Source organism: Euprymna scolopes, chromosome 34, assembly GCF_053919585.1.
Source record: "Euprymna scolopes isolate OS-2025 chromosome 34, ASM5391958v1, whole genome shotgun sequence".
Classification (NCBI taxonomy): domain Eukaryota; kingdom Metazoa; phylum Mollusca; class Cephalopoda; order Sepiida; family Sepiolidae; genus Euprymna; species Euprymna scolopes.
This window is the reverse complement of record NC_136515.1, coordinates 20373871-20438559: the sequence shown is the minus strand read 5'-3', so window position 1 is coordinate 20438559 and position 64689 is coordinate 20373871. Positions and strand designations below refer to the sequence as shown.

Here is a 64689-nt window from a genome sequence, read left to right as displayed (position 1 = left end):
TCATCAGTGTACATCTTGAAAACAAAAAGGCTGGCTGTAGCCTAAAACAGCAAACGGACACTCAATGAGGACTGATGCGGGCGTCAACGAAAATAAAGGCTCTGGAACATTCAAGATCTGGACCGGCAGGTGTTCAGGGCACCACAGCCAGAACCCGGTCATCAGCCAGCAGATGTGCAGGACTGTAGAAGGTTCATGCTAGTGGCATATATATATATATATATATATATATATATATATATATATATATATGTATGTATATATATATCTTCTTCTTCTTCTTGCTCGTCCGTCGGAATCGACGATGACCAAGGTATCAATCAATTCGGCGTCAGGGGTTTGTGGGTCCTGAGATGGCTGATGAGGCCAATCCGTGCTCGGCAGACTCTTCCACACTCTGGACACATGAAGGCGGTATCGGCAGGCTGTGAACAGGCAGCTCTCTCCTTCCTCCTCTTGCGCTTCTGCTGGTCGTGTGTCATGCGTTGATTCTCTGCCCTGTCGGCTCCTAGGCTGATGACGCAACGCCAGGCCGAACGTTTAGCAGCGCGACTCTCCCAAGACTGGGGGCTGATGTCAAAGTCTTTTAGGGACGTTCTCAGACAGTCTTTATATCGTTTCTTTTGGCCCCCTGCATTCCGCTTTCCCTGGCTGAGTTCCCCATAGAAAAGTTGTTTGGGGATTCGGCTGTCGTGCATGCGATAGACATGGCCTGCCCACCGGAGCTGGGTTTTGCGGATTATGGTGGTGATGGTATGGAGCCCCGCGCGCTTCAAGACTTCTGTGTCAGGAATTCTGTCTTGCCAGCGGATGTTGAGAAGATTACGGAGGCATCTGAGGTGGAAGCCATTCAACTGTTTTTCATGTCTTTTATATGGCGTCCAAGTTTCGCAGGCGTAGAGTAGGGTTGTCAGGACGACCGCTCGGTATACTTTCAGTTTGGTTGCGAGTGTAATGCCTCTCCTCTTCCACACATTGTCTCTAAGTCTACCAAATGCACTGCTCGCTGTGGAGATCCTATGGTTAACCTCAATGTCAATGTTGGCGGTGCGGGAGAGGGTGCTGCCAAGGTAGGTGAATTGCTCCACAGCATGGATCTTCTGTCCTTTGACAGTGATGCCGGGTTCATGGTATGCATCTCCTGGGGCGGGTTGGTACATAACTTCTGTCTTCTTTGTACTGATGGTGAGACCAAAGTTGTCACAACTGGTGGAAAATCCGTCCATTTGACGTTGCATCTTTATCTCATTTGGGGCATTAAGGGCACAGTCATCGGCAAAGAGAAGGTCTCTGATGATGGTTTCCCTCACTTTCGTGACTGCCTGCATTCGCCTGATGTTAAACAATTTCCCGTCACATCTGTACTTGATGACAATGCCAGAGTGACTGTCTTTGAAAGCGTCCTGGAGCATGGCAGAGAAAACCATGCTGAAGAGCGTCGGGGCTAAGACACAGCCCTGCTTGACCCCGTTGGTCACAGGGAAGGGTTCTGAGGGGTCGCCGTCATCCAGGACACGAGCGGTCATGCCCTCATGGAACTGCCTGACAATGGCGATGAACCTGTCTGGACAACCAAATTTTTTCATGATCCGCCAGAGGCCATTTCGGCAAACAGTGTCGAAGGCCTTGGTCAGGTCGACGAACGTGGTGAAGAGGCCCCGGTGCTGCTCGACACACTTCTCCTGCAGTTGGCGTGCAGCAAAGATCATATCAGTCGTCGCGCGGCCCGCTCGAAAGCCACACTGGCTCTCGGGAAGAAGACCATCTTCAAGGTGCACCAGCAGGCGGTTGAGAAGGATGCGGGCCAGGATTTTCCCGGCGATAGAAAGAAGGGATATCCCGCGGTGGTTGTCACATGACTGACGATTTCCCTTGCGTTTGTAAATGTGAACGATAGTAGCATCACGAAAATCTTGCGGTAATTCTTCACTCTCCCACATGGATTGGAAGAGTTCTGTTAGTCTTAAAAGCAGTGTAGGTCCACCAGCTTTATATACTTCTGCTGGAATTGAGTCGGGGCTGGGGGCCTTCCCAGAGGAAAGTTGCTTGATGGCTTTGCTTACTTCCTCTGACGAGGGTGGGATGTCGAGCTCCTTGTTGATAGGCTCCTGGCGTAGTCGATCGATGGCTTCATCGTTGATGGAAGATGGTCGGTTTAGCACACTGTCAAAGTGCTCCGCCCATCTATCAAGGATTTGCTTTTTGTCATTCAAGACAGTTGTTCCATCGGAGCTAAGCAGGGGGGAGGAGCTAGAGGACTGGGGACCGTAGACAGCCCTCAGCGCATCGTAAAACTTCCTCATATCCTGCCTATTGGCATGCTCCTGGATCTCATCTGCTTTGGCGCTGAGCCAGGCATCCTGCATGGAGCAGAGTCTGGCCTGCACCTTGCTGCGGATGTTGATGAATGCAGCTTTCTTTGCAAAACACTTGGGGTCACTCTGATGTGCACGGAGAAGTTGGCGTTTCTCCTCCAGGAGGGGCTGAATCTCAGAGTCATTTTCATCAAACCAGTCCTGGTGCTTCTTTTGCTTGGGTCCAATGATTTCGAGAGCGATGGAGTAGGTGGAGTCTCTGAGGTGTGCCCACTGATCTTCGATAGTGTCCGAGATGGTGAGGGGGGACAGATAGCTTGTCTTTGATTGCTTCCTGAAGCTCATGGATGACATCTGGACTTTTAAGTTTTTCCATGTCAAGGCGCTTTGTGACTTTCTGGCCCTGAGGCCGCCTCTTGGGTTGGATGTAGAGGCACATTTTGGATATGATCAGGCGGTGGTCTGTCCAACAGTCGGCACCACACACAGCCTTGGTCAATATTACGTCTCTCCTGTCCCTTGCCCTGATGATGACGTAGTCAATCAGATGCCAGTGGTGGGAGCGTGGGTGCATCCACGACGTCTTGTTACAGGTGGGTAGGCGGAACATGGTGTTGGTGATGGAAAGGTCGTGTGCAGCGCAAAGGCTGAGCAGCCGTAGGCCGTTGCTATTGCACTTGCCCACTCCATGGTGGCCAAGGACCCGGTCCCAAGTGGAATGGTCCATGCCAACGCGGGCATTGAAGTCGCCGAGGACGATGAGCTTCTCTCTCTGCGGAGCAGCGGAGATGAGGCTTTCCAGATCTTCATAGAACTGGTCCTTGGTATCTCTGGGGTTAGTCATGGTTGGTGCGTAGGCGCTGATCAGTGTGGCGGTTCTTGCCTTGTTAAGCGGGAGTTGCATCTTCATCAGCCGGTCATTGATGCCGTCCGGGATGCTAACCAGCTTCCTCACGTGCTCAGTCTTGATGGCGAAGCCCACGCCAGCCTCTCTGCGCTCCTCGCCGCTGCGTCCACTCCAAAAAAAGGTGTAGCCGCCACCTGACTCTGTCAGTTGACCCTTGTCTGAGAGGCGAGTCTCACTGAGGGCTGCGATGTCTACCTTATAACGGGCAAGCTCCCTTGCTACGAGAGCAGTTCTTCTCTCGGGTCGGTCAGCTCTGGTGTTGTCGAGCAAAGTACGGACATTCCATGATGCTAAGGTAAGCACCAACCCTTTCTTTCTCATGTCTCGACCGCTGTGAGGGAAACCCCGCCAGCCGCGGTATGCTGGCCAGGGGTGATGGTGAAGCAGCTATGTTTAGGGCTCCTTTTATCGCCCCGTCCTCATGCCATGGAGGCGAGCAGAGTGATCCTGAAAAGGACTGCTCGGTCGGCCAGCCAGTTGCCTGCACCCCCTCGCTGCTTCGGTCGAGTGGAGTACGACCAGTTTCTGGGCCGCCTGTGTGCAGGTTTGCAGCTACAGCTCCCAGTGATTTCCACACCTGCTGCTTTGCCGCTCGCCCATCACCACAGGGCTTGGTGTTGACGCAATGTTTGACACCCTGACTTGCGCTGGATTTGGATTATAGTGAGGGGGACTTGCGCTGCATCGGCCTCACTCTCTCGTCCTGGCCCGCCCAATTCCAACGGCAAGACATAGTCGAGACGGCTGGGGACGAACAAGAGTGCAGGAGCTGCCGGAGGGAGGCAAGTATGCCATCCAACCGCCTAAGGGGCTCCACTCCATCGTTTCTGTCGGGGTTGCTCCCCTAGCCTTATCCATTTCCATGGCTCTCACAAGGTAGTGAGGCCATTTGACCCATGGCTGGGATAGGGATTGGTAATGTGTCAGGGCATGTCCACACGTCGGTGGGCCGTAGCACAGTCCCTCTGGGACTCCCTACTGTTCCGAGATCCTCTACTGATTCAGCCTGGAGTCGCATGACAACCAGTTACCGTGTGTGACCACGAGGAGGCACAGCAGAGGTCTTGATGATGGAGAGGCTGTGTACTGACAGGAGAAGACTTACGCACTCGGCTTCTCGTTTCGCGCAAGGCTAGCCAGTGGTGGTTGCTGAGAGCGAGATGGTGCGTAAGCCAAGACGCTACCTTATAGCTAACACACTTGCGCATCACATCACCCTGTGTGCATTACACACACACACACACACATACATATATATATATATATATATATATATATATATATATATATACACACACACACACACACAAGACGCCCCAAGATGGTCTCTACCTAAGCCAGGAATATTACATTTTCCAAACGCAAATAGGTCACAAATGTGAAAGTGAAACAAAATAAACTGTTTTTTGACTAATTTTCTGATTTAAAATACGGTTAGAAATAATGATTATCAAAAAATGACTCAGTCTAGAAGAATGTCATCTGAACTAATCGAAGAGAGAAAAGATTCAAGCATGAAGGCTGAATTTTGTGACCTTTCTAACATTGTAGTCATTTTCTTAAAAAAAATAAAAAGTAAAAAAATTACCTCCCTTTGCAAAACCTGACAGAGTGACTTCCCTTTCTTTTCCTCTGAAAATCCTGACTCACTAAGTTGATTGCTGCGAAGGATTGAATTATTTTAAGTAAAAATAATTTAATTTAGATAAAGATTATTTTCCAGAATGGTCTTCTTAACGTCTGTAAACGCCGTCAGGAATCGTGGCCCCGACAGATTCTGGAGAAAAGCGATGTATTTACGATTGGCATGGGTAAGTATTACTTAGTGCAAAAAATAAAAACGTGTTGTGCGTCGTGCGATGCTACTTCATTCATCATCATTATTATTATTAAAGATAAAAATATTTTTGTAGATTTTTAATTTTTAAAAAAATATTTTACTGTTGATTAAAAAACATAAAAGAATAATAAGAATGAAATGAAATAATAATATTAAAATTACTGAAAAGCTTTTTACCCCCCTGAAAACGTTTTCAGATATGTTCGAACCGGCGAATTTTCTTGCAATCTAAATTCGTTTTTAAATGAATAAAAAAAACGAAAAAACATTTTTTATTTTAATTTCCAAAAATCCGAAGCGATTGCTACCGATCAAGAACTTTATTTTCAGTTTGTTGAAACAATTATTTAAAATCTTTTACAAGAAGTGGGGTGGGGGGTATTTCGTAAGTCAACCGGTGTAAATATTCTTAAGTCCCTTCTAAAAATAATGCCCAAAGGTCATAAAGGAAACACGGGTTTGTCATTTAGGGCATTTTTTTAAAATTTTTTACTATAGACAACAAAGTAGGGTACAATTTTACATTAAGGCCCGTCTCACGTTCGTATACAACAATGTTTTTTTTTTTTGTAGATTTCGGTGTGCTAAAAATGAATCTGCAAACCGTTTCCGTCGCAAAAAAATAGTTAAAAAAAAAAATTACTTTCGAAAAGTGCGTAATCACTTTTCCATGTAAATTTAACTTAAAATGAGCACCCACTTTCTGGCCACCTGAGAGAGGGGGCATTTTTTGTGTTTATTGGCTAAAAAGTTTTTTTTCGATTTCTTTTTCTGTTTTCATCTTTCAATAAAGACACGAAGAAATTAAAAAATACAGAAAAATCGGTATTATTTTACTTTAAGGTTCGTCTCACATTCGTATAGAAAAAAAAAAGTTTTTGTTTTGTATTTTTCGGTGTGCTTTAAAAGAATATGGTAACCGTTTCCGTCGCAAATTTACCGTTTGTTTGGTATTAACCCCTGAACTCTGGGACTATTTTCCATTTCACAGCCTTCGTTTACGCTATGTGCGAGCATAAACGAAGGCTGTTAAATGTGCACTCGCGTACCAAACTGCCTTGTCACAGTGTAGTATTGGCGAAAAATTAAAATTAGATGAAAAACAAGTAGTTTTCCAAATATTAAACCATGTATTTTTCTATATGTTATCACGGGTGGCCATTTTGCACATGATCGATGCATGTGTGTTGAAAATGGCCACCTGTATAACATATAGAATTACAGAGGAAAATTAAACATTAATCAGACCCATTGTGTCGCGGCCATCTTACCTATTTCGAGGACAAGGAAGGGGACGTCAGGGGAGATAAACCCAATCACTGCTTAAAGTTTGTAAAAATTTTACGAGATTATTTTGAAACATGGGCAGAAAAAATACCTGCTTAAACATTTTAGTTTGTTGCACTGTTTAGTTTCTATGCCCCTTTTAAATCCCTTTTTCATTTTGTCGTTTGTTAATCACTTTTTCGTTTAAAGACACCTCCTTCTCGTCTACGAAAAGGCAAAATGACTGTTATCCGATCGATATCATTAAAATTTGATTTTCCTCTGTACAAAGAAAAAAAACCTATGGTACTTGTCAAATCTGTAGGGGACTAGGATATATAAATCCCAATCCTGTTACAAAAGAATAATGAAACGAATGGAATTGAAGGAAACAAAGACTCAATTGATGGATAAGATAAACGTCGTTTATTTACTGTTGAAAGAATGTTTTAGTTATAACATGTGTTCATGTCCGCGCGTGTGTAACCAATGTTCGTTGCGGTACTGGTATTGTAGAAAGAAAAGGAAATGTGTGTTCATCGCACTATTGTTTGTTCGTGCATGGGAAGAGAAGTGAGTGCAGTAGTGGAAATTGGAATGATAGTCCAGCGTGTAGACAAAGACAAAGAATGGAGAGTTGACGTCAGTTAGCAGTCAGCTATGCGAAGGTGTTCTCGGGGACCAGTAGTAGATAGAGAGATGAAGAGTGAGAATGTGTACATACGGTCTGTTAGCTTTTTGCCCCAGCTAGAGAGACGGAAAACTGATGCTAGACCCGTGCACCAAAGCAATGGGGAGAGAAGCCTCCTTTGTCCTAGTCGACAATCTTCCTAAAGCTACTGATTCAAAAAAATTATTCGGTTTGCAAACCTAAATTGCTTAAGAAGTAGATAAGTTCTGCCTATTGCCAAACTTTCAGTCTGTCTTTGTCTATTAGTCAGGTGAAGAGGTGTGGCCACAGGAACTTGACAAAGATATCCAGTGCTTGGCCTTGTTTCCTGACTAGGGCAATGAATGCTGTCGCTAGCTTCTGTCTCAATCTATTCCTCTAAAACTGGGTATCTTGGGAGTGCTTGCTTGCCACATATGTTCATGCGATTAGTTTGGGCTACTCTTGTCTGACAGGTTTGAGAGTACTGATTTGACAGTGTCTGGATGCCGTTTCCTGGCTGACATTACAGGAGTCCTAACTCTTAAGTAGCACTAAGAGTGGCCGCTCTAACATCAGTCTTATAATATCGAGATGGTTTTAGTGCCATGTCATGCATGGAAAGAGATCCTACACTCATCTCTGGTGGGCTTTCCCAAGGCCACAATCCTGTATAAACAGGTTAATCACCACCAACTGACACAAAAATTGCAACATTTTTTTTTTTTTATGGTTTTATGCCAGGTTGGAAGGATGCAATGTCCTAAGGTTTACCTGCAGAAGGCATCCAATGCACGTGGACATTGCCAAGATGGCAACTGTGTGACAATATGAAAAATTCTCATCAGTCAAAGATGATGCGGATGAGGAAGTGCGAACAACTTTGAAAACAACATCATGACTTACCTGAATCGGGGTGGATAGAGCTAATCATAGATATGGGATAAGGAGTGATTCAGCATCACTGGCGGCCATTTCATATCAGGGCTCTACATTGCGAGTGATTTTTCAAAATGGCGACTAGAAATAATGAAATGCTTATCTTTTGGCGATTGCATTTCTTTCACTAACAATCTTCCAAGGCTCACTACTGAGTGAAAAATATCTTTGTTTTATTTAAAAAAAAAAAAAAAAAAGTTGAAAAGATATTTTTCATTCAGTAGTGAGCCTTGGAAGATTGTTAGTGAAAGAAATGCAATCGCCAAAAGATAAGCATTTCATTATTTCTAGTCGCCATTTTGAAAAATCACTCGCAATGTTTGTTTTATTTTATTTAAAAAAAAAAAAAGTTGAAAAGTTAAATTATTTAAACAATAAAAGTTTAATAGAACAATATACTCTTTTTTTTTTTAACGAAGGCTGTTTAAAAAACATTTAAAGAAATTAGAATGTTTATACCTTCAAGTATCAACATAAAATTTGTTGTATATTTAGAATTACACTTATTTAAAAAACACAAAAAAAATCTTTATGATGTACATACTCGTCACAGAACAAAGATGTCATATTCTAAAAATCATGTGGGTTTGGCTAATAACTTTTCTATTTGGCTAGCAAACAAAGATATTTAGTTGTCAAAGGTCAACTAAAGATAAGTTTGTCCATAGAGCCCCGCATATGAAAGATTGACCCTGAAAACATGGGTAAAAATGCAAGGTTTATCATGAAAACTGACCAAGTTAGTATTTTAAAACATAATGGAAAATTATTATGGAAATTTTAAACTTTCTCATGCTGAAATCTTGTCCAACTTTTAATATGAAGTAGACCCAACCTAAAAGCACAAAAAACAAATGTTGCAATTTTTTGTGGTGAGATACTTTGGCGTTATATTGACTAGCATAGTAGATGAAGATTTGGCTAATGGTCTACTTGTGTGTGCATGTTTACATATTCACTTCGTCCGACTCCTCTCACCCTAAAACTGAAACTATTAAATAAAATAACGACTCGAACAATGTGGTCAAACCAGACACACACTCGAGCAAAACCAATTCACCTCCTCCCTTGAGGCTCACATTCTCAAATATTTGTAGGCTTAGAACTAACCTAGACAATGATGAATCATTTCTTCTAGCAAACTCCCCGGATATCTTAGCATAAAGTGAAATTAACCTACACTACATCAATCCCCTTTAACCACTTAAACATGACCTCCCACTTTACCGTAAGGACTCTGACATATGCATGAACATGGAGTGTGTATTTGTAACGCCCTTATAGAATAATAGACAACGAAATAGTTTCATTCTGTATTCAAAAGCGACTTTATTTGTCATCTGTATCTGCGTATACAATAGAGAAACAAGTTAGTAGGAGAGTTCAGTGTTCATGCGCACTTGTATTTATAGTAGTCATAGAGTTTCTGATGTGGGAATGTAAATTAGATATCCGACAGATATAGGTCAGGCCTATTGAAAGAGAGAAAGAAAAGTGTTTAATGTGTTTACGTTTGTAGGAGCGTGCGCCCGATAGTAGAGATGGGACAAAGGGTTAGTGTCTTGTGTTAGGAAAGAGTATGTGTGTGAAGCACACGCGGAAGCAAGTTTTGATGATAGCCATGTTGGCTTGTTGTACTCACGTTAGGCCTGGGGCCAAAGACCCAAGGGAATGTCTGCTGCCAGCGAAAGCCAGGGAGAACAAGAGTAAGAGGGAGAGCATTCTCAGTTTTACCGTTTATACACTCGGTCACGTGATTGAGAGCTGGCTTGTGATTGGACAAACTACGGAGAAAATGGATTTCAAATCTCGAACTGCGAGAATTAGCTCCTGCCTGTGATTGTAGCAAGTTTTGACTACAACACTCTCCCATTGATTAGAAAATTTAAACTTGAATCAGATAACCAGACCTTCATGTGTTTTAGACTAACTTTGCAACTTAACATTAGTTATTTTCTCTACTGTTTTCCCTTGACCCAGGACTGAACCCTAATAAACCACGCTTCTGACAGCATAGATGCAGCATTCTCTCTGGATGCTAGCATTGAAGTACATGTATTTGGTGATTTTAATACCCTCCACAGTAATTGATTTGGTTTCTCGAATAATACAGATATAGCTGGTAACAGCACACACAGTTTTTCTATATTCCATTCTCTGATACAGTGTCAGGTTACCGACTTGGCTCCCAGATTGTGAAGATCAGCAAGCCTCACTGCAAGACCTATTTCTGATCACATTTCCCGAGGATTACTTGACAAATGTTGATAGCCTTAACCTCAAGTTGAAGAGCCATTACTTAAAATGACAAAGTACTTCAGAAAAGCTGTTGGGAAGCCATCCAGGATCACATCAGAGATACCTCATGGAGTAGTATCTTTTCTTTTCCTGTTGAACAGTGTGCAAATGACGCTACTGAATGGTTCAATGCAGCAATTGAAGCACAGGAATTTTAAAGCAAGCTGTGCTGTCCCTAATTGTTCACTTCTACTTGTGCAGCTGCCGTTGCTCAAAGGCAGCATGCATTCTGCAGATTTATGTGAGATTCATCCAGTACAAATAGACAAAAGTATATAGAAGTTAGAAATAATTGTAAACGTGAAATAGCCGCAGCCAATCACCAGAAAATGCATTGAGTCGCAGACATTAGGAACTCGTGCTTTCTGGAAAATTTATAACTGGTAAATAGAGAATAATCAACAATTCACCCACTCTTCAACAACAATAAGGTCGTTTGCATCCGCATCTCAAAAGCATGGGCTGCATTGGATAAGCTGCAGTTAGTATGGACTTCAAGGCTAACTGATAAACTGAAAGGGCAATTCTTCAGGGCAGTGGTGGAGTCTATCCTTGTTTATGCTGCTATAACGTAGGCACTCACCAAAAGATTGGAAAGAAGGCTGGATGGCACATACACTTGTGTTCTATGAGCAGTGTTAAATATATCTTGGCAAGATCATCCCACGAAGCAGCAACTTTATGGCAACCTACCTGCCATATCTACTACCATCAGGGAGCGATTTGCCAGTCACTGCCATAGGAGCAAACAAGAGCTGGTGAGAAATGTATTGCTGTGAACTCCACGGCACAGGCACATGAGTATAGGACGACCTAGATCCACATACAACCAGCAAATTGCACATAATGCCAATTGTGATCCTGAAGATCTGAGGCAGCTGATGGAAGACAGAGAAATCTGGAGAGAGAGTCACATTGGTCCAGGCAAGGAGCCTGACCACATAGATAGCACGGTAACAGAGAAGGCTGACCTACTTGCCCTGCAGTTCTTTTCCAAGTCCACTTTAGACCCAACAAATCGCTCTCTCCTAAATTTCCATTTGTGGACAGAAGCCATACTTGATGATCTGAAAATCGCCCCTTCTCACGTTCATGATATTATAAAAAGTCTGCATACTTTGTAGGCATTTGAGCTTGATCTTATCTAGTGGATATCAAAGCATTGGTGGTGAAAAGATAGAAGTTTGTCTTTGGCATTTATACTTTAAAAAAATCCTGCATTGAAATAGCCTCTGTTCTCTTCAAACTCTACAACAAATACCTTACTGAATCCTTCTTCCCAAATTCCTTACCAAATCTTGCTTTTCTGACTGCTGGAAAATTGATTCTGTGATACCAGTATTCAAAAATTCTGATGAAAGAACTGACCCACTCCATTATCGCCCCATTAGCCTCCTTCTCTTTGAGTCGTTAATCAATTCAACACTAGTCCACCACTTCATAGATACTAAACTTCTTTACGACTGACAATATGGATTTAGGCAAGCTCATTCTACTGCAAATATCTTAAATGTATATACCACGCACTGGATAAGACAGGGGAGGCTAGGTCAGTAGCCTTTGACTGGGTTTGGGATGAATTTTTTTTTTTAATGAAAATTTAATCATACTGGATGAATACATAATATAATCAGATCTTTTTTAGACATGAGAAGATAGTCATATGTCAAAACAACATGATGTAAATGTGTGTGTGTTCGACATGGGTCAATCTTCGAACGTTTATTATTCGTGATCTTTATAAACAACTGCCTTCATAAAATGGTATATTTGCCAATGACACCATGCTCTATAGCAGACACAAGGAGAAAACGAATGAATACATATCTATAAGAAAATGACCAAAACCTTAGAGAATGACCTTCAGTCCGTAGTAGAATGGGGACTTAAATGGATGGTAACATTCAATGCTACTAAGACTGAGCTTCTTTCCTTTAACAATTACAAGAAACCTTTTCAACCATTGATGGTCATGGCTAATAATATGCGACCTGATACCATTCGTTCAAACTCCTTGGCTTAATATTCACAGTAAACATGAATTGGAACAAATACATTGAAGACATTGCCAAGGCTGCTGCAAAGAGGATGGGCTCTCTTTACTGTGCTAGAAAATTACTCACACCTGAGACTATCCTGTACCTCTACGAGGCCACCCATGCATGGAGTATTGTTGCCACATCTGGGCTGGTACTTCTACTGCTAGTCTCTCACAGGGTTAAAAAAGTTTACAACCTAATAGGTCCCACACTATCAACTAAACTCCAACCCCTGCTCCATCACCACAATCTTGCATCCCTGTACCTGTGCAATTTTCATTAAAATATCATATGAATTAATTTTCATAAGAATACGTTTATGACAGACTTTGTTAAATGCTTTGAATATATCAAGCAGTCGCACCCTATATTTACTATCTTTGTCCAGTATATGGTATATGCGTTCAAAGATGACCATTAGGACATTCGGAGTAGATCAGGCTTGCTTAAATCCATACTAATAGTTAGAAGTTTGGCATTTTTGGTTGCATTCATTGCATGAAACATGCAAAATCACGTATCTCTACAAAGTCAGCACTCGCCTACGCATGGAGTATTGGTGCCACATCTGGGCTGGTGCTTCTACCACTAGTCTCTCACTGGATTAAAAAAAATTTACAACCAAATAGCTGCCGCACTATCTACCAAACTCCAATCCCTGCCCCATCACTGCAATGTTACATCCCTGTACCTCTTTTACAAGTATTTTAAGGGAATGTGCTCTGACAAACTTGTAGCATTTATGTCCCCTTGATGTAAATACTCCTGACAAGTAGCAAAGTCCCACCCCTTAACTGTGAGCATCCCTAGATACCAGAAAGTCTTTTACGCTTGATAGTTTCTCCCTTTGAACTGCTAGGAATTCCCTCCCGGTTTCCTGCTTCTCTGGCTGTACTGACATTTAAAAGTTCAAGTATAATGTGAACAGATATCTTGCTGGTCAACTCCCTACATAGTGTCCCTGTAGAGATGGTTCCAAACAGTAGCCCTTATGTCCAAGTAGCACTGTGTCTCGTTTGGGATAAATAAATGAAAAAAAAAAAATATATATTAACTAAACAGAATGAAATATTTATGTTCATTGTTTGTTAAAAATGAAAATTCTTTGAGATGTTTAAAAAAAGATAAAAAAAAAACAAACTTTTTTTAGTTTATTTCTTACGATCAATAAAATCACAAAGGGATAAAAGTAACCAATTAAATCAGATCTTTTGGTTGTGGGAGGGTAATTGACCGTACGGATCCCCAAAAAGAGGAGTTTATGTCTTTTGATGCTCCTATTTATTTGCCTCCCTATGAGGGCAGAGTTAGACACGACGTTGGTTTTTAATGTGGGGAAAAATCCAGTTCTCCAAAAAGGGGCACTCTGGATAGGAACAGAAATAAAAATTGTCTTGGTCATGAAGAATTTCTCCTCCACTGAATGAGGACAGAAAAGGTGAAGATTAGCATCAGATCAGATACTACACTGTGATCCTGACTGAAGGCCAGATATTTTGTCTTTTGATGTTACACTGGTCATTTAATATTACATGACCTCAATTTTCTGAGGCCAGAAATTTGGGGCCTCTTTGATACACCAGTACCCCAGATTTGCAGCCTTTATAACCGTAAGCCATGCTATTTTTTTAAAACTGATTTTGTATATTCTAATTGTAGAATTCTAAGGTAATTTTGGACTTTGATAAAAAAAAAAATGGATTAAACCATGAGATTTTAATTTTCCTTCAACATACAACTAAAACTTTACAAATATAAAAAAAATGGTGAACATAAACTAAAGTTATAATAGAAAATAACATGTATCCAATACTTTTGCGTGTCACTGTATATTCAGTTTGTTGCTAAGGATGCTGGGAAAAATGCTCAGGTCTTTTAACCACTAGATCCAAATTTTACGAGTTTTATGCCAAATGAAATCTCCAGATCTAGCAGGAAAACCATTAAATTGTCAACACTGGATAAGCTGCTATCTTAACGTTATAATGTACCAATTCTTTGACTCTGATGTGGAGTCGAAGAATTAGTCCATCGTAACGCAAAAAAAAAACCCCCAAAAAATGAAAACAAAATCAAAATATGTTTTATTTATTTATTGGTAGACTATTATCCACACCTTCATTTGTTGTTGTTTCACAACGTTTCGGCCAACTATTCCTGTGGCCTTCGTCAGGTGGTAACCGCGACGGGATAGGAATGCTGAGTCTCTTAACTGTATCTTCAGTAATTACTGCCTTCCATAGTTGTTGTCATTTCACCAAGTTTTGGTCAGCTAATAGAAGATGAGGAAAACAGTCCGCAAATAAATAAACAAATAAATAAACAAATAAATAAACAAATAAATAAACAAATAAATAAATAAACAAATAAATAAACAAATAAATAAATAAATAAATAAACAAATAAATAAACAAATAAACAAATAAATAAACAAACAAATAAATAAATAAATAAACAAATAAACAAACAAATAAATAAACAAATAAACAAATAAATAAATAAATGAATAAACAAATAAATAAACAAATAAATAAACAAACAAATAAATAAACAAACAAATAAATAAATAAATAAACAAATAAACAAACAAATAAACAAACAAATAAACAAACAAATAAATAAACAAATAAATAAATAAATAAACAAATAAATAAACAAATAAGTAAACAAACAAATAAATTAATAAACAAATAAATAAACAAATAAACCAACAAACAAATAAATAAACAAACAAATAAATAAACAAATAAATAAATGAATAAACAAATAAATAAACAAATAAACAAACAAATAAATAAACAAATAAACAAAAAAATAAACAAATAAACAAATAAATAAACAAATAAATAAACAAATAAACAAACAAATAAATAAACAATAAATAAACAAATAAATAAACAAATAAACAAACAAATAAATAAACAAATAAACAAACAAATAAATAAACAAATAAACAAACAAATAAATAAATAAGTAAACAAACAAATAATAAAACAAATAAACAAACAAATAAATAAACAAATAAACAAACAAATAAATAAACAAATAAATAGATAAATAAATAAACAAATAAATAAACAAGTAATAAATAAACAAACAAACAAATAAATAAAAAATAAACAAATAATAAACAAACAAATAAACAAATAAATAAACAGAAAATAAACAAACAAATAAATAAAAAAAAAACAAATAAATAAACAAATTACTCATGTGGAAAGAATTCCAATAATTAAAGATAATATAAATCAAAATAATTTACTTGTTTTGTGTCTGATTTATTTTTGAATAAATGTTTTTTCTTTCTTTTTCATTCCAGCACTATTATGGCCGCAAAAGGAACTGTTTTTCAATTGCTGTACGGTATGTGCATAGAGCTCTTCGATATTCAACTTGGTCTCGGGCGCTCCGAAGACAAAATGCAAGAGAGGTAATATTGCTGTTCTTCAAAAACAAAATATAATGATTAATATTGTAAACTAGCTGAAGTACCTGCTTAAACAGGATAAAATATTATAACCAGAGTAAATATTTATTTCTCCAAAAAATAAAATTTTTAATTAAAAAAATTTGGCAAAAGGCTGAAACGAGGGGGTGGAGCATTCCTTAGGAACTAATGCTAAGTATGATAATCTAGCTCATTCCTACATTCACTCTTCTTTTACCAAAATACCACATTCATATTGTACGTCCTTCGCCATATATATCGTTCTTTAAATTACCATAAATTGTATTGTTGTTGACCTACTTAAAGCCCACATTTTTGACAATGTGCAATGGGGGGGTCAGGAAAATAAAATTTTCTTTACAAAGATAAACATGAAATATACAATGAAAAAAAAACAATAAAACAAAACGTCATTACTAAACTATGTCGGATTTACTGATTTACCAGTCGAAAAGGTGATGCAGACCAACATGCTTATTAATCTCTTATGAAAATTAAAAAAAGTGAACTACATCTCTGGCAAATCGAATGTCACCTAATTGGTAATTGGACAAGGAGTTAAAAAAAGTAAAATTTGAGGTAAAAACAACTATTTCGAGGTTGTGAATTCAGTCGAATGTTTTGAAAGGAGTCAGTCTGAGTGAATTCGTAAGAATCTTTGGCGTTTGATTTTTTTGAATATCTAACGAAAACCTAAACGTGTAGTCCATAAATGTAGATTCCATGAACAAAGTTTCTTTCTTAGAACTGCACGCCTGTGGAGCTCTCTTCCATTTGCCTGCTTTCCAGCTGACTGCAATATGGTGGTTTTCAAGTCCAATGTAAACAAGTTCTTGATGAGCCGTTCTCTTAAGTAATCCAATTTACCAAATTTCCACAGTTAATGATTACTATGATATTGCCCCCTTGACTACCATACACTCATTAACCCTCATCCTCGAGTGGCCTCCGGGTCTTGATAAGAGGTGCCTTCTTTGTAAAAAAAAAATCGATAGTCTGAATATAGGAAGACTTTAAAATAAGGATTTGAAGTGTGAAGCCATTGGCGTCCCCCTTTTGTCAACTGCTACCCCACGGCTATTCTACTCATCTCCGTTTCTTCTGGCAATGTTGTCTCTTAAATTAGTGATTGCCAAGGGTGCGGGCACTGGTTTACAGGTATAAAAATAAAATAGTACAACAGAAACTCACAAAAGAAAACAAATTCTGACACTTTGTATGTAGATCAGTTGTACTGTATGTGTGAGAGGGCTGTGATACTATCGTAGAAAACGGTCGTCCAAATGCTAACGTCCACATCTTAGTTGCCTGTTAAAGCCATCACTGTTAATCAGTTTACCAATTAATCTTCTCATCTGCTAAAACTGCCCGATCTTGTCTTCGAGGTACCTCTAAGCCATCAATCCTCATCAGCTCGTGCAAACTCAAAACTGTCCAGAAACTTACCCTGACTCCTAAATTAATTGACTCTGGATCGGAAATCCTAAAAATTTTGTCTTTGTCTCGAAGTGACTGATGACCGGAAATAACTTGTCCTCTTGGCAATTCCCCAGCTGATTAACTATCCTATTTCTGATTGCTTTTGTGCACCTTGGTGAAACACTTCCCAATATAGTTCTGGGTCATTTACTTCCAACAACTTTTTCTCTCATTTTTTTATGAATCACTTCCTAACACTCTGTGGGGCTCGCCTATAGTATTACAAGAGTCAGAATTTTTAGAATTCTCGCAGTCTGAGTTGGATATTATACCGTCCAACTTTGCAAGCTTGGTTATAACTATAAATATAAGAATAATGTCTATTAGATGTCTTTATATACTTTTGCTAAATCAAATAGGAATCTTTTTTTTTTTCTATTACGTTAAATAATGACTATTTGGCACTTGTACAGTTTAATCAAGGCATTAAAAAATGAAAATATTGAAAAAAAAAGGTTATATTGTATGTATCCATTTTGAACTGAAGATCTCTGGAAATAAAGCGCCGACACTCCCTCCCCATCTTTAATACTAGCTTTTCTTCCTAAAAATCGAACCTTTTGCTTGGTATCATAACAAATTGTTTTGTTTTTTTTGCTGTAAAAAAAAAACAAAAAAAAAAAAAACTACTTGATGAAAAGTGAAATTTTTTTCCGGAGAACTTCATTCCATAATGGATACGTACAATATAAACTTTTTTTGCTATTTTCGTTTTTAATGTCTGGATTAAACTGTACAAGTACCAACTATTTTATTAATTTAAAAAAAAAAAAAAAATTTAAAAATAAAATATCTGGAAGTAATCAATATTTGGGTACTTTTCCGCAATTATCCTTATATAAAAGAAAATCTGTGTGATATACATATCTGTGATGAAATTCCAACATATATAAATGATCATATTCCAACAATTATGTAAATGATCAAGTTGTTTTATTTTTCTAAAGAAAGTCATGTTTAAGCAATTAATGGGAACTTTTAGACAACATAAATCTTACAAGTTTAAATTATCTCCCTTTGTTTTATTTATTTATTTTTTTTTCAAGATTATTTTAAAAATTGCAAACAAGATGGCTGCTCTCCTATTACTCATAAAGTTTGACTTTCTTCTTTAAAAATAAAAATACTTGATCAATTTATGTGATTTTTGGAATATATTTTTGTTTCGTCATACAAATTTAAAAATTTTCGTTTTCTGATATAAGGGAATTCTGGACAAGGACCAATATTTGATTAGTAATTTACTAAGTTAAATTGAGTTTATGAATATGCCCAACATTATTATCCAGCAAAGCATTACCAAAGCATCTGTATTTTTTTCATTTATTCCATTTTCACCCCAAACAAGGCACAATGCCACTTTGGTGTAGGGGCTACTATCGATGACATAAGTTACAGGGATACTATGTAGGGAGTTGAGCAGCGAAATGTCTGTTCACATTACACTTGAACTTGTGCATGTCAGTACAGTTGGGAACATAGGAACCCGGAAGAGAGTTCCAAGTCTAGCAGTTCTGGGGAAGAAACTATTCGAGTAGAAGGCTTTCTGACATCTAAGGCTCTCTACTGTGTAGGGGTGGGATTTTGCTGCTTGTCGGTATTTATGTTGAAGGAATACAAATGCTTGTAGTTCGTCAGGGCATTCACTATTAAAATACTTGTAGAACAGGCAGAGGAATGCGACATTTCGATGATGGGACAGAGGTTAAAGCCTTGTTGACAGTTTAGGACCTATCAGGTTGGCGACTCTCTTTTGAACACTGTCTATAGACTAGTAGCAGATGCACCAGCCCAAATGTGACAACAGTACTCCACACATGGGTGAATGATGGCCTTGTAGAGATATAGGATACTTTCAGGTGTAAGTATTTTTCTAGCACAGTAGAGAGAGCACCTTCTCGCATCGGCTTTGTATCTGTTCCAGTTCATATTCCCTGATCTGTATGCAGTGTAATAAATAATGCATGGAAGTAAAACCTAGCCAGTGAGGGTTGAAGACCTGCATTGCATGGAGAGAAATCATAAGCGTGAAGTTACACATTGTGTACCCACTTGACTATGATCGTCTTCTTCGTTGTGCTGGGGTAAAGTTGCTCGTAAATCCATCTGGTAAGTACTGCAATGAAGGATTTACATCCCAAGCAAAAAAACTTTCATCCAATTTATAAACAATAAAAATATTTATTAGTTTGGATAAATGGTACTCGTTTCACCAAGGTTAAATGGCAGACTTGCACATCTTTGCTTGACTAGACCGACACACCTGAGTACCATTACAACATCTCTTAATGAGAGCCCCAAGGGACCCAGCCTGGTTGGAGAGGCACACCCACATGAACTGGATCAGGAAACTCTACCCTCTACTAACTGCCTGCTCTCCAATGTTCAACTTCAACTTCCACATTTCTCCTCCTCCAAGGTTTCTTGCCTGATTCTGGCCTTTTGTTGGTGGTCATTATTCAGCCTCCCAGAGTAGACATTCACTAAAGATAACATTCAACTTATCTTCGGACATTGTTTCTCTCAGAGTTAATCCCTGTGAGACTGAGGCCCTTGCTTTTTGTTGCATATTAGCACTCCTAATTAAGCAAGAAGATTATTATTGTTATTGTGTAATTGAATTAGCATTTGCTTTAAAGAGAAAAATGCAATTCAAGGACAAATATGGTTAAATGATGTTTTAGGAATTTAACTTGACTGGATTCTATAAACTGTAACAAGAAGGAATTTTAAATAAATAAAAACAAATATATTTTCAGAAAAAGGCATGTCAGTTTTCAAAACTTGCACAAACAATAATTTAAAAATAGGTCTGATCTCTAGAGTCTGATAGAGAGATCACTTAAGACGACATGGATCTTAGGAGAGAGCTTGAAAAGACACGTATCAGTTAGTCAAGAGTTGGGAGACAATCAAAGAAATCAGATGAAAGTCGGGGAAAAGACACTGTGGAAGCCGGTGAAGTCAAGATCAAAATCTGAAGTCAAAATATTGTAATCTCTGAAATGTTGACATGGTGTGTGAATAAATGTTATACGAAAGATACTTTTGTGTGGTGTCATCTTTCAAAGAAACAGGTATGTGAATTCGTCCTGGTTGTTACTGTCAGGTTAAATGTTTATCAAACTCTTTACAGCCTCTGTCCATTATATAGATTGTTGCTATTATACACATTCCTCTTCTTCACCAAAGAATGTCTAACTCTTCATTAATCGAACATTGTCTCTTCTTGTCGTGTGAAGTCTCCTCATGTACAAGTATTTGTTTTCCCCTCAAAATAAAATGTCGATATCAAAATAACATGTCGATATGTCCACGTCATCATTACAGTCCAGTTCAAGCAAAACATTGTTCGTTGTAAAAGTTATATACACCCTGTCTGTCAGTTTATATACACCAACACTTATTCATCGATAAATTTGATACCCCGCTATCCAACATTTTTGTAAACAAAGAGAATATCTCTTGGGTGGTTTGACTCTGGTCAGAGATATTTTCAGCTCTCTGCACCCTCCCGCTTATCATTGCAACATCCGCTGTTGATATGCACTAGCAAAATATGCTGCACAGCACATGTTCACATAAGAATGATGAATATGTAATGGTCAGTTGGTCAGTTGGTCAGTTGTAAAGACGGTCTTAGATTTGATGACCTGGCCAATCAATATAGGGAGAAAATGTGTGCAAAATATGTGCGACTTTGTTAGTTTGAAAAGATGGATGAGAGGGCTTATGTAAGTAGATGTAGAACAGTTGAGGAAGCAAGGTTAGTTGGCGAAGGAAGGCCAAGAAAAACTTGGGAAGAGGTGGAATTGTCTTCCGTTTTCCTGCTTTCCGGCTGACTACAATATGGTTGTCTTCAAGTCTAACGTAAATAAGTTCTTGATGAGCCGTTCCATATAAGTTATCAAATTTAACAAATTGTCATTACTAATGATTATTATATTGTCCAATTTCTACTGTACACTCTTTAACCCTTATCCTTGAGTGGCCTCTTGGCCTTGATGTGTTGATACCTATGAAAAAAAAAAAAAAAAAAAAAAAGTCCAATGTGAACAAGTTCTAATTGAATCGTCCCCCTAAGTAATCCAAGTTACAAAATTCCCACTATTTACTATGCTAAAATCACAATGACTAATGTATACCTATTAACCCTTATCCTCGAGTGGCCTCTGGGCCTTGATAAGTGGTGACACCCATGTAAAAAAAAAAAAAAAAAAAAAAAAAAGGTGATAAGGATGAAATTGAGAAAATAGAGGGATAAAGACCTGGCTAAAGATTGGTTACTTTGGAAGTCAATTTTTGAAAGCAGTCAAACACATGCTGTCATGTAAAATGGATGGTGAATCAAATATGATTTTTGGCATTGTCCTTGTAAGTGGTGATTCCTCTGTAACCCCCCTCCCCCTCCCCCCCCCCCCCAAAAAAAACAACCCCGCATTGTCTACATCCAGGGTGATTTCATCCACTAAACCTGACAGTGACGACTGAGAGTTTTCCCTCAACACCGAAGTCAGAGTATAGTCGAGTTTTGATATGGCTTATTCTCTGTTGACTTTAGTATTGCTGGACTTGTGCAGTTCTAGGTGGTCCACTTTGTCAGGCATTGCCTTTTCTCTTAAAGAAGGGATTAGTTTATTTTTAATCATTTATGGCTGATAGGGCTGCCCAGGCATTTTTTGCAAACAAGAGTGCTCCTCCTCTGGAGGCCTGCATCTTCAGTCCCACTTCCTGCCATGGGAAGGTTAAAAATGGTCCTTTATGATGTTATAAATCATGCAATAACAAAAGACTCACATCAACAGTGGCTATATGTATACTATATGTATTTAAGCAGCATTCTTTCATTTATGCAAACAGTGCAAAACAAAAAGGAATTCTGCTTGATTATCCCTTTTAAAATTTTATTTTCAAATTTTATAATGATCTTTTTCATGTAAAAAGTTTTTAAAGTTAATGTTTCGGTTATGTTAAATAAAACAGTTTTTTTTATTTTCATTTTCTGTTTAATAGCAAGTCCTTTCTTATTAATACTTATTAATAGCAAGTCCTTTCTTATTAATACTTATTAATAGCAAGTCCTTTCTTATTAATTTTTCTGTTTAATAGCAGTCTTGCAAGAGTATATTGAGGAAAAGTCCTTTCTTATTAATACTTCACGTAATTCCCATTTAATTTTAAAACTTTACAGAAAAAAAAACATTCGTATTATTTAGATTCTTTGGACTACTGTTCTTATTGTGAGTGTTATTTTCACAATGTTTTGGTCGATGTAACCTCCGACCTTCTTCATCTGTATCTTGTTGAACTCGAGGAATCTTTCTAACTCATGAATCTGCACAGAATTTCGAATGAAACGTTTTATTAAATCCACCGTGATAGCATGCTCTTGTTCTGTCAGCCATGACTGAATAGAAGTCCTAAGTAATTTGCTATTATATTTTGAGTGTTGCCCGCAATGAGGATTGGACCTTCAACCCCCAGAAGTGTAACTTGAAACTGAATTTTAACAAGTACTTTCAGACAATTGTAGTATAAGTTTTAGGAGACTTAAACCTATTTAAAAAAAAAATTCTTTGTAGAGGTACAATCTTGGTACTTATTACTACATATTATTTACTAATGTGTGGGTATGTATGTATATATATTGTCAGGTCATGTCATATGCTACTGGTACCATGTAACCCAGTACTACCTGCCTCATGGTCGGGTCACCGGCGACTAAACTGGTTCCCCCAACCAGACTTGTTTGGTGAGGAGGGTGGCTAGTCTCCCTGAAGGATTAAAAACAAGACCTTCCAAAGGGCGAATGAACCCTTTTTCAGGGTCAACGGTCAACTAGCACCGTGTATATTTGTGTGTATGTATGTGTGTGTTGGGGTAGAGAGGGCTGCCGTAAGCCGTGGTGAAGGCAACCTTTCTAGGAGAAGCAAATCTCTGATTTAAAAAACCATAAAGCGGGAGACCAGTACCCGCATTAAGCTGGTCTGCAGTTTAACTTGTTGCTGGCTATCTTGCTCTTGCTTGTTGCTGGATCTCAACATTTTGAACTGAGAGAGAGACTTAGCTGTCGTACAAAGCTAAGACTCTGTAACATCATCTGTGTATAGATACTCCCTCAGGTATTTGTCTATAGAAATGGTCCTATGGCGATGGAAAAGTTGTGACGCGTGGAGGCTTGAAATGCTGGAAGCATGTAATAATTGATCTCAATGACCGTCTTCAGTATCATGCCTGCTTGAGCGTGTGAATTCAATAGTAGGACTAAAAAAAAAAGTCATTTTTGGGCTCATGGACATTAAGTGTCTGAGGGAGTGGCACTCGTCTGACAAGACGTTGCAATCATCATATATATATATATATATATATATATATATATATATATAGGTTAAAATAAGAATACAACACACACTTAACCCAATCTCATAAATTTATTTCAGCATTCAAGAACATGTATTGTCTTTTTCTTTTAACCTATATGTATGCTTTGTTGTGCATTAAGCTTCACACTAAGGATTTCTACAGAAATTGCCTTATCGTTTTGGGTTAACACTATATATATATATATATATATATATATATAATGATGGGACGATTCAAATATTTTTCCAGATTCCGACACAATTACCGATTCTGTACTAAATTCCTGATTCTGATTCTTTATAAATCTCTAAATATTTTACTATGAAGTTGTTTATTTTTCCTGATTGCCGCAAAAACACGTGTGCATATATTTTCGCAAGTGTAAGAACACACTTGTGGGCAGTGATCAATAGATTTTAGCTTTACTGGTTGTTTAAAATCAATAAATATTTATTATTTTATTACTATTAGCAAATAAAATCAAATAAAACAGATAATTAAAAGAATCGTTTTCGGCATCAGAAAATATGCACAAATTTTTCCAATTCCGATACTGATTCTGATACCCAGAAAAGTTCCAATTTTCCTGATTTCGATTAATCTTCCAACACTAATACACGTGTGTGTGTGTGTATATATATATATATATACATATATATATATATATATATTTCCATGGCAGGTGCTCGTCTGAGCTCCATTCTCTGGTCACCCCTCGCCAGTCTTTCTAAAAAAACACCCGACTAGCTGAAACCACCGTCAATAATTTTCCCCACTCCCTATCTGTGCCTAAATCAAAACGTAGATACCATGAACAAAGCTTCTTTCTTAGAACTGCATGCCTGTGGAACTCTGTTCCGTTTGCGTGTTTCCCTCCCGACTTCAACCTGGATGTCTTCAAGTCCAACACAAACAAATTCCTGATGACCCCCCCCCCCCACGTAATGACACCTTACCAATTCCCCAATACTATTGCTACACTATCCCTTTGATTACTGTACACACAATAACTGTTATCCCTGAGTGGCCATTGTGCTTTGATAAATGGTGAACTCCATGTAAAAATATATATATATATATATATATTTGCTATTTATATATTTATATATTATTGTTACATATAGACATATTAAAGTAAAGACATTTTATGTAAACTTTAAAAATATATTTTCAAAGTAAAGACTAATATTTTTTATGTAGTTTTTAAAAATTTAACTGGAATTATGTAAGTTTTAATTAGAAGGGACTTTTCCTCAGTTTGGAAAAACTTCATCTAAATAGAAAACAAAAGTAAAAAATAAGCAGTTTTATTTAATACTAGCAGAGAGACCCAACGTTGCCCGGGATTGAATGATGATCAACGAATATTTCACACACCTATATTTGGATTGCCATCGAAATCCGCGAAATCGCCCGAGAGGAAGCTTCACATGCCTCCATGCAGTAACTTAGTCCAAAATATATTATTCTACATTGCACTGTAGAAAACGTACTGTTTCTTTTATAAAATTATTTTATATAAACTTCTTTCCAGTTAACGAAAAAAAAATATTAAGAAATTTATGTGCAGACAACTTCATGTAACCCCCCCCCCCAAAAAAAAAAAACACGTAAATTTTCATGTCTTATAAAATTCTTTGCAGTTAATTAAAAAAAAATTAAGAAATTTATGTGTGGAATTTAAACCTGCAGACCACGTCATGCAAAAAACAAAAAAAAAGTAAAATAAAAAACACACTGTCAACTTAACCACAGTAGAATTTTCACGGCCCGTTGTTCTATCGTTGTTGTTAAGCGACGACATGGAAAAAATGGCTTTATTGATGATAAATTAATAGTTTTGATTATCGATTATTGGTAATTATTGGGGATATTCTGAGACAAAACTTAACTAAGATCACTCCCAGACTTATACACTAAAGTTCTGTATATTTTATAGAAAATCTCTTCACCCGTTTCTGAGTATATAAGGAACAAACTCACACACATAAAGTTGCATGTCTTATGTATCATGAACATTTTTGATTCTTTGTTAAATCATCTTCGGTTGACATAAACAAAAACGCTGGAGAGAAAATGGCATTGAGTGTGTGATTAGTCTTTATACCTCTTTTGTATTGATAAAGTCTCCTGTCCAAGTGTCATTGAGTTTCGCCAATGTAAATTTTTTTCCACAATTTTTTGAGTAGGGCCATCGCTTTAATGTTGAAAATGCAAATCTCAAGAGAGAAAAATCTTCTATCACAATTCTGCCCATCTATCAAAAACTATCGTTAGTTAAAATAATTTGAACACAGGTTAATTCTAATTTGTTTCCTTTGTTGTGTGTGTGTGTATGTATGTGTGTGTGCGTGCTCATATATATATGTGTGTGTGTGCGCGCATATGTGTGTGTGCACGCATGTGTGTGTGTGTGTGCGCGCGCATATATGTGTGTATGTGTGTGCGCATATATATGTGTGTATGTATGTGTGTGCGCATATATATGTGTGTATGTATGTGTGTGCGCATATATATGTGTATGTATGTGTGTGCGGTCATATATATGTGTATGCATGTGTGTGTGCACGCATATATATGTGTATGTATGTGTATGTGCGCATATATATATGTGTCTGTGTGCACATGTGTGTATGTGTGTGCGCATATATATATGTATGTATATATATGTATTTATATGTATATATATCATGCGCATTTACTTTTTATTCACTTTAGTTATTTATATTTTATTTATTTTTATTTATTTTTATTTATATTTTATTTATATTTTATTTATTTTTTTATTTATTTTGATTTATTTTGATCACTTATTTTATTTATTTCTTTAATTTATTTCATTCTTCTTTCTTTTCAATACAAGCGTGTCTTAACCCAATGCATATGTTAGACGCAACCGTTAGACTTTAAATACATGTGAAACGCTAGCCGTTAACCAAAACAGAAGCCACTTCGTTATTAAACGTCCATTTTTATTGATTTGAACAGTTTGCTTACTTGCAATTCAAATAATAGAGCCTCACATTAGTGAGGTGGGCCGATATGCATAAGAAGCTCTAGAGAGGTTGGCTCTGAAACGATGCATATTCTCTCCTGATGACACGACATTATCTGGAAACCGAAGTATAATATCCTACAATTAAAAACAGCCTACAAAATGAAGGTGACAAAAACGATCTCCAAAATATTTGATGTCCTAATAAGGGCAAACTGTCTTCATTGGTTCATGCATGTTCAAAGAAGTAAGGGTTATATCAATGCTTGCAGAGATCTGAGACTGGACACCAAAAAGAAAGTTGGACACTAAGACATGTAAAGCATGGCAAATGGACAATCGTGATCACTGGAGACTTGGCAAAAGTGTAACATGGCCGTTATGATCAAACCGTGTTTGTTATAGTTCAAAATTCTCTCGGACCCTCACGCTGTCTGGTACTGTCGAAAAGGAACAAACAAAGGAAATAAATAAGAAATCTGACCCGGCTTTTTTTCTGTTTTAACACAAGTCATTTATTATCGTTATTTTTTTCTGTTTTAGCAAAAGGCATTTATTACTGTTACTTTCCAAACAATGCTTGCTTCTTGTTTTTTTTTTTGCTATTTCTTTCGTTTTCCATGAGATTAACAAAACCCTGCCGTCTCGACATCAGTTTAAAAGTCTCTCACCGCCATCACGAGCCACACGTCCATCTCGCCTGGCTGCATTTTTCTTCTCCCCGATCACATGCTGTCCTTCTTTTTTTTTTTTTTTTTGTCATGAAAGCCTGCGCACATTCGCTAATTTGCATATGCGCTCAAACAGCTGCTGATGATGATGATAATACCTTTGCTAGCTGTCTATCCTTCGGCTGCTGCTGCTATTTTCTCACGTGCTCATACGCGCTCTGTTACAAAACGATAAGAAAACAGCATCAAACTGCTTATCAAAGGAAATGTAGACAATAAACTTTGATAGTGAGTTCGAGTGATCCTAAGTGGAGAGTTGTGCAGTGAGATGTTTGTTCATATTAACATTTATATTTTTGCATGTTGGTACAGATGAGGGAACAGGAAAGAAATTTCAAAGGCATGCAGGTTGAGGAAAAAAGCTATTAGAGTAGAAAGCTTTAAGTGGTGGAATTTTGCTGATTATCGTATTGGTCGAAGGTATGGATATAGTGTGATTAAATGTGTTAAAAACATTGGTACAATCCTGTTTTTATGCAGTCTGTAGTGTCCTTTGGCAAAGAAATGAAAAAAAAAAATGGTCTAAATTTCCCTTTATATGCTTACGATCTCCTCATCCTGATATGCAAATGAAATGCTTCTGGTTTTGAATAAAAAGGCTGATTTTTCAGAGACTCAGGTAGTTTGGAGTTGGATGTTGGAGTAGTGAGTTTTGATAGCAGAGTTTATGACTTTCAATGTGAAAGGAGAGATTAGGGCTCTGGTTGGAACAACACTGAAAGACGTTACTGAGATTATGTATCTGGGCAGCAACATAGTTTCCACTGAGAGAGATATCGAAATTTGCATCTCAAAAGCATGGGCTGCATTGGATGGGCTACGTTCAATATGGACTTCGGGGCTAACTAACAAACTGAAAGGCAGTTCTTCAGGGCAGTGGTAGAGTCTGTCCTTGTTTACAGTGCTACAGCCTGGACACTCACAAAAAGATTGGAAAGAAAACTAGATGGCACATACATACGTATGCCACGAACAGTATTAAATATATCTTGGCAAAAATCATCCCACGAAGCAGCAACTTTATGACAACCTACCTGCCATATCTAATACCATCAGAGAAAGACGCCTACGATTTGCTGGTCATTGTCTGAGGAGCAAGCATGAATTGGTGAGTGATGTATTGCTATGGACTCCATGACACGGACGCGCAAGCAGAGGACGACCTAGATCCACGTACATCCAACAAATAGCACACGACGCCAACTGTGAACCTGAAGATCTGAGGCAGCTGATGGAAGACAGGAAACTCTGGAGAGGAAGAGTTACATTGGTCCGGGCAAGGAGCCCGTCTTGATGGTGATGATGATGTGCGTTTAGGAGCTGCGAGTTTTGACAACAATGTATGGAATTTAATCCCGGAAATTGTTCTTGGAAAGTGTAGAATAGTTAACTATTGACTATTTAACCACACATAGTCGAGAAGTAGGAGGAAAGAGTGAAAGGGGGTAGGTATTATTCTTCCCCGTTCATCTCGACATATGAAAACATTAAAAATTTATCTAAATTAAGATATGTTTTCCATCAACTGTCACTTTTGTTTTTGTTTGTTTTCGAATTTTCAGCTTTTTATGATCAGAATCAACGCAGCTTGTCGGGAACATGGCATTGAATATCATACATTCCTGAACGGCCTCGCCAAAGTGAGTCTTTAGTGTTTCTGACCTGCCATATACGCTTTTAATTGCTAAAACATAGATTTCTTCGTTTCTGCCTCACTCTAATTTTAACTACTTGCAATATTGTTTTAACATGTTTCTCGTCCTTTTTGTAGTAGTAATAGTGTGTAGTACTAATAATAGTATACTAATTAGTATTAATACTAATCTATTAGTAACTAACAAATCTTTATGGAAGTAAACGATGCTTTCTACATCCATCTGTATAATTTACTGTTAAAAATAATATTATCGCTGAAATAGTAATTGTTTGTCAGGATTAATACTGTTAAGAAAATAAATCAATCTTTTTTTTTATTTTCCAATTTTTTTTTCTTTTTCTTTTTTCTCATTTCATTCTTTTTTTCTTTTCTTTCTTCTTTCATCTTATTTTTTATTTCTTTCTTGTTATTTCTTATTAATTTCTTTCTTTCTTATTTTCATCTTATTTTTCATTCTTTCTTATTTCTTTCTTTTTTATTTTTTTGAAATAATAATTGTAAGGATTAATACTATTAAGAAAATAAATCATTCTTTTTTCTTTTCTCTTTTTTCTTTTCTCTTTTTTCTTTTCTCTTTTCTTTTTTTTCTTGTTTTTCTTTTCATTTTTTCTTTTTCTCTTTCATCTTATTTTTGATTTCTTTTTTCATCTTTCTTATTTCTCATTTTTTTCTTTCTTATTTTCATCTTATTTTTCATTCTTTCTTATTTCTTTTTTATTTTTTTGAAATAATAATTGTAAGGATTAATACTATTAAGAAAATAAATCATTCTTTTTTCTTTTCTCTTTTTTTCTTGTTTTTCTTTTCATTTTTTCTTTTTTTCTTTCATCTTATTTTTGATTTCTTTTTTTCATATTTCTTTCTTATTTCTCATTTTTTTCTTTCTTTCTTATTCTTTTTTGTTTCTTTCTTATATATGTCTTTTTATTTATTATTTATTTGATATATATATATATTTTTAACATTTATTTTTATTTTTCTCATTTATTTTTTTGTATTTTTTTCTTAATAATAATAAAAAATGGCTAGCAGGACTCTATGGAAATTCCACAATGTTTTCTACATTAATTTCTATAATCGTTAAAAAATAAAATTTCATTTGAAATGTTTATCAGAAACAATACTATTAATAAAAAAATCACTTTCTTCTGCCCATCAATGACTACTCTTATAAGTACAGAGTGGAACGCTAAAAGTGTCGCCCTGAAGAAAGGTAGATGATGGCGATCAGGCTGAATTTGGTGTTGTGGGAGGTCATGTTGGTGATGTTCTTTATGTATGACCAAATGATGTAGTCCAGTGGGTTCAGGTTGGGAGATGAGGGTCAATGAGAGAAGGGCACAAAGTCGTAGCACTCCTTCTGAAGCCAAACCTGGGTCTCTTTGGACTTGTGGGCCAGCGTCCAGTCCTGCTGCCATACCCAATGTCTGCCAGCGGTCACCTGATTGCACCAGACAATCACCATGCTCTTTAGCACATCCAGGTACATTTTGGTGCTTACTTTCAAGGCGACTTCAAATATGTGAGGTGGCTTTATGTGGCCCTCACTTGAAACCACACCAAAGACCATAACTATAGCCGGAAACTTTGTTTTCATTACCTTGGGAATGTCCCTGTTATTCGTGGCAATCCAGCGATGAATTTTGAGGGTGTTGGCAATGGTCCTGTTGTCATTACTTGGATCTGTAGAGAGCATGAGTTGTACAGCGGTACATCTCTGATCTCGCTTGTTGAACACTGTGTCACTTTCAGACATGATAGAAGGCTCCTATCGCTCTTGCGATTTGTACACAATTGGCCAACAATAGATGGTCTGCAACAAAAAAAGAAAATCGGTTTTCATCAAACGGAAATGGAAGCATGTCGACTTTTTCTAGAGCGACAATTTTATCGTTCCACCCTGTACTTTATCCATTATGCCATGGCTGATGGAATGAGAACATGCTACCCCACGGATTAAATAATAATAAATATCTATCAAGGTTGATACTATTAAGAAAAAAAAAAGCGATTTTTATTTCATGAAAATATTTGTCATTTTCAACTAGATATTTTTGAATACAACATGAAATGCCTCAACCTTTTTTTTTTACCTTTCTATAAATACTCATTTATTTACTAAAACAGTGATTCAACATTTGTTTCGTAAAGATGTGTTTCCTTAAAGTACACAAAATACATGACAAAATATTCCTCACTTCTGAGATTGAATCATGTTTGAAAATAATTCAATTAAAATTATTGTAATTAGTTGTAATTTGCAATTAACTGAATAAGTATTATCTATCTCTTACTTACCTATGTGTTTATCATGCCCTCTCTCACTTTATTTTGATTCAACCATGCTATTATCCTTTAATAGTGCTGAGCATTCAGAAAAAGAATGACTCTTTTTTCAGCCTTACTTCTTAATTGGTTTAGTTTACAATCTAATTTACACGATGTGCTTGTATGTACCATAAACACTGGTGTAAATTAAATAGCAAAATCTATATTATCAGTATAGGTGTAAAAATTATCTTGACTTTTTGTTATCAATATTGTCCTTATGGGAATGATAAGTCTTTTGACATTTAGAGTGTATTTTTCTATTATTCTTATGAATATAATTATTAATGATGGGACGATTCCAATATTTTTCCTGATTCCGATACAATTACCGATTCCGATTCTTTATAAATCTCTAAATACCTAACTACGTTAAATGCACTGATATTTTCTCAAGTGTAAAAATATACTTGTGGGAGATGATCTATAGATTTTAGTTTCACTGGTAGTTTAAAGTCAATGAATGTTTATTATTTTTTTATTACTATTATTTTTTATTTATTTTTTTTATTATATTTTACTATTAGTAGCGGAAGATTTTACTTTAAACAAAATCAAATAAAAAATAAAAAAAAAAACGATTACAAAATTCGTTTTTGGCATTGAAAAATCAGCACATTTTTTTTCCGATGACAATTTTGATACTGCCAAAAGTTCAGACTTTTTTTCGATTCCTGAATCTGATTAATCGTCTCAACACTATTAATTAGTCTCTCAGAGCTTTATTTTGTGATTTTTCAATGTGGCGACTAGAAATAATAAAATGCTTATCTTTTGGTAATTGTGTTTTTTTTTCACAAAAGCCAAGTACATCCTAAAATGGAGTACTGTTGCCACATCTGGGCAAGAGCTGCTCAGTGAACCCTATCCAGCCCTTACAGAGTTCGAAACCTAGTAAGTGATGCCCTTTTCTGCAGAAGAGATGTTACGAGCCTGTCTCTGCTCTGTCATTATTTTCGTGGCAAGTGCTCGACTGAGCTCCAATGTATGACCCTACCTTGGTCCCCCCCCCTTGCCAAACTTTCATAAAAAAAAACACTCGACTAGCTACAACCATTTTCAACAATTCCCCCCACTCTGAATCTGTGCCTAAATCTAAACAGAGATTCCATGAACAAAACTTCTTTCCTAGAACTGCCAACTTGAGGAACGCTATTCCACTGGTCTGCTTCCCGGCTGATTACAAGTTCGATGTAAACAAGTTCTAGTTGTGCCATCCTTTTAAATTATCCAACTACACTACCACCTTAAATTCAGTTACTCTTATCCTCGAGTGGTCTTCAGGCCTTGATAAGTGGTGACTTTCGTAAAAAAGAAAAAGTTTATTACTGAGTGAAAAATGTCTTTTCAACCTTTTTTTTTTTTTTAATAAAACAAAATTAAATTATTTAAACAATAAAAGTTTAATAGAACAATATATTTTTTTTTTTACGAAGGCTTTTTAAAAAAACATCTGAAGAAATTCGAATGTTTACACCTTTAAGTTTTTCTTGGCCTTCGGGACAAGATCAAAGTGTAGTATCTGTTCTTCAGATTCTGCACTTCTATTTCTTGTTCTCTTTCGGTGGAGGAGAAATCCTTCACGACTGAGACAATTTTTATTTTTGTACCTTTTCTCCACGTTAAAAAACGACCCTGGTGTCTAACTCTGTCCCGTGGGGAGGCATAGTAAATAGGTACACCTTTAAGTCTCAACATAAAAGTTGTTGCATTACATTTATTTTTCAACAAATAAAGAAAAAAAATCTTTACAATGTACATGCTTGTCACGGAACGAAGATGGCATATTCCAAAAATCATGTGGGTTTGGCTAGTAAACGAAAATATTCAGTTGTCAAAGGTCAAATAAAGATACATTTATCTGTAGAGCCCTGTCTGTTGATTTTTCTATTATCCTTAAGTGTCTCTACTTCGATTCTATTATCAGCAGCAGTAAGAACTAAAGATGTTATATGTTATAAATTTCTTTTAATGTAATCAAAGTTGACTAAACTTTGGCTGTGACCAACAGATTGTGGGTACATCTAAAACAAACAAACATTTAAAATGAATATACTACTAAGACTAAATGTTTTTTATTTTGTTTGTCTCTGTACACAATACATGATGTCACAAGTATATGACGTCACAAAGCAGTGTTGTCATCCATTTAAACAAGACTTGGAGGTATTTAGTTCTGTCTGACTGCAAGAACTTATACACCAGGGTTGGAAAGTGGGATTGAAAAGTCAGCGCCCCTGAGGAAGGGTACTCTGACCTGCAAAAAATGCCTGGGCAACCCCGTTGGTATTCCCCAGTAAGGGCACTTCAAGCGATTAGCAATAAACTAACCTCTTCTTAAAGAGAGAAGGCAAAGCTTGGGAGAGTGGACCTCCTAGAACTGCACAGGAACAACATTACACTGCAATTAACAGGACCAGATTATTACAGGAATAGTTTAATCTCTGTTGAATTTGGGGGCCGAGGATAAAAGATAATATACAGTTCCTTTACGTTACAAAGAATGACTCCATTTTACTTGATGGAGCTCTGGGGCTTTGTGAGTGAAACTAAGGAGCTCTGGAAGCCCTTTCTTAAAAAGGATTAAATGCTTTATTTGGAAAAATTAAATGGTTGCCGTCATTTAATTTTGGATCATTTTTACTGGAAAAAGATATGATACACAACTACAGGTGTAAAGAGTTTCAGGATCGTTCATGAAAAAGAAAAAAACAACAAAAAATGCAACGCTATTTGATCAAACAAAAACAAAAAACTGAATGTAAACATTAGTTAGTGTTAAAATTTGAAATTAATATTTTTTTGTATTTATTTTAGAAATTATCTTGTTTGTGCCATGTGAAAACCCTTTGCCCTGCTCAAGGGCTTGATGGTGTCCTGAAGTGTGGAAACGCTGCTATATGACACCATAAATATTGGAATGATGTAATCTATTTGTTACAAAGCGGTGTGTAATATGTAATGAGTCGGTCTCTATATGACGGGCATATATGGTTGTCTCTGATTTTCTTTTCTTTCTTTTAAGATAATAATGCTGGGTATGGGGCAGCCAAACCAGCTGCAAACATTCCTCTGCTTTTTATTGATCCCAACCGAGAGCTCTTTTTAGTATCCTTGTTCCCTTAAGTGCAATTGTCTGAATTCCTTTTGCACTTGGTTCACCAGGAATATTAGTTAGGTAGGACTTCAGGTTCTTCTTCATAAACCCTGTGGCACCTATAATTACTGGTATGATTGAAGTATGTGTGTATCTGTGTTTGCATAATGTATCTCTTGATATGTATGCGTGTGTGTCAGTGTTGACATTCAAACAGTTAACAAAACGTGTGTTTAAGGTAAACATTCATTTTGTGTTGATGTTGTAGTTCTTTAACAAAACGTGTGTGTATATATATATATATGTATATATATAAATACACATTCTTGGTTGCGGGGCACTGAGATGAGGCACATACCTTGTGTTCACTGGTTCCCTTTTCTTGGTTCCATGGAGCTCTGTAAAAAAGATTTCCCCAGAAGGACACAGCAGTCGACAAGTCATATTTTACATATAAACTTTATTTCTTATGAGTTATGGCTTCCCTCAGAGTTGCAACGCTCCTCTGGATTTTACATCCTGCTATTTATGCCCAAATATGCTTCCGTGGATGTAGAAGGACAGCTGATTATTGAGCTAGACCCCGGTAAAACTGCCTTACTAACTGTCTGCTTGACTCCAACTATCTCGTTTGACCTGCTTGGTTACGTGTATACAAGGTACCTTCAATAAGTTTCCAGACTTTTTTTCGTATGAGCTCTTTTATTGATAGTATATACACAAAACTCTAGTCCCCTTCAAAGTAATCTCCTCCCGCTGCAATGGACTTGTTCTATTCCAACAACTTTTGGAAGGCCCTGTGGAAGTCGTCTTGTGTGAACATGTTAATGACTCTCACCACAGCTTCTTTGATTAATTATCTCATAATGACAGCCTCTAAAGTATTCCTTGAACTTGGGGAATAACCAAAAGTCACAGGAAGCAAGTCTGGACTTTAGGAAGGGTGAGAACTGTGTTGATGCCCATCTTGGTCAAATAGTCTGTGACAAGGATGGAGCACTCTTGGCACAATGGTCACGTAAATCTTGCGCATCTTCAGTTCCTCACAAATAATTGTGTGTACAGTTCCCACACTGACATCAAATTGTGCACTTATTGTCTCTATAGACACACGACGATCCTTATCCATGAAATTCTTTATTTAGCCAATCAAGTTTAGTGTTTTGAATTCCTTACTCCTCCCACACATCTCATTATCCATCACAGACTCCCTGCCTTCCTTGAATCTCTTATGCCACTCAGAAACTGATGCTCGATTCATGCAAGATGGTCCAAAAGCAGGCTGAAGCATTCCATACGTTTCTGTGGCATTTTTCAATGTTTAAAACAGAATTTTATTGAATATCGTTCTTCTAAAGTATATTCACGTCCAGATTGCATTTTTTGAAATTCACCAACTGTGACAATCAGGCTTTAGTAGGGTATATTCCAATTCCTGCTGTAGCTGTTCATTTGAATATGAAATCATGAAAATTTGTCAGTTATTTCATAAAATGTATAGCTTTAACGTACTCAATTTTCAAGAAAGTTTACAAAAAAGTCTGGAAACTTATTGAAGGCACCTATGAGCAGATGCTTTTCAGACTGCTATGCTATTAGATATGTCGCACACACACATAAACGTATCTCAATTACGCACCGGTTATTTGCCCTTGTCTCAACTTTAGATTTATCCGATAGGTGATGTTTTCTACTTCCTGTTCCGCTCTCTATCCACTTCCGTCTCTATCTATCTCTACCGTTTTTTTCACATGTAGAGAGATGCACTTTTCCGTTTGTTTTGGCAGGCAATACTTACATTTTAAAATAAAATGTGCGCACTTTCATTTATAAGGTAAAACGATACAATATGTACTAACGGACTCTCGTGTACACCCACACATGCATACACAATGAACATACAATGTAGACACTAATGAACTCGTGTAAACACCAGACACACACATGCACAATGAACATCTACGCGCAATGAACATTTTAACTTCAGACATGCTTAAATGGTACACCCACACACATGCACATGTGTACAAACGCACTTTATTTTCTTACTTTCTCTGTTTAAATAGATATTGCTTGTAATTCTACTTTAACGTTTTTTTTTTTTTTTTTTTTTTTTTTTAAATATCTCCTTTAAACATACTCGATAGTTTGGTTTTAGTATTCTGAGGTTGGAGTCATTTTATTACCTACTAGCAGGGGTACTCGCTGTTGCCCAGGTGTTTGGAGGTGTGTGTATGTAAGGGGGGGGTAAAGTAAAGAATAAGCAAAGTAATAACCCTGTTTAAATATTAAAAAAAAAAGAACAATGTTAAACTTCCTAAAAAAATTGGAAAAACTAAAACAAAAAAAACAGCGAACAAACGTAAAACTTCTTTAAAAAAGAAATCGGAAAAAAAAAAAAATAAGGGAAAAAAATGATGAACGTGTTCGGAAAAACAAAAACAAAAAAATAAAGCGAAAAAAAAAAATGGCATAAATAACCTTTCGAAAGTAGAAAGCGTAGAACGGAAAGGCACGATAAAATTCAATTCCAGTTTTTTTAAGCAACTACAAAGTAAAGAAAACACAAACTGGTGTTCCTTTGTAACTGTCCCTTGTGAACGATCCCAGAAACGGTGTAAGTGGTAGCGGGGGAAGGAGGAATTAATTAGAGAGAAAAGATTTTACTACTTCCATTGATTTTTAACCAATTTTGGCAGTGAACTCTCAGCAGAAAAAATATAGGAATCTACGATTATCGAGGAATTGGAGAGGTAATATGCCTATAACACACCTCAGATATTGTGCTGCAGTTTGTGCTTATTACATTCGCATGAAATGTCTTGGTTTTTAATCGTATTAAGGTCAAAATCATAGGGGGAAAAATGCGTTCATTTTATATATATATAGGGACAAGCTGGTTACATCATTCTCTACAACTGGTGATCTTTTGACGTAGAGGCCAAACAGAAACTGACCTTTAATTTCAATTTTACCTCTAAAAAATCAAAGCAGAGATTTCGATCGTACTTTTGTTTTGTGGCAGAGTGCAACCCGAAAATAAAAATGATATATACATGTCACATCGTAATTTTCTGTAATTTCTATTTCATAACATGACAATTTGCTTCAATTGGATCATCCAGCGCTTTCTGGGAGTCCAATATTTAGTATATTAAAACAGAATATAGATGACTCGTGAGCCTTTTTCTTTTTTTTTGTTTTCTTATTAGCTTATCCGTATGTGCATAAAAGGTCTCTATCTTAACTTATTAAACAGACCATGATTTGTTTAAAAAATATATTTATATTTTAATAAGCTGATGTGTGATGAAGAACTATCAGAAATTGACTTCTAAACTAACCTATCTTTGGCCAGGTCTCACTCTTTCTCTTAAATTCATCCTTATCACACTTCCTCCTACATTTTCCAAGGCCCTCCCTTACCAACTGACTCTGCTACCTCAACTGTTCTGCATCTACTAACCCGAGAATGCTCAGCCATTTTTTTTTCAATATGACTAAACCAACAAAGTCTCCTGTTCTGCACGTATCTCCTTATGCCTTTTTGGCATTGTTGGTCCCCAATATGATTGCGTGTATATACACTTGATAATAACTATACTCAGAGCGTCTAGTCGTATTAAAATATATTAATATTAATGAATAGAAAAATTTAAACACTGTATTTTTGTTTTACCGTAAATGTAAAAAAGTTATTTCATGTTTAAATTTTTTTTTTTGGTATGTTTTTATATTTACGTATTACTAATGCAATACTAACACTGTTCTATCTTGATATGACTGAGTCATACTAACACTATATTAATATGTACAACAAGTAATCTTCTGCATCAACTCCATAACACGCCTGGATACCCTGTGCATAAGAGTATGTGGTAGAGCAATGAAGACGTGGCTTGGGTGTGTAAGAAGTGATTGGTTTGAACCACAAGGAGATCAGGTGTAAGACATTGCCTGGTATTGCTAGCCCTAGCGACCGGGACACTCGTAGCACTTTAAATATAAAAAGTTAATAATTAATATCAAACAAATATCAAAAGTTAATAACGATCATTATATACATTGACATCAATATATATCTATACTCCTATAAATTTTTTTTTTTTTGTGTATTGATATTCATATCAAAAAACCTTTTTTCTATTTATTTAAAATGAAAGTACAACTTTGTTATATACGGGTCGTGGAATTGCATTCATCTGCAAAAGATCTAGCTAATTTGCATATTCTTTTATAAATTTATTTTAATTAATTCCCTATCAGTTTTTTCGGTTTTCTTATGGAATGATCATCTTTAGTTTACTATTACGTGTAATTATATTCATGCAGATATTCTATATGAGTTATATACTTGCGTAATATTTGCGTAAAATGTTATAGTAAACACAAACCTCTTTCTATATATATTTATGTATGCGTATATATATTTGTTTAAAAAATTTTGCCTACCAAACTTTTTTGTCAATTTTTGGTCCTCAGACATGAAACTTAATATACAGCATATTCGAACTCATATGAAATTTTATATTTGGGTTTTAGCTGGGGAAAATCGGTGCAAAAGTGAAAATTAAAAAAATGAAATTTTCCAGGAGAAGGTCAAACAGCAGCATTACAAATATGCATGTGTAACGTAATAGCTATTGGTTCATGTTTTAATTTTTAGCCTTCCAGCAAAACATATTGGTTTCGATTTTTAGTGGTGGTGCACAAGTCATTTTTTTTTTTTTTTAACTTTTTAAATCATTACTATATATTGGGTCCAATATAATATAATATAATAATAAAAATGAAATCTGTGTTAATCAAAATATCATGTATAAGTGTATTTTATGACTGGGCAAATGCCGGGCACCCTGTTAGTATATATATATATATATATATATATATATATATATATATATATATATATATATATACTTCATCCTATTTTTTAACTAAAAAAATAGTTGAAGAGCTACGAAGATGAGAGTGGTACCATTAAAACAAGCAACCTTTTGTGCTCCATAATTTATTTTTCTACATAGTCACTATTATTCTCAATGCACTTTTGCCAACAATAGGGTGGTGGCTGTATGTGGGCGTCTGGGGTGTGCTATGTCACTCACATCTCTGTTGCCACTCTGAAAACGATGAACCAATCTTCTAACTGCGCTGACATCAACAGCATCAGCTTCATAAACGTTCAACAGGCATCAGTGAATGTTAATCTGTATAGTTTTTTCTGCTTAGGGAAATTCAATGACGCATTTCTATGACAGGGGTTGCCTTCTTAGAATCTCACACTGTCAGTGTCTCCAACAAAAGGATGAAACTTTCAGATCATGAATGCATAAGTTCAGTCATCATAACAATGCAGTCATCATAACAATGCAATTTGCAATCTGGGTGGAATAAAAAAATAGAAGGCATTACATTTAGAACCCCCTTCATTTTGTGTGTGTGTGTGTGTGTGTGTGTATATATATATATATATATATATATATATATATATTTCATTTTATCACATAAATTATTATACAAAGATATAATTTTATGCGTAAATTTTCAGTATTTACTTCAATAGTGCTCAGTACATAGGTAAGCCTGATTAATTCTCGCAAGAATGAAACCTGGAATATAATGTGTAGCTTAATTGCCATATATATTTTCATAACTTACTACTATAATATATATGTGTGTATGTGTTGCATTGAGAATGATACAATGAATGCGTAATGCAAGTTTTAAAAATACTTAGATCTGTTGAATTCAGAGGAAGATTAAATCAAAGGTAATATAGGGAGATGTATGCAGAACAAGAGACTTTGTTGGTTTAGTCACATTGAAAAAAAATGGATGAGCATTCTCGCGTTAGTATATGTAGAACAGTTGAGGTAGCAGAATCAGTTGGTAAGAGAAAACGTGGAAGGAAGCGATAAGGATGGATTTAAGAGAAAGAGTGAGACCTGGCCAGAGATAGGTTAGTTTAAAAGTCAATTTCTAAAAAGTATGTCATAACATGTTAGCATATTAAAATATGAATATATTTTTTATCCAAATAAATGTTTATACGTCTAAAATTTTAAAATGACATTGAAATTATATATATACTAGCAGGGAGACCTGACATTGCCTGGGATTGAATGATAATGAATGTTTTGCACTCCCATATTTTTATTGTCATCAAAATCGGTAAAATCGTCCACTTTTCAATCAAATCAATTGTCTGCTCTAGTTGGGTACTCATTGTGGTGCACCAGGAGGAAGTTTCACCTGCTTCTCTGCAATGACTTACTCCATTGTAGTTTACATTGCACTGTAGAGAACCTACGGTTGATTTTATAAATTTATGTTTTATATATAATGGCTTGAATTTGAAATGCAAAAATCAAGTATCATGCTTCAATTGTGCCCTAAACAGAAACATTCATTTTGAATGCACTCCTGTCTGTTTAAATGTATGTATGTATGTTTGTATATCTGTCTAAAACTTTTGATAGAGGCGACAGATTTTCACGAGATCGGTATTGTTTTTAAGCTCCACCTTTCGGACGACAAATATAAAAAAATTGGCTAAAAACATTAATTCCTTCACCCTCAACTAGGCACTGTTCTACAGGGAGGAGTCGCTGTTGTCGCTGATATTTTTGAAAGTCATCTCTCTTTTCGATTGACTAGCCTTAATTTAAACCTTTGCCACTTCCAGTTTGGCGATCGACGCAACACAGGCGTCATGTTTTTTTTTTTTTCACATTCTTTTCTTCCTTCCGGGTTTGAGCCTGCCTGCCTACTACTTTCTTTTTTATTTCCTTTTTTTGATTGACTAGCCTTAATTTAAAGCTATGTCACTGCTGGTTTGGCGATGGGTGCAACAGCAAAGACGTCATGTTTTTTTTTTTTTCATGTTCCTCCTTCGCAGTACGGGTTCAAGCTTGCCTGCCTACTACTTTTTTATTTCTTTTTTGCTCAACACACACCTCCAAGCACCTGGGCAACGCCGAGAACCCAGGCTAGTATATTTAATATATATATGTATATATATATAAAATCCGTTGCTCTTTTTGCTTCTCATAAAATCAGTTCTCTATTGCCCTTTACATTTTCTCACATCCAAATCTATTCTTTCTTTATCTCTATAAATCTGACTAAGGTCAATAGGCATCTCCTGTTTTAGCAATGATCAGTTTACGTTATTGTTAGCTCTTTACATCAAGTGACTTCATGTGTTGTCTCAAGCGATTTTCATAAAAAAATATTATGAAGCTAAACTTAAATGGTTCTGTTATTTCTTGAATAATCAAGGTTTTATAACTTCAAATTTTGGTGATTGTTAGCCAATTTCTTCTTGTTTCAGTCCGATTACTTTCTTTTGAGTAAGTATTAGTGATGGGACGATTCTAATATTTTTCCCGATTCCGATACAATTACCTATTCCATGCTAAAAATTCCCGATTCCGATACAATTTCTGATTCTTTACAAATCTCTAATTATTTAACTATTAAGTTGTTATTTCCCCCGATTTTCGTAAAATAAAAAATATGTTAAATATGCAGATATTTTCCTAAACGTCAAAATACACTTGTGGAGGATAATCTATCGATTTTAGCTTTAATGGTATTTTAAAATCAATAAATATTTATTATTTTATCATTATAACCAGCAATGGAAGATTTTGGTTTAAACAAAATAAAAAAAATAAAAAAAAAAGACAAAAGAATCGTTTTGGCATCGGAAAATAGGCATAAATTTTTCCGATATCGATTCCGATACCCCAAAATCTCCCGATTTTTCTGATTCCCGATTTCGATTAATCATCCCAACACTAGTAAGTATAGATTTTCTGGTTCTTGTTGAGAATTTCCCCTATATTATAAAAACCAAAAAGAATCTGTGACAAATCCCAACAACAAAAAACCATCGCTTCCCTTGACGTAGAAAGTCTATTCACAAATGTTCCCGTAAAAAAAACCATTGACATAATCCTTAACAACCTATACAACAACCCGTCTCTTCCTCCCCTTAAAATCACTCTTTAAATGGATTTGAAATATGCTAGCATGTGCCTTTTTCTATAGAAACAATTTTGTATAATTTCTTTCTTTTTGTTAAGTAAATTCTGATAAGTGGCAGAGTGCATGAATTACACTTTACTCTTGCTAGATAGATATTTATTAACTTTTCCTACTGTTGGCCATGTTAATCCGTAATGAATTTTGTTCTAAATTAATTCCCTTACATATTATTATTAGTTTGTACCCTTCTACCCTTCTATGACAATAAAGTGAATATTTACGCCCAAATGGAGGGACTCTTAATGGGTTCCGTCTTGGGTCTGCTATTTAATGAGTTCTACATGAGTGATCTTGAAAACCAGATATTTAGCTATACCAGAAAACCCTCTATGTACAGTATGTTGATTTCTTAGAACTGCACGCCTGTGGAGCTCTGTTGTGTCTGCCTGCTTCCGACCGGACTACAACTTGGATGTCTTCAAGTCCAACGTTAACAAATTCCTAATCAACCGCCCCCTTAAGTAAACACTTCATCAAATCTCCACACTAACGTAATGTACTTGCAATAACCCTTATCCCTGAGTGGCTTCCGGGCCTTGATAAGTGGTGATCACTGTGTAAAAAAAAAAAAAAATTCTCATCCTAACCGATAACAACGAACAAATACTAAGACTGAAGGAGCTCTTTCAAGATAACTCCGGTCCTGGATATGACCTTAAACTATATCCGATGGTGAGGCCCCAGCTTGCGGACTTTGGAGAATGTGGAGCCACCCTTTGATTGCCATTGCTCCCAGGTCCACTCATGCCTGGAGTGGTAGTACCTGTTAGTGTCCCAATTATGGGTTAAATAGAAACTGACTTGAAAAAATATGTATTCTATTAAAAAATTTTTCTTCAAAATAACTTGATTCAGCATTAAACAACCCGAAAAGGGTTGATATGCCGTAAAACAAAAACAACCAATCAAGATAACTCCATACTTAAATTCACAATAGAAATGAATGTTAATAATAAAATTCCCTTCCTTGACGTCCCCATTGATACTTCTAACAGCACCTTCAGCTACAAAAATCTATTAGCCTTAACTCTTCCGTCCTAAATTTTAAGAATAAATGCCCCCACTGATATAAGATCGCAATAATTAAAAACCTTTTTAACCGTGCCAACCTAATCTCCTCAGACAAAAAACACTACTACTCTAACTAAAAAATATCGAGCATATCCTCACCAATAACAGATTTTCAAACCAGCAAATAAAATCAATGCTCCAGAACTTTAAAAAAACACTGCCGCAAATAGTAATAGCCATCAACATCAAAATCCCAATACAGTTAACGTTTTCTATTGCAACCAGAATTTAAATTAGAAGAGAAGGCCATAAAAATATTATTATGTTTTCCCCACTGACAACAATAACCTTAGACTTATTATTTACTAGCCTGGCGTTGCCCTGGTGTTTAGAGGTGTTTTTTTTCTTTTTTTTTTTTTTTTTTTTTACATGGAGGTTACCACTTATCAAGGCCCAGAGGCCACTCAAGGATAAGGGTTAATGGGTGTACATTAGTCATTGTGATTTTGGCGTAGTAAACATTAGTGAGAATTTTGTATCAATAAGAACTTGTTCACATTGGATTTGAAGACAATCAGATTGTAGTCAGCTGGAAAGCAGGCAAACGGAATATAGTTCCACAGGCGAGCAGTTCAAATAAGAAGCCCTATTCATGGAATCTACATTTAGGTGTAGGCACAGATAAAGAGTGTGGGAAATTGTTGATAGTGGTTTTGGCTAGACGAGTGTTTTTTGTGAAAGTCTGGCGAGAGGGGGGACTGTAGATTGAAGTTCAGATGAGCACCTGCCATGAAAATAATGATAAAGCAAGGACGGGCTCGCAACATTTCTTTCTGTGGGAAAGAGGTTGCAGGGAAGAGAAAAACGCATCCCCCTACTAAGCTACGAAGTCTATTTTGAACTCTGTCAAGACAGGATAAGCTGCTTTTAGCAGCTCCTGTCCAGATGTGGCAACAGTACTCCATCATTGGTCGTACCTGGCTTTTATATAGGTAGAGAATTGCATCAGGAGTGAGATATCTACTGGAGCAGTAGAAGGATCCCACCATTTTTCCAGCAACTTTGGCAATAGATTTGATATACGTGTTCCATTTCAGATCGGGAGTAAAGCTCAATCCCAGAAGCTTGCAAAAAAAAAAAAAAAAAGGTGGTAGTAGGCAGGCAGGCTCAAACCCATACCACGAAGGAGAAAAAGAATGTGAAAAAAGCGTGACATGTTTACTGTTGCATCCATTGTCAAACAGGAAGTGACATAGGTTTAAATTAAGGCTAGTCAATCAAAAAGAAGAGATGACTTTCGAAAATATCGCCGAAAAAGGTGACCCCTCCCTGTAGAAAAGTGCCCAGTTGAGGGTGAAGGAACTAATGTTTTTGGCCAATTTTTTGATATTTGTTGTCCGAAGGGCTGAGCTTCAAAACGATATCAATCTCATGAAAATCTGTCGCCTCTGTTAAAAGTTTTAGGCAGTCATACAAACATGCATGCATACACACATACATACATTCATATATACATACATACATTTAAACAGACAGGCGAGATTTATATTATTTATTAGAAAAAATTTAAAACCCAAAGCATAGTTATAAAAAAATAATATCTCTCCTATCCTTAAACCACTAGAACAAATTAACATCATCTATAAGTTCAAATGCCCCCTGGGAGAGTGTAACTCCTATGATAACAAAAAAAAAACAGTAGTTACGTTATTTACATCGGTTACACAACAACCACGTTATCCCGTCGCCTTACCATGCATAATGTAGAATCTAGTGCTATATTACATTTACAGAAAAAACATAAATACCCTCTCCAAAGTTAGAGAAATTTTAGTAAGCAACACACAAATAATACACCATGAAACCAATGTTAAAAAATTTAAAATTTAGGAAGCGGTATATATATAAGAACTCAGAAACCTGTCCTAAATATTGTTACTTTTCAAACCAGCCAAAACATTTTAAAATGTCTATCGTAATCCCCTTCCCCTTTCTGATCTTGCCCTCACCTCAAAAATAAACATTCCCTCCCTCCCCATTGGGCACAAACAACTTCATATGCATTAACCATTTTCTGACTACTACTGCTTCTAGCACTCGCCCTGTCAGCACAACCAAATCTTACACATTTCTGACAATGTCTTGACGAAAGATGAAAAGCAACAAATTTGCGACATGCTTTGAAGAGATAAATCTAACTATGGGACATTTATTAATACCTTTGATCTATACACAAAAACATCATCAGAAAACTTGAAAAAATAAAAAAAGATGTAACTAAACAAAAACTCTGTTTTTAACTATGTTTGTTTGAATGAAAAAATGCTGCTTAAATATACACAATATATATATATATATATATATATGTATGTATTTGGAGGTGTATGTTGAGCAAAAAAAAAAAGGAAAAAAAAAGCGGTCAATTTTTTTTTAACTTTGACCCCTATTATGACCCCTTAAAATTTATTGTTTTGGGCTCAACTCAAGTTATTAAGTTAGATCCATGTCCAAGGAACCTTTATCTAAAATTTCAAGTGTGTAGACCCAAAATTGTCGGAGGAGTTTGGTAGAGTTTTCAAAGGTCAAATCGTTGAACTTTGACCCCTTAATTGCCAAATTTCTGGCCCAAAACCGATCACATCGATTTTCCCAAATCTCAGTACCCTGTATATAAAATTTCGAGTCTGTAGACAGAGTTATTGCGTAGGGAAATGTACACAGAGACACACAGACAGACATGTTGACTTTTATATATATATTTATAGTGAATAAATGACAAAAGACTACATTGGAAATTGGAAGAGAAGCTGTAACTACCTTATGATATGTTTCCATTATGCCATTTTGAATTTCCAATTTTCCGATTTTAATCATGTCAAAACGCACTTTATTTCCTTTTGATGGATTGATTGTTGCTATTTCTTCTGATGAGTTAAGGGCAAAATAGATTCACTGATTGATATAATAATTGATTGATTTTGCGCTATAAAACAGATACTATCAAAAGTTGTAAATGTCAATTGAATTAAAGGAATAAATTATAAGATGGTCAACATCATGAACTTTGGAATATAGTCGTTTGTCATTTATTCAATATATTGCTCTGTAATTACATTGAGCTTCTTAAATAAGGATTGGTATATATTATAAGGAAATAAAATATATTTCCACAGAAATAGATATATATATATATATATATATATATATATATATATATATATATATATATATATATATATATAAAGCTGAACGTCTGTGTGTGTGTGTCTGGTCACGAATAAGCTCCTATATGGTTGACTATTATAGAAAACTGATCACATATAATGATAAAGATGTATCGAGACACAGAAATGGGTATGTTTGATCTGGCATAATGATAATTCATTAAAATTGTGGGGTCTGCATACGTGCCTGGTCCACAAAGTATGGAAATAAAAAATTTAAAAATTAAAAAAAAACGTTTACAAGTGTTTTTGATATAGATGTACATAAGAATACTTTGATAAGTATACTTTAACTTAAATAGGGATGGTATAATAAAATTGTGGGGTCTGCGTTCATGCCTGGCCTCCATAGAATGGAAATAGGCACAAACTTTAATAAAAACTTTTCATATCTATCTGCGCAAGTATACTTTGATAATTATGTTTCAGTTTCAAGAAATATGGCATAATAATAATGGAAATATGTCACAAAGTTTAACAAGGTTTTTTAATATAGATCCACAGAATATTGTGATAAGTGTTTGAGTGTGAACAGGCATGGTATAATAAATTATGGGGTTTATCTATTTTATTTTTACTTTTATCATATTTTGCTTTGATTTTGATACCCCCAAATTTGAAGCTATCCCTTTACAACCTTTCCTTTTTATAACCTATCATACTTTCATAAATCAGAGTCCATTTTCTGTTGGCTGTTTTTGAACCCAGTCAATGACGGGTACTTTTGCTAGTATATATATATATATATATATATATATATATATATATATATACATATATATATATATATAAATAAAATAAAAAGATTTTTCTTAATTATGCCTTGCCTTGGCAGCCGAGTATAACGCATATCTTATCTTTCTTTTAATAATATTATTGAATTCTTTCTCCATTTCCTTGTACCTATTTGTGAGTTATTCCACGGATTTCTGCCTTTTGGATTATTTTGGATCATTTAATTACGGATTATTTTGGACTATTTAATTACGGGATTCCCTTGAATTTTACTTGTGCGAATGGAAATTTTACTAACTTTCTTGGATTTGCATTTTTGGATTTTATCGTCATTGGATACTTTACCGTTCACCAGACTATCCATTCATGTGAAATCACTTTTTTCTTCACCCTATTCCATCTGCTTCACTTTTTGTTATCAAGTAAGATCGTTGACTTACTTTTAGTTTCATCAAATACTTTTGCAAGCAAAATCTGATCCCGCATTTTGCTAAATCCTACCCTCTGATGAGAAGGAAAGTATTTCTTCGAAACTCCGCAGTTTAAGGACTATCCACTTATTTAATGTTTCCTTTTCAAATTGAATATGTTTTTAACTCTTTTTCAAAGTGTTTTTTAACAGGTTTTATTAACAATTTACTCTTATATATATATATATATATATATATATATATATATATATAAGCTCCAGTAAACATTCTCAGTCAGAGAATTAAAATCTAAATAGAACGTATGGGTTGACCTAATATATGAATGTCATGAAAAAAGATTCAAGTCAAATTGATTTATTGTTAAACTTCATCGCTGGAGGTTTGCACTTTTAATAGTTAAAAAAAATTATTTTTTTTTATAGACTGCATGAAACATGCATTTGTAAAAAGTTTTATTTTCATCTCCTAAAAAAAAATTTGTTTCATTTTATGCTGAACAGTTTCTCTTGCCTGTTTGAAATGAAATTGAACACATGTCTGAGGAAGGGAGTTTTTCCCGAAATATCTCCTGTGCATCTTCCATTAGAACTGCCCTAATGATAAAAAATAGATTTTCATTAAAAAAATATAAATAAAAGGTGGAAAGTCCAAAACTCATTATGCTGGTAAGTATTAATTTGTTTCAGTTTGTGTCTATCTGATACACCTATACCTTCCACAATATTTTGTTATATACAAACAATGCAATAATACTTCAAGCAACCTATGTTAACCAATATTCCTCTTTCTTTCTTTTTTACAGGAGGATATTTCTTTAAATAGAAAGGTTTTAGCTGATATCGCAATTTATGAACCTCGGACATTTCAGGTTAGTTTTTGTTTATAACATTTTTTGTTCTGTTTTAAATAGGAGCCAGGAGCAGAAAAGGAATCAGTTCTGATCAATGTGGGGGAAACCCTTCATATCAGACAATTGCTAATTTTGTACCCTGCCAGAGTGCCCCCTTGGGGGATCTGGTTTTTCCTCCCCACATTTAAAAACAGCCTTGTGCCTAATTTGCTCAGTGGAGAAGCAAATAAATAAATAGATATGTTTGAAGCCAAAACAACGTATTATTACAAAATAAACAGATATTTATTTTGTTTGAAATTTATATTGAAATTTATGAATATGTTTCGAAGATACACTTCATCATCAGTATGTCTTTCTTTCTTTCTTTTTTTTTTTTTGCTATGGTATTGTTGGAGCATAGAATCAGTAGAAGTCCGTTTGTTGTTTTTACTGTATTCTTTTCAAATATCAGAACGGTGCGTTGGTCATACGGAATTCATTCAAACGTATCTAATATGTATTTATTTTATCCAAACTCAACCAGCACTTCTATCAAGAAACACAAACCCCTAAGACTTTTATTTCATTTTATTAATATAAAATATATTAGAAAATATATGAATGTTTGAATTGGGGAGAAGTGAGTTTTTGAAACCAGTTAAATATAAAAAGTGTACTTACGCAAAGAATGATCTGTTTTTCTACGGATGTTGCGTGAGTATATTTTGTTAGCTAATGTAAACTGTAGGAATATGTAGAGCACTGATCAAATTTTAAAATGCTCGAAAAAAAAAGAAGAAAACCTCTTGAAAGAAAGTATTTGTTATATAGTAATTTCAATGAAAAAAAAAAGTGAATACAATAAAAAAGAAAATAATAAGAACAAAAAACGACCTATTTTTATTTTTGTAAAATGAAAACATTTTTTTAATTAAAAAAATTTTTTTTTAAGAAAAGATTTTGAAAAAATTTTTTTATTTTAATGTCTTAAGGAATTAAAAAAATTTTTGGTACTTGTACAGTTTAATCAAGACATAAAAAAAAATGAAAATATTGAGAAAAAAGTTTATATTGTACATATCCGTTATGGCATTAAGTTCTTAAAAAAAAATTTCACTTAATTTCATCAAGTAGTTTTTTTTACAGTGGAAAAAACAATTTGTGATGATACCGAGCAAAAAAGTTTGATTTTTTAGGAAGAAAAGCTAGTATTAAAGATGGGGAGGGAGTGTCGACGCTTTATGGGGAGTTATCTTACCGTGGCGTGTTAAAAAAATTTAAAGATGTCTACCTTCAACCTGCTGTCAAAAAAACTTGTTTTTTCCTCTATAAAAAAAACTACTCGATCAAATTAGTGAAACTTTTTTTGAGATCTTCAGTCCAAAACGGCTACGTAAAATATAACCTTTTTCCGATATTTTCATTTTTTAATGTCTTGATTAAATTGTACAAGTACCAATTTTTTTTTTTGTAAGAAAACATTTTTAAAACAATGCTCAATTTTTTTGTATGTTTTTGTAAGAATTTTAAAAAATTGGTAAGGATTTTATGCATTTTGTAAGAATCCTTTTACTGAGTTTTTTTTGTCAATTATGTTTCTGAATTTTTGAGATGAGGATTTGTTATTCGTATTATTTGGATGCTTCGGACTACTGTTCTCATCTTGTGTGTCATTTTCACAACATTTCGGTTGATATAATCTCCGACCTTCTTCAGGTGTATCTTGTCGAACTCTGGAATGTTTCTGTCGAACTCAGGAATTTGGACAGAATTTCGAGCGGAACGCTTTATTTACTTTATGGGAGTAGCATGCTCTTGTTCTGTCAACCATGACTGGATAGAGATCCTAAGTTGTATTTTTCGGTCGTCCACACTGAGAATTGAACCTTCAACCTTTAGGAGAATATCACTTTCCCAGTTAATTTTTCTAAGTGCTCTAACCATTGCACCACAGGTCTTTGCAGACAGTTCTAAAACAAAATTTGAATCATTCTCGAGTTTGACAAGATACACCTGAAGAAGGTCAGAGTTTACATCGTCCGAAACATTGTGAAAATGACACTCAAGATGAAAATAATAGTTTGAAGAATCGAAATAATACGAATGATATAAAGTATATTAGAAAAATATGATCTTTTTTTTTTTCAATTTTCACCCCAAACAAGGCACAGTGCCACTTTGAAGCAGGGGGATACTATCAGGGACTTAATTAGCGGGGTCATTATGAAGGGAGATGAGTAGAAAGATGTTTGTTGACATTACACTTGAACTTCTGCATATTGTTGCAGTTGGGAAAGCAGAATCCCGGAAGGGAGTTCCAAAGACCCGCAGTTCTGGGGAAGAAACTATTGGAGTAAAAGGCTTTCTTGCACCTAGGGATCTCTACTGTAAAGGGATGAGACTTAGTAGCTTGTCGGGTTTGTCGGGGGTAGTTACGTCGGGGAGGTACAAGTGTTTGCAGTTCGTCAGAGCATTCACCATTGAAGTATTTGTAGAACAGGCAGAGGGATGCAACATCTCGTCGATGGGACAAAGGCTGAAGCCTAGATGACAGTTCAGGACGTATCAGGTTGGCGACTCTCTTTTGAACCTTGTCCAGGAGCGAGAGACAAGAAGCAGATGCACCAGCCCAGATGTGACAACAGTACTCCAGACATGGGCGAATGGTTGCCTTATAGAGGTATAGGATACTGTCAGGCGTAAGTAGTTTTCTAGCACGGTAGAGGGAGCCAACCTTCCTTGCAGCAGCCTTGGCAATGCTCTCGATGTATCTATTCCAGTTCATATTCCCTGTAAACGTTAGGCCGAGGAGTTTAAAAGAAGTACTTTCAGGTAATGTGTTCTTAGCCATTGCTCTTTTGATTGTTTAAATTTGGGGTGGGGTAGTGAGTTTGCAAAACTAGTTAAATATAAAATAACAAAATTCAAATTTAGTCTCTTTCTGCTTGCTATATACCCCTCTCTCTGTCACTCTGCAGCTATGGGTTAAATAGTATTACTACTTGTGGTAATATTCTCTCTTGTTTATAGTGGATTATTCCAATCTTTTCACCCCCTCCCCCACTTTCTTTGTTAATAAACAGAGAGGAAATGATGCAGAGATACCATTAGTTATTTCAATTTGCCTTGTTTCCTGATTAGAACAATAAATGGCATGTCACCTTTCTTTTTTTCTCTCTATCTGGACAACTTTTGAGATACTTAATTTCACATGACTAATTGGAGCCGCTCTTATCTGACAGATTGAGAGTTTAAACATAAACGTAAATTCCATGAACAAAGCCTCTTTCTTAGAACTGCACACCTGTGGAACTCTTTTCTGTTTACCTGCTTTCTGAATCTGACTACAATGTGACCGTCTTCAAGTCCAATGTAAACAAGTTCTTAATGAGCCGTTCCCCTTAATTTACCAAATTTACACTTCTAACTATTACTATATTGTCCCTGTGACCACTGTACATCCTTTAATAATTATCCTCGAGTGGCCTCTGCGCCTTGAAGTGATGATTCCTTTGTAAAAAATACCAAAAAAAAAACTAACTTGTCTGGTTGCTGATTGTGACTGGTAGTACAGAAACCCTAACTCTTAGATAATATCAATGATTGTATAAACGAGCAAAAGAATGCAAAAATATATAACATCAGTTTGGAGAAAGGAACAATATTTTCCACTACTGATAGGTTAAGAGAATCTTAAATTCTCACATCTATGTATCACATAAAGAAATTAAATGTCAGCTCCAGGGAAATAGAAAACAGACAAAATGGCAGAAGGGCATGCCTTCCTGTATGGAACATAAAAACATCTGATGTTGTGGGATATTTTGGGTAGTTATTAACTATTAGGGTGCCATCTATAAATCTACATCGAACCTGTCCTGTGTATGGCTTTTAACTGCATCTGAAGAAATATGCATTCGTTCACGATAAAAAACAATGAAAATATATTTGTTGATAATCAAAACTTGAAACATATAAACGTTTACAAAATGATTGGATTCGATATTAAATGATATGGAATATCTTCATGTGTGTTAAAATAAATGAAACATGCCTTGCTATCTGTAAAAACTGTTTCACTGTATCAACAAAAACGAACACGTCAGACATACCCCCTCCTTAAAATCAATGAAACCATCATGCTCCTTTAGGCTCTCCATCACAAATATCGGAGGGCTTAGGACTAATCTTGATGTCCTTAAATTCTTTCTCCTAGAACCCCCCCCCCCAATCTACACTCCTCAATCTAAAATAAAAACTTTCTGTCGATGTAACTTTTGACCTTCTTCATCTGTATCGTGTGGAATTCTGTAATCTTTCTGTCAAACTCGTGAATCTGCACAGAATTTCGAACGGAATCCTTTATTTAATTTCTGATGATAGCATGCTTTCAGTCTGTCAGCCATGACAATGTAAAAGTCCTAAGTAATTTGCAATTGTATTGGAGTGTTGCTTACATTAAGTAATGAACCTTCAACCTCCAGATAAGTGTAACATTAATGATCTTCCAAATCACATCCTTACATCATTCATAGACATTTTTGCTGACGACACTACCATCTATGGTAGCACATCTAAGACTGTAAACGACCAAGTTCTCACCGATTCTCTCTCCTCTGATCTTGATCATGTTGTACAATGGGGAAAGGAGTGGCTGGTTACTTTTAATGCATCTAAAACCAAGCTTCTATCTTTACATCATCAACGTTCTGATCCCCATCTGGCATCAATTAAAATGAATGGCTCTTGTCTTGGGGAGGCCTCAAGTTTTGACAGGCTTCTGGGCTTGACCTTTATTCCTGATCTTAAATGGAATACGTACATCAAATCTGTTGCCAAGGCTGCTGGAAAAATGGTGGGATCCTTCTATCGATCCAGTAGATATCTCATTGCTGATGCAATTCTCTATCTATATAAGAACCAGATACATCCAAGGATGGAATACTGTTGCCACATATGGGCAGGAGCTGCTAGAAAAGACTTGTCCTGCCTTGATAGGGTTCAAAATAGACTTTGTGGCCTGGTGGGAGATGTCCTTTTCTCTTCGCTGCAACCTCTATCTCACAGAAGAGATGTTGCAAGTTTGTCTCTGCTTTATCGTTATTTTCATGGAAAGTGTTCGACTGAGCTTCAATCTATGGTCCCCCCTCACCAAACTTTCACAAGAAACACTCGACTAGCTGAAAACACTATCAATAATTCCCCCCCACTCTTTATCTGTGCCTAAACCTAAACATAGATTCCATGATCAAAGCTTCTTTCTTAGAACTGCATGCCTGTGGAATTGTCTTTCGTTTTCCTGCACGCCTGTGGAATTGTCTTCCGTTTTCCTGCTTTCCAGCTGTCTATAATATGGTTGTCTTCAAGTCCAACGTGAACAAGTTTCTGATGAGCCGTTCCACTTAAGTTAACAAATTTACCGAATTTCCATTACTATCGATTACTATATTGTCCTTTTGACTACTGTACACTCTTTAACCCTTATCCTTGAGTGGCCTATCGGCCTTGATAAGTAGTGACGCCTATGTAAAAAAAACAAAAAAAACATACAAGTGAATTTCACCAAGTACTTTATCCACTGCGCCACAAGTTCTTGCTGACAATTTCAGTATGAATTTTAGGAGTCTTTAGGAGTGACATTCAACAATTATTGTGAATTACTTACCGTCATGACTGATAGAACGAGAGCTACTCCTGTGATTTCTATTCGATATTCGGTCTAGATTCTCGTGTTTAACAGAAAGATTCCCAAGTTCGACATGATACAAAGGGCTCTAAAGACAAACTTATCTTTAGTTAACCTTTGACTACTAAGTATTCTTGTTTACTAGCCGAATAGAAAAGTTACTAGCCAAACCTACCTGATTTTTGGAATATGACAAGTACATAGATCATAAAGATTTTTTGAGATAGGGTGAAACGATGTGTCGTCCTAAAGAAAACAACACTACAGCTTTATTTTAAAACATTTATTGAAAAAATCAACTTAGATAAATTGATTATGTAATAGAACTGCCATCGATTCAATGTAGCTGCATTTAGCTCCAATCACCACTTCGATACGGGTCCGGAACTGGGAGCATGCCTTTTCTACAAACACAGGCTGGAGCTGGCTGAATACTCGGCGATCAGACTAGCTTTTGTGGGAAGTTATGTTGGTAATGTTCTCTATGTATGACTAAACAAAGTAGTTAATGGGTTCAGATCAGAGGAGTTGGTGGGTGTTTGGAGGTGTAAAAAAAAAAAATTGGTAGTAGGCAGGCAGGCTCAAACCCGTGACATGAAGGCGGAAAAGAAAGTGAAAGAAAATCTGACGTCTTACCCCTACTTCATGACGCAACCGGAAGTGTAAAGCGTTCAAATTAAGCATAGTCAATCAAAAACTTAACGTAGTCAATCAAAAACTTAACTTAGTCAATCAAAAACTTAACATAGTCAATCAAAAACTTAACGTAGTCAATCAAAAACTTAACGTCGTCAATCAAAAACTTAACGTAGTCAATCAAAAACTTAACGTCGTCAATCAAAAACTTAACGTCGTCAATCAAAAACTTAACGTCGTCAATCAAAAACCTTACGTCGTCAATCAAAAACTTAACGTCGTCAATCAAAAACTTAACGTCGTCAATCAAAAACTTAACGTCGTCAATCAAAAACTTAACGTCGTCAATCAAAAATTTAACGCCGTCAATCAAAAACTTAACGCCGTCAATCAAAAACTTAACGTAGTCAATCAAAAACTTAACGTAGTCAATCAAAAACTTAACGTCGTCAATCAAAAACTTAACGTCGTCAATCAAAAATTTAACGTCGTCAATCAAAAACTTAACGTAGTCAATCAAAAACTTAACGTAGTCAATCAAAAAGATGACTTGACGAAATGGCGTTGCTGTTAAAGCTCCCACGAAAGGTCGTTTTTTAATGTGGGGGGGGAAAGCAGCTCCCCCCCAAAAAGAGGCCACTCTGGCAGTATCCAAATAAATAGTAATTGTCTAAGTATGTAGGGTTTCCCCTACATTGACCAAGGACTAATTACAGAACAGATATTACCTGTCTTGAAGGCCAGGAATTGGCGGTTGCGTTCGATTAGTTTTGCTTTATTTATACGAAAAAGACAAACAAACAAAAAATTACGGCTCTGAGGGAATTTAAAAAAAAAATGAAAGAAACCGTGTCCGTTTAGAAAATATAAGAAAACTTTTCCCGGAATCTAACTGACGCAAAAAGCCTTTTGTGGACATACACAAACGTTCGCGCTTTTATATATTAGACTAGCAGGGGTGCCTGGCATTGCCCGGGTGTTTGTCAGTGTGTGTATAGGGAGGAGGAGGAAAAAAAAAGTTTTAGTAGGCAGGTAGTCTCGAACTGGCAAAGAAAACGTTACATGTTACCGTTACGTTAAGAGGGCAGAAGTGAGAATGGTTGAAATTAAACTATTAAAAAACGAACGTCTGGTTTTCTAGGTCAAACATCACGCCGTAGAGAAATGAAATTACGCAGAGCCAGTTAAGCTTGAAGCCTTTCTGCGTATTTGTTTGTTTCCCCAAGATGTTGGGGAAAACCAGCTCTCCATAAAATGGGGAATGTCCAAATGAATAGTAGTTGTCTGATATGAGGGGTTTCCCCCAGATTGATCAAAGCTGATTGCTTAATGGACATGGCGGCACGAAAGGCCGAGAACACTGCTTTTGATTTTTTTTGTTTCACTTTTATATACGAAAAGCACAAACAAACACACGAAAGCAAGAAATAGTGCGAAAATAGCGTGTAAAAGTCCCTCAAATAAAAGATAGAGATGACCTCCTTTCGTAAACCGAAGATATTATAATCTAGGGAGTATATAAAAAGTTCTAAGAAGTGGTACCCCCCCCCCTAGCGATCGAGCCCCCTCAAAAAGCCTTTGTTGAACATACAAAAAAAGTGCACACACACTAACACACATTTTCACTTCTCTATCGTAGATAAGTCGATTTAGGCATTTGGAATATGGAACCAGAGATTGTAATTCTTTAGAACAAAGATGGCGACAGAGGTTAAAACAAATATATAAATTGAATAATATTTCGAATTTGTTTCGACCTCTCAGTTCGTTTGTTTGTAAATAAACAAGCAGATCGAGCACTGTAAAAGCGGTGGGTGAGTGTCTATATAAATAGACATTTGATGAGGTCGTTTAGGTTAGAACTAGCAACTATAATAGATGGTTTTAAGTTCTGTTAAAATGTTTTTGATTCATGATGATAGAATGACCACAAGAATTTGGATGATCCTAGTTATAACTACGCGTTTGGACAATCAACTAATGAGAAGCCTCCAACCTCATTATAAAAATATCGAATTTTGCATTCAAGTCAGTTTGCTATCAGTTTACATCTTGACACGATTGAACCACTGCTGATGCGGACTACATTGATTTTTTTTGCCAATCTAATGTCGCCATCTTTGTTCTAAAGGTTGAAACTCCTACAGATTTTACTTTATTTTTGCTTTTTTAATATAGGGGAAATTCTAGACAAGAACCGAATGAGCTTATTTTGTGGTTGTATTTGTAAAATATGCTTATCGAATTTTGAAATGAATTTTTTTCCAAAATTACAGTATTTATTTTATGTATCGATTTATTTTATTGATCTATTTATTTTTTTTTTTTATGAATCCTCATTTTTGTTTTCCTTTCTTTACTCATCCAGAGTCTAGCGGAATTGGCAAAGCAGAATCATCAACAAATGGGCATCACTGAAAAAGGTCTTGAAAAGCCGCCCCCAGGAGTATTTCTTCGGACTATGTTATAAATTTATAACTAAAAAATTAAATTATTTCTCGTATCAGTTTTTTTTTTTTTTTTCTAAGCATATCTCATTTACACATTTTACGTGTGCAAAATAAGTAAAAAAAAAAAAAAAAAAAAGAAAAACGTTTCTAAATTTTTGAGATGAAGATTGGTTATTTTTATTATTTGGATTTATCGGACCACTGTTCTCATACTGGATATGATTTTCACAACATTTCGGTCGATGTAATCTCCGACCTTCTTCAGGTGTATCCGCTCGAACTCGGGAATGTTTCTGTCAAACTCTGAAATTTGAACGGAATCTCGAGCAGAACCCTTTATTTACTTCACAGGGGTAGCATACTCTTGTTCCATCAGCCATGACTGGATAGAGATACTAAGTAATTCGACCGAAACTTTGTGAAAATCACACTCAAGATGAGAACAGTAGTTCGATGAATCCAAATAAAATGAAAAAAAAAAAACAAAAGAAAGATTGCGTAGGTGTTAATGTCTTACTGTTTTTATGTTTACTGTAATTTAAAAATTTTCATTTTGTAGAAAATTTTATGATTTCATTCCATTTTAAGTAAATAAAGTTTTTGATTTCAAGTTAAAATTGTTTTTTTTTTTCTATTCTATTGTGGCGCCCTTTATCAAGGCTAAGAGCCACTCGAGGATATGTGTTAATGGAATGATTGACGGACGAAACAGCAGGAACTTTATTTCCTACAGCATGATTCTGATCTCCTGATCACGCAGTTGTTTCAGTCACGATAAAAAGAAAATGTCGTAAACCCTCGGATGTACTTCTCCGTTGTACTGTATATCGATACTCTATGACTTATTAGGATAATTTCCGAACATTTATATCAGATATACCTCTGTACTCCATGCTCAGTAACAATGTGCCCTCTGACTTGATTCGATTTAGTCTTTAGCCAGTAAAATAACTGCTAAAGGGTCAAAATTGCAAAAAATTGGAATTTGGCAGCCGTAAATTGACTTGTACACATGCGTAAATATACATTTTTATAAAATATGTATTGGATATGCTTGAAGCGAAATTATTAAAATAAACAAGTGTTTATTTTTAAGAAATATATTTCGGAGTATAACTCCCTCGTAAATTGTTATACTCCAAAATATATTTCTTAAAAATAAACACTTGTTTATTTTAATAATTTCCCATTGTAATTTGGCTTCAAACATATTCAATATGTATTTTATTTTAAAATTCAAATTTCAGTCAACGCTTCTAACACAGATAAAAACAAAAACTGTCCTAATCTTCAAATTGCACGGCCAAGCTCAACCTTTCCGGCATTACAAAAACAACACCACAGTTAACCTCACGTGGACTTTTCATTCAAATTTTCCTGAACTGTTAACTATTGAGTCAAGCTAGGAAAAAAGAGAAAAAAATATTAAAGACTGACGAAGGATTTTTACTCCGAAATATATTTCTTAAATCTAAACACTTGTTTATTTGAATAATTTTGCATTGTAATTTGGCTTCAAATGTATTCAATACGTATTTTATTTGAAAATTAAAATTTCAATCAATGTTTCTAACACGGATAAAAAAACATTCATTTATATATTAAAGTCGGTTTATTTTTAACTATTTCTAATCCATCTCACAAAAGGTCAAATAGTAACGACTAAGACTGAAGAGCTAAGTGTTTTTTTTTTTTTTTTACTTGAAAATTATCACTTATCAAGGCCAGGAGGCCACTCAAGAATAAGGGTTAATAAGTATCAGTAATGGTGGAAGTTTGGTACGGCTTATTTAAGAGGACAGGGTCAACAAAAACTTATTTACATTGAATTTGAAAATGATGAAGTTATAGTCAGCCAGGAAACAGCTTCATGGTTGGTTTTGATTCTAGCTGATGGCACCCAGGTCATTTCTCTTTTTTTAACTTTTGAAATTACAAATTGCATAAATAAAAATATATTTAAGCGTAGTTTATAACCATGCCATGTTGGGCAACCTACTTGTATATATATATATATATATATATATATATATATATATATATATATATATATATATATATAGTCAGTCATCCACATACAGTACAGTTTTGCTATATCACAGTTCATCAGTGCAGCTAGACAGCTAGACTACTATTCATCCCTTGCCAGGGATTGAATCTGTTAACTATTGAGTCATTATGTTGAACAAAAATGATGGTAGTAAATCAAATTGGCGAAGAATCAATGCAATCACGATCTCGAGTGTTGAGTAATTCTTTAGAACAAAAATGGCGACAGAGGTTAAAACAAATATATATACAAATTGAATAATATTTCGAATTTGTTTCAACATCTCAGTTCGTTTGTTTGTAAATAAACAAGCAGATCGAGCACTGTAAAAGCAGTGGGTGAGTGTCTATATAAATAGACATTTGATGAGGTCGTCTAGGTTAGAACTATCAACTATAATAGATGGTTTTAAGTTCTGTTAAAATGTTTTTGATTCATGATGATAGAATGACCACAAGAATTTGGATGATCTTATTTATAACTACGCGTTTGGACAATCAACTAATGAGAAGCCTCCAACCTCATTATAAAAATATCAAATTTTGCATTCAAGTCAGTTTGCTATCAGTTTCCATCTTGACACGATTAAACCACTGCTGATTCAGACTACATTGATTTTTTTGCCAATTTAATGTCGCCATCTTTGTTCTAAAGAATTACTCAGCAGCCTGTCGTTGTTTTATCGGTTTTCCATGGGAAGTGCTCGTCTGAGCTCCAGTCTCTCGTTCCCCCTCTCCAATCTTGAAAAACACCCATCTAGCTGAAACCACTGTCAGTAATTTTCCCCATTCTTTATATGTGCCTAAATCAAAACGTAGATTCCATGAACAAAGCTTCTTTCTTAGAAGTGCACGCCTGTGGAATCTCTTCCGTTTGCCTGTTTCCCACCTGACTACAACTTGGATGTCTTCAAGTCCAACATAAACAAGTTCCTGATGAACCACCCCCTTAAGTAAGACACGTTATCATATCTCCATTACTAACGATTACTCCGATATTGTCCCATTGACTACTGTACATGCAATAACCCTTATCCCCGAGTGGCCTCCGGGCCTTGATAAGTGGTGACTTTCATGAAAAATAAAACAAAAAACAAACACTCGAAATCGTGACTGTATTTATTCTTTGCCAATTTGAGTTACTACCACCATTTTTGTCCAACGTAATGACTCAACACATAACAGGTTCGATCCCTGGCAAGGGAGGAATGCTAGTCTAACTGCACTGATGAACTGTGATATAGCAAAAATTTACTGTATGTGAATGGCTAATATATCTATAAAAGTGAAATTGTCTGTGTGTGTGTACATTTTCCACCAAACTACTCTGTCAATTTATTTTCAGTCTACAGACTCGAGATTTGACATAAGGGGTATTGATATTTGTGAAATTTGGCTGTCAAGGGGTCAAAGTTCAACGATTTAACTTTTGAAAACTCTACCAAACACCTCTGCCAATTTTGGGTCTAAACACTTGAAATTTTACATGTAAGTTACTCGGACATGGATCAAACTTTTTAATTTGATTTGAGCCCAAACAATAAATTTTAAGGGGTCAAAGTTTAAAAAAATTGACCTCTGTGGTCTCTACCGAATTACTCGGCCAATTTTTGGTCTAAACATTTGAAATGTTACATAAAGTGTATTCAGACATAGGGCAAGCTTTTTAATCGGTTTAATTGTATTATATAAATATATCTCTATATATTTTTTAAGTAAGTTAACTTTTTCTTAGTCATTGTCCACTAAGCAGAAGTAATTGCTATGCACGACTCATTTATGCATTAAATGATTCATGATAGGTGAAGAGGATTACCGTGATGAATTGAAAAATATCAGATTTCCATTCCGGTTGATGAGTCAACAGACCTTATTGCTAAATGTCATAATGGTTTTTATCAATGAGGTTGAAATTCAAGAAAACGTCCTAAATTGCAAAAAAAAAAAATAAATAAATAAATGAATAAAAAATAAATATTTTTGAGATTATAATTATATTATTTGGATTGTTTGGACTACTATTACCACCAGCTACTAACTTTGTGGGTCATTGTTTTGTATTTTACAAATTTTAGCTGGACATGCATATATATATATATATATATATATATATATATATATATATATATATACACACATAAATATGCAGAGAGATAACTGCCCTTTATATAATATGCTAGCCTGGGGGGCCAGCGTTGCCCAGGTGTTTGTAGGTGTGTGTTGAACAACAAAAAAAAAGTTGTAGTAGGCAGACAGGCTCGAACCCGTGACGTGGAGGTGTGTGTAAGGGTGTTGGTTGAGCAAAAAAAAAAAAAAAAAAAAAAAAGAAAAAAAAAAAAAAGCACAAAAAATGTGGTAGTATGCGGCAGGCTTGAACCCGTACTGTGAAACAGGAAAAGAACGTGAAAAGAAAAAAAGTAAAAAAAGTGACATGTTTGCTGTTGCGCCCATCACCTAACTGGAAGTGACGAAGGTTTTATATATATATATATATATATATATATATATATATATATATATAAAATCTTTTTTGATTTTAATGAATCATTTTGTCATTTGCCTATATCTTTTGATATTTTGTCTTATAATTATATTACGTATTTAAACACATTTCTGTTATTAGTTTTCTAAATTTTTTTTGTTATAATCTTAGCTATTCTAAATTATTGGCGAATTATCTAAATATATATTTTTATTCCCGCTTTTTTTTCTTTTTCAAAATAACTCCAGTAAGCAACACAGACAGACAAACACAAGGAAGAAAGGGAGCTTATAAGGAATGATGAGAGATGTGGGAAGTCAACACTAAAGTTGATTGGCCAGATAAAGAATTTCATGGATAAGGACCGTCGCGTCTCTATAGAGACACACCCACACACAAGCATATACATTATTGTATGATGAGAATAACTGAAATAGTATTCCGACGAAATAGAGAAATATAAAAGGAAAAAACAAAAAGAAGTTAGGTGTTCATCAACGTTTCGTTTTTATTGTGAGACTTCCTCTGGATGAATGAAATTAATAAAACAAAAGAACAATACAAATATTTGAAAATAGATTTTTGATACAATAAAATGTATGACCTCGTTCCATTTCATAAACAGAATATGACGTTAAAAAAAGAAAAGAAATCTTATTCTCCTCCACAACGGTGTGCCCCCACCCTTTTTTTTTTTTTTTAATTTCAAACAACTTTTTCCTTTTCTGAAATGAAACAAGGTCATACATTTCATTGCATCAAAACTATATTTTCAAATATTTGTACTGGTTTTTTGTTTCCTTAATTTCATTCATCCAGAGGAAATCTCGAAATAAAGACGAAACGTTTATGAACACATAACTTGGTTTGTTCCTTTTCTCTCTCTCTCTCTCTCTCTCTCTCTCTCGCTCTCTCTCTCTTTTATACATATATATATATATATATATATATATATATATATATATATATATATATATATTCGAGACTTCCTCCGGGTGAATGAAATTACGAAAACAAAACACCAGTACAAATATTTGAAAATATATTTTTGACTTTTCCGTTTCTGAAATGGAACAAGGTCATACATTTCATTACATCAAAAAATATTTTCAAATAGAGGGAGTCTCGAAATAAAGACGAAACGTTGATGAACACTTAACTTGTTTTTTTTCTTTTTTATTACATTACTGTATGTATGTGCTACCGTATCCTCATATGAGGAAACAGCAAGTATCTCCTAGAATGAGATTGTCTTGGTATTTGTACTGACACTGCTCCGTGAAGCCATGCGCCCATCTCTGGCAACCATCGCCCGACTCTTTCATCTTCTATTCTGATTGTGTTATTTTGTCGGTTTCTGAGGTGGCGGGCACAGGTTCACAAGTATAATAATTTTGCAAATTCAAGAGAAACAAAAGACTCTAACAAATTCTGTAGATATCAGGTGCGTGTGTGATACGATTGGCTATCTAAACACTAACGTCCACATCTTAGTTATCTGTCGAGGTTTCATTGTCGATGGTTGACGTCAGTTTACCTCGACCTTCTCTGGGAAACAACCTGTCGTCAACTGTCCCTAACTGTGAACTGCTGTCAACTGTCACAAAGCTCACTCCCAACTGGCCGTAAAATAACTATAAATATATCGACCTTTGGTCCAATCTTTTGTTCCAGTAACAGCTGTAACATAGCTGACGGCTCTATGTGCATGCGAAATGACGTCACCGGTAAAGAAAAAAGACTATAAAATAGAGAATGAGGATGATCACGTTAGATGTGTACATAACGTTCGAGATCACGTGAGAGGTGTGGAGAACATTCGAGATCACGTGGGTGATGTAACAATGAGGAAATAAATGTTGTTACAAAGTAAAAGCGATCTGAAGTTCTTTTCTATTCTTTGCCTACTTTGCGACTAAGGTCACAACGTGTTGGTTCTCAGACAACGGTACACAGCTACACCTTAGTTAACCATCCTATTTTCGATTGGGTTTGTGTATCGCAATGAGTCATCTCCCGCATTGTCTTTCTACTAACCTCATTTTTTTATACTTTAATACTGCTAATCAACTCTTTCCTGATTTTTTTTTTTTTTTTTTTTACATGGAGGTCACCACTTATCAAGGCCCGGAAGCCACTCAGGGATAAGGGTTTTTGTGTGTACAATGATCAATGAGATAGTATTGTAGTAATCATTAGTATTGGAGATTTAATAGAGTATCTTACTTAAGAGGGCAGTTTGTCAGGAATTTGTTTATGTTAGACTTGAAGATATCCAAGTTGTAGTCAGGTGGGAAACAGGCAAAGGCAAACGGAAGAGAGTTCCACAGTCGTGCACTTCTGAGAAAGAAACTCTGCTCATGGAATCTACGTTTGGATTTAGGCACAGATAAAGAGTGGGGGAAATTATTGACTGTAGTTTCAGCCAGACGGGTGTTTCTCGTGAAAGATTGGCGAGGGGGGACGAGAGATTGGAGCTCAGACGAGCACTTGCCATGGAAATAACGATAAAACAAAGACAGGCTCGCAAAGTCTCTCCTGTGGGAGAGAGGCTGCAGGGAAGAGAAAAGGGCGTCCCCTACTAAGCTACGAAGTCTATTTTGTACTCTGTCAAGGCAAGATAGGCTGTTTTTAGCAGCTCCTGCCCAGATATGGTAGCAGTACTCCATCCTTGGACGTACTTGGCTTTTATATAGATAGAGAATTGTATCACTAGTGAGATATTTTCTGGAGCGGTAGAAGGATCC

General features: G+C 35.6%; 1 protein-coding gene across 2 annotated transcripts; it reads left to right on the top strand.

Annotated features, from left to right (window-relative positions):
- Positions 1–4818: 4818 nt before the first annotated feature.
- LOC145259116 (large ribosomal subunit protein bL20m-like) lies at positions 4819–58021 on the top strand. 2 transcript variants are annotated; one of them, XM_080116785.1, is made up of 5 exons: positions 4830–5033; positions 15573–15683; positions 28832–28909; positions 48610–48675; positions 57330–58021. In XM_080116785.1, exons 1-5 carry the CDS (start codon positions 4947–4949, stop codon positions 57429–57431), a joined length of 444 nt encoding a protein of 147 aa, XP_079972911.1. In that variant the 5' UTR covers positions 4830–4946; the 3' UTR covers positions 57432–58021. The 2 variants fall into 2 exon arrangements, with proteins under 2 accessions (XP_079972912.1, XP_079972911.1); XM_080116786.1 differs by lacking the exon at positions 28832–28909 and having other exon boundaries at positions 4819–5033.
- Positions 58022–64689: the final 6668 nt, after the last annotated feature.

Bases quoted from the DNA above. Each gene is read 5' to 3' on its own strand.
- LOC145259116 (XM_080116785.1), top strand. From the start codon at position 4,947: ATGGTCTTCTTAACGTCTGTAAACGCCGTCAGGAATCGTGGCCCCGAC. The intron at 5,034-15,572 runs GTAAGTATTACT...TTTTCATTCCAG, and splicing joins TGTATTTACGATTGGCATGG to CACTATTATGGCCGCAAAAG. The intron at 48,676-57,329 runs GTTAGTTTTTGT...TTACTCATCCAG, and splicing joins ATGAACCTCGGACATTTCAG to AGTCTAGCGGAATTGGCAAA.